The following is a 72089-nucleotide window of genomic DNA, read 5'->3' as shown; positions in this document are numbered from 1 at the left end:
ATCTAAGCAGCATAGAGAAATGTATTATTTTATATATGTTTTTGTCTACAAGAGTTTTATCTCTCATAATGCAGTGAATAAACTAACAGGCTTCATCTTTGTTAGTATTTCTCTACATTTTCTAATTCTTTTTGGGAGTATTCTTCTACGTCTTCAATTTCTTCGACCCTTTCTCTTTCATCTGCTCCTCTCCCTGAACTTCTCTCTCAAACCCCTGTGATTGACCATGAAGTACCTCTTGAACCTTTAAACATTCATTGTAATCTACTTATCTCTTGAAGATACATCTCTATCTATCTTATCCAGTTTTCTTGCCAAACCCCTGTGGTGACCTTCAACCTTACACACTGTTACATCAGCTCTATAACCCTAGGTCAAGGGAAGACTCCTACCATTTCCCATGGATGACTAACCACATGAAGGTTCCTAATTGACCTAACATTCACCTATTAAGAACTAGCTCACATTCGGAGGTGTCCTTCGAGAGGCTTCTTGTCTGGAAGGAGCGATTTCCATTACCCTTGGTTCATGGAGTACAACACTTTTTTCCAGTAACAGACTAAGGATTTATGAAATCCCTCGCAATGCTCTGGCACATCTGTCGTACCTTTCCCCTAAGATAATTTACAATTCGGGTTCTGAGACCAAACCCTAGTTAAGTCAGTGAATCGGCCCTTCCTAGAGTTTCTTCCTAGCGTTTGTTTTTGGAAAAACCTCTCACTAACCAGGACCACCCTACCATAGGACTAGATTCATCGGGAATCCATCCACCCACTTCCCTCTATGGAAGTTTTTAGTTATCTAATTACCTACCACATTACGTGAAACATATTAAAATAGCTTCATTAATTAAAAAGAATCCTTTTATACACAGTTGTGCGATTGTATAATTTACTCATGGACATACAATCAGAATAAAACAAATTCATTGATTATGTTCTATAATGTGTGTTCTACCACCCATAGAGGAGAAAATTTACAATTTTACGTGCTGCCTCATCCGGTGCATCTGCACGTCACCAAGATCAAATCCACCTATCGCTAGCATTTTTAGGTGTCCCAAGTAAAACTTGGGCCATACAAGGGACCAAGTAGTTTCTAGGTGTGTAAAGAATTTACTAGCCAGAGCCTCCCTAGCACCTTAACCGCCTCCTACTTAATACGATCCCTGTTGGGAGACCTCTTGCCATCGGAGTCGATCGATGCTTCTGCAGCGGTAAAAATATCCCATCTTTGTATGGGGATTCAATACCTATCCTTGGGGGAGGTATAGGAGTCCTCAATTTATATATGTTCCAATACTTAATTCAATCAGGATCTAATCTAGAAAAGCACAAATAAGATTGATGTCTTTAAGCAATTACGACTTCAAACACTCATGCAACTTTCAAGTGATGATTAATCTCATAGCAATCGACCTTTGAAATTCACACAATGATCTCTTCCCCTAGGGTATCTAGATTTTGGGGTCTCTAACCTCTCAGTTTAAGGTTTATAATGACATTCTTGTAACCAAGTTTCTTGGCCTTAAGTCTGTTTCTTCAACTTAGAGATATTTCAGGTCTTAAAATCTTCTATCAAAGCTTATAGATTAAACTGTATCCTTGACTAGTTTCTTTAGGGTTCATTCTTAATAAATTCGTCTTGAAAATTTCATCATGATTTCTCTTGAGTTTTATAATTTCGTAGTTTCCCTAATAGTTTCTAGCCTATAAGATGTTCTAATCAAGTGAATACTCTAAGATCGTAGTATTTCTTAAGAAACTTATCTTATTTCTATTGAATTCGTATAGAAATTTTCAGAAAAAACATATGGTATCAAAATTGGTAAAAGGTTGTTATCTACACCCGTAATTCCGTTAGTGACTCCCATGTTGCTCGCAACTCCAACTGTTGGTCATTTGCGATTTTTGCTTTTGAATTATTTTTCTTCGGGGCCATGATGGAAATATGATTCATAGAAGGAGAACACGATAGTAATACCGATTAGCAAGGGTGTAAGACTCTCAATGATGATGATGGTTATTGCAGAATTTAGTGATGTAGGCCTTGCTGATGGTTCTTCTTGCCTCATGGAGAGAAATACTTCTCTCTCTAGTAAATGGAATAGGGATGAGAGTAGAGGTATGACTTCTAACCGGATTGATAGAATAGGATAGAGTTCTTTAGTGCCTTCTCTTCTCAGATTAGAGTAGAAGGGGATGAGAGACCTTCAGTGTATCCCCTTCCTTGGGTCGAATGGAATGATGCCTCTTACTCTCATAGAATAGAGTCTCCTCCTTCCCGATCGGTGTCTCGTCCTCGTCAAGATTGCTCTTTCCCCTTCCTAGTCATCCCCAAGCCCTCAGTTTATAGTTTTGCAAGGGAGGGGGGATAAAAGAGAGGGGGGGATAAAAGAGAGGATGCATGCTTTTTAGTATTTTTTGATGACATCATTGATGACAAAGAGAGAACGCTTTCTTTTAGCACTTTTTATGACATCATTGATGATGTCAAAGAGTGACCTCCATTGCACCGCATGGCACATTGTCAGACAGTTGTCACTCCAAGGCTTACGACTAAGGCATAGACCTTGGCATACTTGGCAACGAACTACAAAGACTGTGTTGGCGATGTTGGTTGCACGCGAGAAGCTTCCACTAGCTTGTAGGAAAAACTTCCCAAGAGGTCACCCATCGTGATAGTGTCATCACCCAAGTGCGCTGAACTGCCAAGTGACTATCCACTAGGCTAGTTCTTTTTTGTTGTTCTATACTACAAACATAGTTTTAATAAGCTAATCTTGGGAGGGTCTCCCAATTCTTTCTTCCATGAACTGGCATATAAAACCTCATTAATAATAACTATTATCTTTATAATGAGAGTTAGTTTCATAATTAGAGCCATTATTTTTTTAAAATATGAAACATAAATCAATTTTCTTTGGAATGTATACCCACATTAAAATAAACTAAGTAATGGGGACATTGGTGCCATTGGCTGCGTGTGAGAAGCTCCCACTATCTTCTTGTAGGAAAATATTCTCGGGAGGTTACCCAGCCCTGCAGTGTTGTCACCCAAGTGCACCTAACTACCAAGTGACTATCTAGTAGGCTACTTCTTTTTTTGTTCTATACTACAAACATAGTTTTAATAAGCTAGTTTTGGGAGGTTTTTCCAAGTCTTTCTTCTATGAACTGACATATAAAACCTCATTAATAATAACAATTATCTTCATAATGAGATTCTGTTTCATAATTAGAGTTAGTTTTTAAAAACGTGTAACATAAATCAATTTTCTTTGGAATGTATACGTACATTAAAATAAACTAAGTAATGGGGATATTACATTCTTACCTTGGCTAGTTACTCTAGTTCTTCCAGCTTTCCCATATGCCTTTACGATTTCTCCTTCCAAGTCTTGAAAGATTATTTCCTCTTCAACACATAGAATCTAGACTTTGTTCTACTTGAGCCAATCCATTCCTAGAATGCAATCATAGTATCCTAGTGGTAGGATTCAAAATTATGTTTTAGTTATATGGTTATCTAACTCAAATTAAAGTTTCCCTACAATTTTGGCTGAGGCAATTTCCTTCCCACTAGCCAATTCTACTATCATTTTCCTTGTCCCCCTGGATTCTAAATGCAATCTTTTAACTATCTTGGGTGCAAGCAATGAATGCATGCTACCACAATTAATTAAGATTATAAACAACATACACTTATAAGTAGTTGGAGATTGAATTACTGAATTTGGTGGTCTGCTTATTTCATTTCCACGACAGCATGAATGGATCCTCTTTCAATTTCTTCACCTAAAGTGCATTCCTCAGGTTGTCCAATCATGATATTTACTCGGGAACCAACTGTTCTTCCACATCCACGGCCTAGGTTGTTGTTGATGTTCCCTTGCCCTCTTTCACCAACCTGGTTTGGGCTAGGATTTTGAGGATGGTTAAGACAATTTTCCCTTAGGTGTCAAATCCTTCCACACAGGTAACAGAGCCTTATTCCTATACCATTTGGTCCTTGGGTGATTGTATTAGCTCTATCATTCCCTCTAGCATTGGGCCATGTCGACACCACGATTTGGGTAGCCCCCTCCATAGTTGTTTATTGGATGGTTCCTTTGGCCATTTCGATCGATTTCCTTAGCCGTAGGTTTTTCTCACATAAAAGCATCTTCGAGAGCCATTGGTCTCATTGATTCAAGGCAAGTGTCCAAAGGTGGATTTAGTCCTTGGCAAAACCTTGCAATTTTTTGAGACGTTGTCATTGGAGGTGCATATTTGCGCAGACTCACAAACTTAGAATAGTATCCTTCCAAGGTTAGGCTTAATTGTCGTAAGTTGTAGAATTCATTCATCTTGATTGATTCAAAAGATGGGGAAAGATAACGTCCTTTCACATTTTCTTTGATCTCCTCCCAAGTTTGGGAAGTTTATATTACCCCTTTATCTCGGCAAAACTGTTTCCACCAAATCTTAGCTTCGCCAGTAAGACGAATACGAGCAGTCATGGACTGATTTGTAGTAGTAGTTTCAATGGCTAGGAAATAGTTGTCCAAAGCCTCAATCCACGCTTCTACATCTTGCTCCACCTTGGGTCCTTCACCGCTAAACCTAGGTGGTGGTGTTTTCTTGAGAAAAAACTTCTTCTCTTGGAGTTCCTTGTATGTTTCATCAATTCACACTAATTAGTGATTCTGATTATCACACAAGCTGAATGCTAGATTTGATTTTCCAAGAGTTAAAGTACATACTCTCTCTTAGTCAACTATAGAAATTAAGGTAATCATTATTTATCAAAAGAGAAATACAATGGAGATTAGTCATGGACTTCGTGTAATAATAGTACATTTACAAAGTAAGAGGGTTTCTTATCTATCTCTAAGGCTCTATAAACTGAGGGTAAAGGAGGATATCCTCTGACATAATAGCCATTTCAGGAATGTCTCTTGTGGACTATTATACGGTCAGGAGGTATAATTTGGATGACTTGTCCATACACCCAACGATGTAGGGTCATTATCTCCCCATTAATTATCATGGTATCATTAACCCTTTGCCCTTCAAATAAGAAGCATCGAACTACTTTTAATTCTTCAAGCCACTGAATTCTCTTGAGATCAATCTTGAGGTTCCTTGTATGATCAAGGTTAATCGTGAAGAAGTTCCGAGCTATTCTCCATGGCATTCTTCTAAACCAACCCTATTGGATTCGGGTGTAATGAGGGTCTGTCATATTCTCAAGAATTGTCATCCTGGAATCTCGAAAGTCAATGTTTGAGGATTGAAGAAAGGTCAACCAATCTACATGATTCGATTGAATAAGGTTGAAAATACTAATGAAGGCACTCTACCTTCTTGGATCAATGACTTCGAGGATGTCTTTCCAGAAGAACTGACTCAACTACCTCCAAATCGCGAGGTTGATCATGAAGTAAAATTGAGTCCTAAAGCCAAACCAATGTCGAAACGACCATACAAAATGTCTATTCCTAAAGCTATTGATCTTAATGAAAAACTAAAGCAACTAATAGAGCAAGGACTTATCTGCCCAAGTAATTCACCTTGGGGAGCCCTTTTCCTCTTCCAGAAAAAAGACGGAACACTTAGACTCTACATTAACTTTAGAGAACTAAACCAAGTTACGATAAAAAACAAGTACCCCATACCCAAGATTGATGAACTTTTACATTGCCTATAGGGAGCCAAGGCTTTTCCAAGATTGATCTAAGGTTTGGATACTATCAAATTCGAATCAAGGAATAAGATATCCCAAAGATTGCCTTCAACACTAGGTATGGTCATTATGAATTTTTAGTCATGCCATTCGGATTGACTAATGCCCTAGCTACATTCAGTCGTCTAATGCAAGACATCTTTCGATCATATCTAGATGATTTTGTGCTAGCATTCTTTGATGATATACTAGTATACTCCAAATCAATAGAGGAATATAAAGGTCACTTAAGGATTGCCCTAGTAACACTCCGTGAAAATCAGCTCTATGCCAAGATGAGTAAATGGATATTTTCCACTAAACAGGATTGAATATCTTGGATATGTTATTTTTGCTAATGAAATCTTTGTAGACCCTACCAAAGAAAAAGATATCCTAGAATGGCCAATACCTAAGACAGTAAAAGAAATTGGAGGATTTTCGGGACTAACAGGATGGTATTGAATCTTCATCAAGGATTATTCCCTCATTGCTACACCCTTGACAAATCTCTTGAAGAAAAATGCAGTAATCATTTTGGACCATTAAGCATCAAGAAAGCTTTGATCAGCTTAAAGAAGCTGTAACCACTACACATGTATTAAAACTCCAAGACTTCAATCAACCATTTGAAGTGATCATCACTGATGTAAGTGGACTTGCAATCGGTGGGGTGCTAGTACAAGAAGGAAGACCAGTAGCCTATACTTCCAAAAAATTGAAATCCTACGAGTCCAACTATGCCACTCATGACCTTGAGTTACTCGTAGTGATCCATGCCTTGAAACTATGGAGACACTATCTATTGGGAAGGGAATTCACTTTAGTGATAGATCATAAAAGTCTTAAGTGGATCTTCACCCAAGCTGACCTAAACATAAGGCAAAGAAGATGGATAGAGATATTGCAAGATTTTGATTTTAATATCGTCCAAGGAAGGACAATGTTGTTGCAGATACATTAAGCCAAAAAGCCTTTCCTAACAACGTTGTAGAAGCTTGAAGCTTAAGAATCGTATCCATACCTGATAACCCTGTACTTGAGCTTGTACACCAAGCTATTTCTCAAGATAAGGAATATGAAGGACTCATGGCTAAGGTACTTCAAGGAGAAAGCTCTAACAAAGAAAGGTATAAGATTAAGGATTATTGTGCTAGCAATGGTTGTCTATATTACGTTGACCGCCTTTGTATCCCAAAAAAGACCACAAGTGAAGGCCAAGATCTTATGGAAAGCACATGACAGCCCCATTACAGGACATACGGGGTATGCCAAGACACTCAACATAGTTCGTAAGAGCTATCACTGGCTAGGATTAAAAAGGGATGTATTAAAGTATGTAACTCAGTGCTTGACTTGTCAAAGAGTCAAGGTAGAAAGGATCAAGATGCTTGGAGAGTTACAACCCTTGGACATTCCACAAATGAAATGGGAGTCAATAAGTATGAACTTTTTGTTCGATTACCTACTATTGCTCGTGGATATGAGTCCATCATGGTAGTGGTTGATAGATTGACAAAAGTTGTACACTTGATCCCAGTCAAAACAACTTATAAGTCATCTGACACTCGAGTCTTTATCACAGACGTATTTAGGTTACATGGATTGCCAAAGATCATAATCAGTGACCGAGACTCAAGATTCACCTCAGTTTTGGACTTGCCTATTCCAAGTAATTGGAACGCATCTATGATTCAGTACTGCTTATCATCCTCAAACTAATGACCAAACTAAGAGGGTGAACCAGACCATTGAAGATATTCTAAGGTCTTATTGTGGCAAAGAACCGAAATGGTGGATTGAACATTTACCTTTGGTGGAGTTTGTTTATAACATTGTCTTTCAATAAACAATCAAGTTGTCACCATTCCAAGCCTTGTATGGGCAAGAATGTCGTACACCTCTAAACTTCTTAGATATCCCACTCTCAAAGTAGAGGCCTCTAAGGCTGTGCTTGAAGAGATGGACCAACAAATCCAATTGATCTGACATGACATCCAAGCTACTCAAGATCGGCTATTTTAAAAATTGATTTATATTGCACATTTTAAAAAAATAATTATGAAACTGGCTCCATCTATAAAAATAATTGTTATTATTAATGGGGTATTATATGCCAATTCATGGAAGAAAGACTTGGGAAACCCTCCCAAGACTAGCTTATTAAAAATATGTTTGTAGTATAGAACAACAAAAAAGAACTAGCCTAGTGGATAGTCACTTGGCCATTAAGTGCACTTGGGTGATGACACTGCCAGGATGGGTGACCTCTCGGAAAGATTTTCCTACAACCTAGTGGAAGCTTCTCATGCGTAGCCAACAATGCCAACAAAGCCTTTGTAGCCCATTTCCAAGTATACCAAGGCCAAGATGCCAAGGTTTATGCCTTGGTCACTGCCTTAGTCATCGCCTTAATCATGAGCCTTGGAGTGATGCCGCCTGATGACGAGACATGCGGTGCTTGCCGATGTATTTGTTAAAGTGGTATCCTCACGCTACGAAAATGGAGTCCCTCCTTGATGTCATCAATGACATCGTCAAAAATGCTAAAAGAAAGCATTTTCTCTTTATCATCAATGATGTTATCAAAAACGCTAAAAAGCAAACATCCTCCTTTTATCCCCTCCCCTCGTTACTATATAAACAGGGGTAGAGTGTCACGTCAGGAACACACACAGACACAATAATGACCTATGCAAAAGTCTCTTTGCTAGTTGACGCGACAAAGCTCTACTACAACCAGTCGAATCTCTCTCTCTCTCTCTCCACACCTATGCAGGAGCGCTGCTCGAATCCATCAGCTTCTTTCAGTCGTCAAGTTGCCTAGTGAGGTCACGATTAGAGAGCTTCCCAATACGAGGAATTGGTTGCTACTAAGGGAACTCAATATGATACTGAAGCGCAAGTGAAATTTAACCCCAAACCCATTCAACCCAAAGAGCAGTTATTCCACAACAAACAACACAATATTAATGAGTTTGGGAATCTCTCAATTCCCATTTTTTGAATACTAAAAAGGTGGCACTCGGATAACATGTCCATAAGTTTCTCAAAAGCATATGATGTGACCTATCATTGGAAAGTGCTTGAAAAATGGAATCTATTGAGCTATAGAGCGCTCAATTTGGAGTTATAGTGTTCAAGTTATGGCAAATCCAAAGATTTGACCATGTGTCCCAAACTTATGGGAAATTTCCATATTCCCCAATATGGTGTTAAATTGTAGTTGCGGCCATAAATCATAATCATGATGGATGGTCAAACGGAGATAATCAAGTTAGTACATAAGAAAATTATCACAACTAGTTAAAACTTACTTAAAATTATAAAAGCATATTAGTACTATCAATTTCTTTTAGGAAGGAAAACGAAAACTGACAAAGAGGATAGATTCTATGCATCTCATACAAGTGTGTTAAAAATATTTTATGGTTATGATTGCTTTTGGATTTGTGAATGATGAATTAGGGTTCTTATTATTTTGAGCTTGCACAACCGGACCAATTATGGATTGTGGTGGTTTGGGATATTGGGGTCCCCAACCCAATGCTCCCTAAACACTCAGCGGAGTGTGGAAAAACTCACTTGAGGGTGGGGGTCCTACGCTCTTGAGAGAGGTAGGTGTTTTTGGAAAAACTCACTTGTGGGTGGGGGTTCTATGCTCTTGAGGGAGATAGGTGTTTTTGATATTTGATCACTCAAGCACTTGAAAGAGAAAAGGGCCGAGTGATAAGTGCCCATGTTATGTAGGACGGCTCCAAATTCTCAGGGAAGCTTAGAGGGGCTCTGAGCAAGTAAATTTCATGTTGACTGCAGATGGAGTGCCATCACATACAACCCAATCCTGAGGGATTGGAAGGTCCTATCCTAGGCTGAATGGTGTCTTTCTACGAGTATCACCCTGCGGAGTGATGATGAAATAAAGTATATGATTTTCAAATTGTTTGTTGTGTGCTAAATATTAATTTTAACGAACCCAATTTAATGGAGTAATGAAAGGAAGCTAATCTTATATGTCCAAAGAGTGTGGTAGTATACTTTGCTAATTAGCAAACTAAGTAAACCCCATCGAGGAAAGTGGGAGGCTTCGATCTAAATGATTGGATGCCTATGGCTGGGTGGACCTGATAAGTCGAGTAACTTTCCAACACAAGATAGAGCTGATTAAATCGTGACCCTCCCAATATCGATATGATTAGTTATCAGGTTTACCACTGATTTATGGGGCCGAAGCTGAGATTTTACATTATGGGTAGGGGGATCAAGTTACACTCTCCCCTATCTCTCACTTTCTTTGAACCAAGTGCGGTGTTAACCTCACTCCTGCCTTTGATTGATTACAAAGTGGTCTTTCTTAGGTGGGCATTAGATTGCTAATAGGGGTGACTTGTTCACGCTTCCCATGTGAATTAGAATTGAGATTCCCATGTTCAACTAAGTCCAAGGTTTCCCATGCGGAGACGGGATGGTGATGTGCATGGATATGAATTTGAGTCAACTACTAAGAGGACTCCTCCGATTCTGTTGGAGGAGGCACCTCACACATGAATGCACTCAGAGGAGTCCTCTTAGTAGTCGAGTCAAATTCATATCCATGCATATCACCATCCCATCTCCCCATGGGAAACCTTGGACTTAGGTGAACATGGGAATCTCAGTTCTACTTCACACGGGAAGCGTGGACAAGTCACCCCTAACAGCAATCTAATGCCCACCTAAGAAAGACCGATTTGTAATCAATCAAAGGCAAGAGTGAGGTTAACACCGCACTTGATTCAAAGAGAGTGAGAGACGGGGAAGAGTGTAACTCAATCCCCCTACCCATAAGGTAAAATCTCAGCTTCGGCCCCCTAAAATGGTGTTAAATTTGGTAACTAATCCTATTGATATTGGGAGGGTCAAAATTTAATCGACTCTATCTAATGTTGGAAAGCTACCCGACTTATCGGGTCCACCCAGCCATAGGCATTTGATTGTCATGATCGAAGCCTCCCACTTTCCTCGATGGGGTTTGTTTAGTTTTTTAATTAGCAAAGTATACTACCATGCTATTTGGGACATATAAAATCAGATTCATTTTATTACTACGTTAAACTAGGTTCATTAAAATTAATCTTTAGCACCTAACAAATAATTCCAAAATCAGATACTTTATTTTACCATCACTCTGTAGAGTGGTACAAAACCGTCTTTCCACAGAAAGACACTATCCAGCCTAGGATAGGACCTTCCAATCCCTCGAGATTGGGTTGTATGTGATCACACTCCATCTGTGGTCAATAAGGAATTCATTGGCTTAGAGCCCCTATAATCTTACCTAAGCCTCTGAAGCCCCATCCTACATAACAGGGGCACTTACCACTTGGCCCTTTGTCCTCTCGTGCTCGAGTGATCAAAAATAAAAAAATCTACCTCCCTTGGGAGTGTAGGACCCCACCCCCATAGGTGAGTTTTTCCACACTGCACAAAGTATTAGGGAGCATTGGGTTGGGAATCCCAATGTCCCGAACTACCACAATGCACAACTCATCTGGTTGTGCAAGCCCGGAATCATAAGAGCCCTAACTCATCATTCACAAATCCAAAAGCAATCATAACCATGAAATATTTTTAACACAGTTATCAATGTATGCAATGCATAGAATCTATCCCCTTCATCAATTTCTATGTTCCTTCCTAAAAAACATTTGATAATACTAACATGCTTTTACAAATTTAAGTAAGTTCTAACTAATCATAATCCTTTTCTTATGTACTAACTTGATTATGTTTGACCATCCACCATGATTACGGTTTATGGTCGCAACTTCTGTTTGTTGTGGAATAACCCGTCCTTTGGGTTGAATGGATTCGAGGTTAACTTTCGCTTGCATTTCAGCAGTGATTACTTTTTCACATTGGGGAGTTCTCTGAGTGTGACCTCGCTCAGCCTATTGACGTCCCTTGGGAGCCATGAAAGAAGCTTATGGATTCGAGCAGCACTTCCGCATAGGTTTGGAGAGAGAGGGAGAGATTCTCTGAGCGTGACTCCACTCAAAATCTTGACGTCTCTTGGGAGCCATGGAAGAAGTTGATGGATTCGAGCGCAGCGCTTTCACATAGATGTGGAGAGAGAGGGAGAGATTCTCTTAGTGTGATCTTGCTCAACATCTCAACATCTCTTGGAAGCTATGGAAGAAGCTGATGGATTTGAGCAGCACTTTCGTGTATGTGTGGAGAGAGAGGGAGAGATATAGCTTAGTGCAGCAGAGCTTCATCACATCAACAGCAAAGAGACTTCTGCATGGTCGTTGTGCGTGTGTTTGATGTGACGCTCTACCCCTATTTATATAGCAAACGAGGGAAAGGGTAAAGGAGGACGTCTACTTTTTAGCATTTTTGATGATGTCATCGATGATAAAGAGGGAATGCTTTCTTTTAGCATTTTTGACAACATCATCGATGATGTCAGGGAAGGACTCAATTTTTGTAGCACGAGGATACCAATTTCACAAATACATGGGCGAGCACTGCACGTCTCCTCATCGCGTGGCATCACTCCAAGGCTCACGACTAAGGCGGCGACCAAGGCATAGACCTTGGTATCTTGGACTTGACATACTTGGCAATGGGTTACGAAGTCTTCTTTGGCACCTTGGCTATGCGTGAGAAGCTTCCACTAGCTTGTAGGAAAATCTTTTCGGCAAGTCACCCATCACGACAGTGTAGTCACCCAAGTATAGTTAACTGCCAAGTGACTATCCACTAGGCTAGTTCTTTTTTGTTGTTCTATACTACAAACATAGTTTTAATAAGCTATCTTGGGAGAGTTTCCCAAGTCTTTCTTCCATGAACTGGCATATAATACCTCATTAATAATAACAATTAACTTCATAGATGAAGGCAGTTTCATATTTAGAGCTTTTTAAAAAATATATACAACATAAATCAATTTTCTTTGGAATGTATACACACTGTAACATACCCACCTTTATTACCTAATGAGTAACATTATAGTAGTTGCCCAGAGTTTACCTTCTAGCCGTCGCCATCCGTACCCTAGCCAGAATGATTGGATTTTTTCCGGCTCTATGACCCTAGGTCTACCCCGCAGGGGAAGCCTCCTATCGTTTCCCATGGAGGACCAACCACCTGAAGGTTCCTACTTGACCTAACAGTCACATATCAATAACTAGTTGACATCCGGAGCTGTCCTTCGAGAGGCTTCTTATTTGGAAGGATCAATTGCTATTACCCTTGGTTCATAGAGTACAATGCTTTTTTCCAGTAGCAAACTAAGAATTTATGAAATCCCTCACAATGCTCTGGCGCAGTCGTCATACCTTTCCCCTAAGATAATTTACAATTTGGGTTCAAAGACCAAACCCTAGGTAAGTCATCGAATCGTCCCTTCCTAGAGTTTCTTCCTAGCGTTTGTTTTTCGGAAAACCTCTTAGCTAACCAAGACCACCTTACCATAAGACTAGATTTGTCGGGACTGGGAATCCATCCACCCACTTCTCTCTATGGAAGTTCTTAGTTATCTAATTACCTACCACATTACGTGAAACATATAAAAATAGCTTTATTAATTTAAAAAAATCCTTTTATGCAGAGTTGTTTGTTTGCATAATTTACTCATGGACATACAATTAAAGTAAAACAAATTCATTGATTATATTCCATAATGTATATTCTCCTGCCCATACAACAGAAAATTTGCAATTTCACATGCTGCCTCATCCAGTGCATCTGCACGTCACCAAGATCAAATCCACCTATCGCTAGCGTTTTTAGGTGTCCCAAGTAGAACTTGGGCCATACAAGGGATGAAGTAATTCCTAGGTGCTTAAAGGATTTATTAGCCAGAGTTCCCCCTGGCACCTTAACCACCTCCTACTTAATAAGATCCCTGCTGAGAGACCTCTTGGCATCAGAGTCGGTCCATGCTTCCGCGGAATGTAATGTCGTTGCAAATAGGCACATGCCCATAAAAAATGAAAATAGTGAAAAAAGCATAAGCTTTAAAGCTAAACACCTTAAGTTTTAATAAAAAAGCAAAGAAAAAGACACACATAAGAGGGAGTGGAGAAAAACTATAAAAGGGAGGACAAGGAGGGGAGAAGAGCCATCAAAATCAGAAGTGTACGTGAGGCTTGATGTTAAGATTTTATCCCTCGCCTTCTTCGATCTTTCAATCGAATTTGGGAGAGAAGGTTTGAGGACATGCTTTAAGCCCCTCGCCTACATCAAAGTTCCGACATTGCAAGTCGCTATGGAGATTAAGCTTAAAGCTTCTCGCCTATTTTTGAAGATCGACAAAAAATTTATGTCCCTCCAGCGAGTGACTTTATGAACCCCCGCACGAATTCTATGAGTGACTTTATGTCCCTTCAGCGAGTGACTTTATGAACCCCTGCACGAATTCTGTGCAACATCTGGCTCCATACCAAGAGAGGAGGAACACAAGCAATCTTGAGGAGGACGAGATACTGATCGAGAAGGAGGAGACTCTATTCCACGAGACAAAGAGACATCATTCCATTCAACCTAAGGAAGGGAATAGGCTAAAGGTCTCACATCCTCTTCTACTCTAATTTGAGAAGAGAAGACGCTGAATAACTCTATCATACCTCTACTCTCGTCCCTATTCCATCTACTAGAGAGAGAGAGATCATACCTATTCTCTCGCTCTTGCTCTATACTAGAGAAAGAACTACCCTTGTTCTTACCCTTGCTTACCAAGGTGAGAGAGAGAGACATATTTCTCTCCATGAAGCAAGAAGAACCATCCACGAGGCCTACATCATTGAGTCCCGCAATAACTATCATCATCATTGAGATTCTTACACCCTTGCCAACCGGTATTATTGTCGTGTTCTTCTTCTTCTATGAACCATATTTCCATCATGGCCTCGAAGAAAAAGAATTCAAAAGCAAAAATCACGAATTACCCTACTAACATGGAAGCAACAGTTGGAGTTGTGAGCACGGAAGTCAGTAACGGAGTCACGGGTGCGGATAACAACCCTTTACCAATCACGATACTATAGGTTTTTCTGAAAGTTGCACGATTGATTGAAGTCATAACTGCTTGAAGACATCAATCTTGTTTGTGATTTTCTAGATTAGATCCTGATTGAATTAAGTATTGGAACAAGATAAAAATTGAGGAGCCATATACCTCCTCTAAGGATAGGTGCTAAATCCCCATACCAAGAGGGGATGTTTTTAGCACAGCGAAAGCATGGACCGTCAGCTCCGATGGCAAGAGATCGGTTTTCCCAAAAACAAATGCTTGGGAATAAACTCTAGGAAGGGCCGATTCACTGACTTACATAAGGTTTGGTCTCAAAACCCGAACTGTAAATTATCTTAGGGAAAGGTATGGAAGCTGTGCTGCCAGAGAATTGTGAGGGATTTCATAAATCCTTAGTCTACTACTCGAAAAAAGTGTTGTACTCCATGAACCAAGGGTAATGGCAATCGCTCCTTTCGGACAAGAAGCCTCTTGAAGGACACCTCTGGATGTCAACTAGTTGTTGATATGTGATTGTTAGGTCAATTAGGAACCTTCAGGTGGTCGGTCCTCTCATGCCAATGGTAGGAGGCTTCCCTTGCAAGGTAGACCTAGGGTTATAGAGCCAAAAAAATCCGATCGTTCTGGTTAGAGTACATATGGTGATGATTGGAAGGTAAACTTTGGGCAAGTACTAAACGTTACTTGTCACGTAATAAAGGCTGATGATGTCGTCAAAAATACTAAAAGAAATTGTTCCCTCTTTATCATCGATGACATCAGGGAGGGGCTCCATTTTTGTAGCTCAAGGATACTAATTTAATGAATACATGGGCGAGCATTGCACATCTTGTCATCGGGTGGCATCACTCCAAGGCTCATGACCAAGGTGACGACCAAGGCATAGACCTTGGCATCTTGGCGTTGGCATACTTGGCAATGGGCTACGAAGGCGTTGTTGGTGTTGTTGGCTGTGTGTGAGAAGCTTCCACTAGCTTATAGGAAAATCTTCTCAGGAGGTCACCCATCCCGACAGTGTCATCACCCAAGTGCACTTAACTGTCACGTGACTATCCACTAGGCTAGTTCTTTTTTGTTATTTAAGCTAGTCTTGGGAGGATTTCCCAAGTCTTTCTTCTATGAATTGGCATATAATACCTCATTAATAATAACAATTATTTTCATAGGTGGAGCCAATTTTATAATTAGAGCTATTTTTTTAATGTGCAACATAAATCAATTTTCTTTGGAATGTATATGCATATTGTTTATTAAAATAAACTAAGTAATTCTTTCATAAGGGTTGCCTCATCGACTCAAGTGACATCTTCTTTAGAATAATCCTTCCATTGTATTAGGTCTTCTCTTAGGATTCAGCTTCTTAGAAGTTTTCCCTTGTATCTAGAATCTTCTCAAGTTGTATTTCCAGAATTCTTTAGGCACGCATGATTATTTGTTCATCATTAAGCACATGATCGAGGTTTGGTACATAAGGTTTCAGTAGGCTTACATGAAATACATTGTGAATCTTGAGATGGGGTAACAATTTAAGCTTGTAGGCTTGCCTTCCCATTACTTTAATTACTTCATATGGTCCACAGTACCTTGGACTAAGCTTTTTGTATTTCCCTAAGGATAATGAGCTCTTTTCGGGTCTTACCCTTAGAAACACCATGTCACCTTCCTTGAATGTTCTTATGGATCTTTCAAGGTCTTCATAGGACTTTTGCCAATCTTGAGTAGCTTGGATGTCATGTTGAATCAATTGGATTTGTTGGTCCATCTCTTCAAGCATAGCCTAGAAGCCTCTACTTTGAGAGTGGATCTTAGAAGTTTAGAGGTGTACGACACTCTTGCCCATACAAGGCCGCCATTTTGATTGTTTGTTGAAAGGTAGTGTTATAAGAAAACTCCACCAAAGATAAATGTTCAATCCACCGTTTCACTGACCATACCTAGTGCTGAAAGGCAATCTTTTGGATATCTTGTTCGTTGATTCAAATTTGATAGTATCCGGACCTTACATCAATCTTGGAAAAAACTTTGGCTCTGTGTAAGAGATCTAAAAGCTCATCTATCCTGGGTATGGGGTACTTATTTTTTACTGTAACCTCATTTAAACCTTTGAAGTCAATGCAGAGTCTAAGTGTTCCGTCCTTCTTTTTTTGGAAGAGGACAGGCACTCCCCAAGGTGAATTACTTGGGTGGATAAATCCTTGCTCTATCAATTGCCTCAGTTGTTCCTTAAGCTCAATAGCTTCAGGAATAGACATTTTGTACGGTCGTTTTAACACTGGCTCGACTCTAGGAATCAATTCTATTTCATGATCAACCTCACACTTTGGAGGCAGTTGAGTCAATTCTTTTGGGAAGACATCCTCAAAGTCATTGATCTAGAAAGGTAGAGTGCCTTCATTAGTCTTTTTGACCTTATTCAACTGGACCATGTAGATTGGTTGACCTTTCTTCAATCCCTTCTTGAGTCGACTTTCCCTTGCTAGTTGGACTCTAGTTCTTCTAGCTTTCCCCTATGCCTTTACGGTTTCTCCTTCCAAGTCTTGAAAGATTATTTCCTCTTAAGCACATAGAATCTCGGCTTTGTTCTTCGTGAGCCAATCCATTCCTAGAATACAATCATAGCATCCTAGTGGTAGGATTTGAAATTCTACTTCAGTTATATGGCTATCTAGCTCAAATTGAATTTTCCCTATAGTTTTGGTTGAGGTGATTTCCTTTCAACTAGTCAATTCTACTATCATTTTCCTTGTCCCCCTGGATTCTAGATGTAATCTTTTAACTGTCTTGGGTGCAAGAAAGGATACGTGCTACCGCAATCAATTAAGATGATAAATGGCGTACCCTTGTCAGTAGCTAGCGATTGAATTATTGAACATTGGTGGTCTGCTCCTTTCCTTTCCACGACAACATGAATGGATCCTCTTTCAATTTCTTCACCAACGTGCATTCCTCGAGTTTTCCAATCATGGTATTTACCCGAGAACCAGCTATTCTTCCACGTCCATGGCCTGGGTTATTGTTGCAATTCCCTTCGCCTCTGCCACCAACCTAGTTTGGGCTAGGATTTTGAGGATGGTTAGGACAATTTTCCCTTAGGTGTCCAATCCTCCTGCACTGGTAGCAGTGCCTGATTCCTATCCCATTTGGTCATCATTGGGTGATTGCATTAGCTCTACCATTCCCTCTAGCATTGGCCATGTCGACACCACGGTTTGGGTAGCCCCCTCCATAGTTGTTTATTGGATGGTTCCTTTGGCCATTTTGATCGATTTCCTTGGTCATAGGTTTTTCTCACATAAGAGCATCTTCGAGAGTCATTGGTCTCATTGATTTAAGGTGAGTGTCTAAAGGTGGATTTAGTCCTTAGGAGAACCTTGCAATCTATTGAGACGTTGTCATTGGGGATGTATATTTGTGTAGACTCACAAAACTTGGAATAGTATCCTTTCAAGGTTAGGCTTAGTTGTCGTAAGTTGTAGAATTCATTCATCTTGATTGATTCAAAAGATGGGGGAATATAATATCCTTTCACAACTTCTTTGATCTCCTCCCAAATTTGGGAAGCTTCTGTTATCTCAATAAAACTATTTCTACCAAAGCTTAGCTTTGCTAGTAAGACGAAGACGAGCAATCATGGACTAATGTGTAGAGTAGTAGTTTCAACGGCTAGGAAATAGTCGTCCAAAGTCTCAATCCACGCTTCTGCATCTTGCTCCATCTTGGGTCATTCATCGCTAAACCTAGGTGTTGGTGTTTGCTTGAGAAGAAACTTCTTCTCTTGTTGGAATTCCTTGTATGTTTTATCAATTTGCACCAGTTGGAAATTTTGATTATCTCTGTAACTTCTTTTTCACAAAACGAGGTGGTTTGGCCTTCGTTTCTATGAATCGATAAGACTTTGGGAGATTGGGATACTCTGGAATAAACTTCACACTCCCAGTAAGGGTTAACCTATCAAGAGAAATAACCTTTGTATATTGGTCATACACCCATTTATTTCTCATTACAATTTTTCCATCTATATATTTTGCCTTATCATTTCAAAGAGTATCGTACTTTTATAAAGTCTTATCAAGTTGAGGTCCTCAAACCATTTCAACAACTTGTGATGGACTTTCATATCTTTGTACAAAGTTGAGTCTAAGTAAAAGTAAGAGTTATCCCTTCCCCAAGTTTGGGCTCCAATTTTTAACCCCTTCATAAGCTCAAAAAACTCCATCGACAAGTCTTCTCTAAGATAACCATCATGGTTTCTCTTAATTCCAACATGTGTGACTAGTAAGCAGTGGAATACATGATCATCAAAATTCATTTGCATAAAGTGTAATTCATCATTAACTTGTCAAAGCAATTCAACTATCATCATAAGCTCATAACTCACGCTCTTCAAAAATAATAATGAGACTTTATATTTATGAAAAGTACTTACAAAGATGTATTTGATCATACTATGATCTACCAATACATCATCTCATGGATCCTCTCCTCATGAAAAGTATCAGGGTCTATATTCTCATATCTTGGTGGATTCTCATGTACATGGCAAACAACATAATATGGTGGCTCTTGGGGATAACCAAAACATCCCTACCAAAATAAGGCCTTCTTGGTACTACAACAACTCTCACGAGTTGTACTATTTGTAACACTTTCCGATATACCCACAAGGTTTCAAGTATAAGCTCATCCCCAATGTGATGCCAAGAGGTATATTCCACGGTGGATTTCGTAAAACTAGAGGTATATTCCACGATGGATTCCGTGAGGTTTTTCAGTGGATTTCGTAAAACTATATGTATTTGCCAGGGCTCGTACACAAGATGGATTCCTTACACGAGAAGTTGACGAGGATGCCTGTCCTTTTCAGACGTGAGATTAATTTAATGTGCACATGGGTGATTCCATAGCAGGTGATTCCACAAAATACATGTCAAATTAATAGACATTTATGAATTTAGAGTGCACTCAAATTACATTAAGGTTAGGACGGAGTTCCAACTTATTTAATTATTTTGTAGCTGAAGACTACTAGGTATTCACTTTTGTGGGTTTCATCTTATTATTTTCTAACAATTGTGAATGCTTCAGTTGATGTGTAGAGCAGATAGCGGTGGCTTTGGGTAGCACTGGGCGTTAGCATAAGTCCAAGCATAAATTTAATAATTATAATGAGTTATCTTAAGTATAATATATAATATTATATATTTATACGATATTGTATTATTAAGATTATTATTCTATTTGTAAGTTATAAGTTTAAACTTTTTTAGTAATAATTAGATCATTGTCCTTAGTACTATTTATTTATTTATTTTTAATATAAATTATTTTAAAATATGAGATTTAAGATATGATTTTATTGAAATAAGCTTTCTTTATGGAATACCTTGCTATTTTCTTAATGTGGTTAAGTTTAGAAGGTTTTTCTAGCTTTCTTTATAAAAGTAACAAGATCGCGCGCAAAATAGGAGAATAGGGTGAAAACTGAGTTTTTTATTTGCTCACTTATCTGGAATCAGAGTTCAAAGCTTCAAGTGTCGTTTTGGGTGTTTTGACATTCTATGAATGCGATGGTGATGTCAAAATGTCAAGATTCAGAGCACAGAATTTTCTGCAGCAACTGTAGCATGTTATAGGATACCTCTTGAGTCTTAAAACTTTGTATTTCAATTTATATTTGTATTTTCTTTGTAGTTATATGTAAGATATGAATGTAAATATCCATGTAAAACCATAATATATCATTATGGATGGCAAACCATGGCTTTTGTCATGGGAGAGGTTGGGCCCAATCATGTATTTTTCTCTTGTCTTTCTTAATCTATTGAGTTATTTAAATCCTTGTATGTCTTATAATGTTATTTGCATTTAATAGTTGAGATATTTGATTTGTTAGATTTTTCCACTAAGTTCTTTGTTTATGATTGCAATTTGATTTACTAGATTTGCCACGTGTTCCACTTCGTAACACAATGTCTAGTGACCATTCAACAAAGGCACTAACAAAAGGTATATCTTAACTATCCTTAGTTGTTCACTCCATCGAATCCTCCAGAGTTCATAATGAAGAAGGATGTTATGCCCACAATATATCTCCATATGTGACCTATTCCTTGGCCAGAAATCTTTCATGTACCATGAGTTAAGATGAGGTTGCAAAACAATTGAAGGAATAAAGATCATTTCCATTATTTTAAATATAGTCTCACGATATGAAAAATTATTCGACCCTAAGACTACTTGATATATGATGGTAAAAATATCCCGCAAACGTATAGCTTCCTCATCGCTAAGTTTTTGACGAGCACAATGTGCATGCTAATGTTAGTATAAGATAACCAACAAATAGTTTTCTTCAAACAAGTGTGATTATTTTATTAATTCCTTTTATACGTTGGCAACTTAACCTTAGACTAAAGGCTCTTTTGGAACCTAGGCTCTGATACCACTTGTGAGGTGCCTCCTCCAACAGACTTGCAGGAGTCCTCTTAGTAGTTGATTGAAATTCATATCCATGCACATCACCATTCCGTCTCCCCATGGGAATCCTTGGACTTAGTTGAACATGGAAATCTCAGTTCTACTTCACAGGGGAAGCATGAATAAGTCACCCCTAACACCAATCTAACACCCACCTCAGAAAGACCACTTTGTAATCAATCAAAGGCAGGAGTGAGGTTAATATCGCACTTGGCTCAAAGAGAATGAGAGACGACGGGGAAGAGTGTAACTCGATCCCCCTACCAATAAGGTAAAATCTTAGCTCTTACTCCCTAAAACGGTGTTAAACTTGGTAATTAATCCTATCGATATTGGGAGACCCACGATTTAATCAACCTTACACGACTTATCAGGTCCACCCAGCCATAGATGTCCAATTGTCAGGATCGAAGCCTCCCACTTTCCTCGATCGATCTAGTGTCGGAAAGTTACCCTGACTTATCAGGTCCACCCAGCCATAAGTGTCTAGTTGTCAGGATTGAAGCCTCCCACATTCTTGGATGGGTTTTGCTTAGTTTTCTAATTAGCAAAGCATACTACCACACTGTTTCGACTTATAAAATCAGCTTCCTCTTATTACTCTATTAATTTGGGTTCGTTAAACTCAATCTTTAGCACATAATAAGCAATTCAAAAAATTAGATACTTTATTTCATAATAACATCCAAAATTATCACTCCGTAGAGTGGTACAAAACTGTCTTTCTGTAGAAAGACACCATCCAGCCTAGGATAGGACCTTCCAATCCCTCGGGATTGGGTTGTATGTGATTGCACTCCATCCGCGGTCAACAAAGAATTTATCAGCTCAGAGCCCCTCTGAGTTTTTCTGAGCCTTTTTGGAGCCATCCTACATAACAGGGGCACTTACCACTCAGTCCTTTCCCCTCTCAAGACCTCGAGTGATCAAAAATCAAAAACATTGATCCGAGAAAATCACAAAAAAAATATTTTTCTAACACTTTATTAATTTTTTGTATATTTGGAGCTTTGAAATAAAGAAGAGGGTGGGAACAACCTCTTGGGAAATCCAAGAAATCACTGGATGGAAATATTTCATGAACCGGTTTACCAAGGGGGGGTGAAGAGTAAATATCAATGAAGAAAGGTGAAGGAAAAATATATAATGTGAAAAGAAAAGATATGAAATGGATTTGGAGCCATCCAAAGGATATGTGAGGCTCATAATGTCATGACTTTGGAGCCTTATGATAATTCAACCAAATGGGACCCTTCTTGGAAGCATTAGTGAAAGAAGAATCAGGCATATGATTTTGTAAGATTTTTTAAAAATACTTCCACTCCGATCCGAAAAAACTTTTTAGCGTGAAAGTTGTATCGCATGAGCTGAAGTTTTGGCTGGTATTTTTTTATAAATTTTTGGAGCTACAAGTCGGGAGATATGGCCAAAATGGTGGATACTAACTTTTTCCAACTGCGGTGGAGACCACCTCCCAATTTTATACACACCCATACTTTCTTCCCCACACTTCACACTTCCATGAAACATCATTCAGTAGACTCCCAACCCTTTCCCCTCTCTTCTCCTCTCTGTCAAGCTAATAAACCATTAGAATTCCCCTCCTAAATCACCCTCAAATCATCCTTAATTGTAATAGTAATGTATGAATTCTCAGTATTCTCTCTCCATTATTGCTAGATATGATCTTATTTTATGAAGATTCTCTATATATTTTTATAGGAGAGCTCTTGGACTCAAGCTATGGGGGGAGAATGGAGATAACTCACCTATGATGGAGCTTGATTAAGTACAAATTGATCAACAAAACATATAGATGGAGCTTCCACATTGGTGGAACCGCCTTAATGCAACTTTGGTGGTGTTAAGTCCTATTCTATCTTAACCTCCTCCCTAAACACTCTCAAGGCCTATATAAAGAGGCCTTCTCCTTTGTAATTTGCAAGAAGAGAGAGCCAAGAGGCATTCTTCAGCCCTATTGAGCCTTTCCCATTCTCTCTCATGAGCTTATGCAATTCCTTCCCTTACTATAGCTTATGTATGCTCTACAATGTAATAAGCCCATGATATTGGTGTCTATATTGTGTATATTGGTTATGTCCCAAGGGTTCTCCATCTCTTAAGTTTATTGATTCATCTATTTTTTGTAGTTCTCTCTCTCTCACTCTCACACACACTCTCTCTCTTAGTTTTCCTCTCTTCTCCCTCACAATCTCCTCTCCCTTTTGCATAGCGTCCTAGTCCGCTCTTCTATGACTAGGTGGTGCCCTTACCTCATTCACTTTGTGGCAGAAGGGAGTTTGGCATAGTATAGAGGCTACCATACCGAATTTCCTTCATTATAAATTGGTGCCCCCACTGAGGACATTCTCATCCACAATTCTCTACCTCCTTATGTGGGATGATACAACACATGGTGGTGCATCCTCTACAACAACTGCTCCAAGTGGCTCTTCTCCAACGCCTTCACCAACTCTTTTTGAAGCTGGTCGAAGTCCATGACTCCCAAAATGGTCTCCCAAGGAAGCCCAAGAAAGGAAGTATGCCTATCGTATGACGGCACGTATGCAGGTAAAAGGTATTCACCTTAGAAATTCCATTCTCTCACAACGGAAAAAATCATGTTGCCATCAATTGCTAGGTTCTCATAATTGTGGTGAGTGTTTTGCAAATAAAGTAAAGGCCCTTCCAGGAGGTCTTTGTCTCCAAATCATCAAATCCCTCTCTCTCTCTGGCCTAATCCACATCAAAGGAGGACAACTATACATGAACGGTGTGGAGTTTTGTAGAGGTGCAAAGTATGGAGACTACCTTCAACTATTGTTAGCTCGAAGGTTGGGTGTGGTTGAAAAGGTGGCCATCACACCTTATGAAATATATGTCATCGAGGATGGACACACTAATGCAAGAACAATCACTGGTGAGCAAATTCTCCGTATAGCAAAGTTGGTGGGTTCCAGAAAGAGACACTCTGGGGAAAATCCTTTATAATTCAAGAAAGTGCATTCCCTCTAATCCCTTAAGTAGTCTCCACTCATGAATAATAATAATGGCCCAAATTTCTACACCTTCCACTCTGTACAAAATATCCAAGTTAATGTATGCATCAGTATGAAGATTTTCTTCCAGCAGCGTCTTATCATGTACTTTAGGGCTGAAAGATTAAGGGAGATTCTTGTATCACTAGAATCTATAATCTTCCTAATGCTAGACTACAATGCATCCTTCAATGTACATGTCTTTATCTTATTATAATAGTTTCTCATGAATCACCACAATTGTATGGACCTATCCGTCCACTTGCTATGCAAACTGTGCATATTGTAGCCAGCACAAAGCTTAGATTTCAAGCATTATTAGAAGCATACTAGGGTCTAGACGTCTTGCTGAAATCAATGCATCTGTGAACCCATTCATCCTTCCCCTCATAGAATACAACTTATGTCTAGACGTGTTCATCTTTGTACTCTACTAAGGCAATATGGCATTTCCAAGCTTCTTTGGGCGCAATGGGAAAAATGCAGTGGATTTTTTGGACAACCTTGAGATGGCCTTCCTTATCTCTGGGAGGGATGATGAAGCATTAAAGTTGAGGGCTTTTCCTTTGGTGCTCAAGGAAGAAGCTAGAATGTGGTTCCAAACTCTAAATCTGGCCCAAAGAGCTGAATGGGAGGGATTGAAGGCAGCTTTCTTGCAGAGATTTCAACAAACTAACTCAGCTGAAGAGTTATGGCAATGGCTTTTGACCCTCCATCAAAGTGATCCTTATGGTTATGCAACTTATGAGGAAGGGTTTTTGAAGCTTTAGGGGCAGTGGACTCACTGAATCCTGGAGAGAGAGCTCCAAACTGCCTTCAAAAGGATCAATTTATTTCAGGTTTGTATCCCTTGCTCAGGAAGAAGGTAAAGGTGAAATTTCCAAACACTTTTGAAGATGCTTTGAGAATCACTAGGGAGAAGAATCGAAAGATTCTCCACCAAGCCCAAGCTAGCCAAGCAATTTTGGGAAACAATATCACAACTATGGAGGCCTCTCAAGTTCCCCCAAATGTATCTAATGAACCAGGCCTTGTTAGAGGTCAAGAAGACATGATCCAACAAATAAACAATCTTACTAATCAACTAGAGGGTTTGAGAGTGAATCTTGTGCAAGGTGCAAGAAGACCTATCGAGGGGAATGGTGGGAATCGACCACAAATGCGGTGACAAGCAAGGGAGATGTTGTGTTACAACTGTGGAGAAAATGAACATGGCATGTACAATTGTCCTCACCCTAGAAGATATGATCACCCTGCCAGAGGTCCTCGACAACAAGTAAGCCCTCCTCGTGTTAGGACTCAAGAGCAAGAGCAGTCACGACCTGCAATTTTACAACCACCTTATGTTCAAGGTGAAACCCCTGCTATTCAACCAAATGTTAATGTCATAAAAATAGAGGAGGTGGTTAGGGATAGAATGCTCCAAGAAGAAATAGCGAGAGGTAAGATGAAGGTAGATGTAGTAGAGACCATGCCTATCAAGCGGGTACGTGTCCAAACTGAGGCAAGCAAGGAAGCAATCAATGAGGCAACTGCATCACGGGCACCTAGAGATGAAGGGAAGAAGAGAAAGACTCGAGCTAGGTCTAAAATTGATATCTCCGACTTCCCTTTGGATTCTTGGACACAACCTTATGATCTGGTAGCAGATGTAAGCTCTCAAGGGCCAAAAATTACTTGGCCACAACTACTTCATGCCTCTCCAAAGCTACGATGACAATGGTAAAAAATGGTAAGCACAGGGGCAAGGCAAGGTAAAATGGTTAGTGCAATCAAGGCATATGGCCTCAAAGATATAGTGCCTTTAGTGGAGACTCAAATCAAAGGTCAACGGATTCAAAAAACATACATCGATAGTGGAGCAGAGGTTTATGTCATGTCAGAAAAACTTATGCATCAATTAGGCTTAAAAGTAATGGAATCCTCAACCTTTAGGGCAAAGATGGCCAACAATGATGCGGTCACATGTGTGGGTATAGTGAAAGATTTGAGAGTTTCTGTTTTTGGAATCACTATAGCAGTGGATGTTTATGTGATGCCAGTAAAGGGAGAAGGATATCCCCTCATCCTAGGGAGACCTTGGCTTATGGGCATCAAAGCTAGGCAAGATTGGGAAACAGGAGATCTGGAGTTGAGGCCATGTAAGGTGGGTGGCCACGATCAAAAGGTGGTTTATAACTTGAAGAGTGGGCGTCAAGAGAACCTTGAACTAGAAACATCTGCTGATGAGTGGAGCTCAAGTGGATGTTTCTCATCGGTAGAAGAAGAAGAACCTTCCACCACCCCCATCCATAAAAACTCTTGTAGATGCTTATAGCCTCTACTTTGATGGTGCATACAAGAAAACTAAGGATAAGGCAGCCGTGGGCATCATTGTTTTCTCTCCTTTAGGAGAGAAAATCTATGGCGAAGGAATCATCTTGGAAGCTGTCCACTCTAACAATGAGGCAGAATATCAAGCTTTAATTCATGGTCTTTGTTGGTGTCTTAGTAATTCAATCGATAGGTTGAATGCTTTTGGAGACTCCATGCTATTGGTAAGGCAGATGCAAGGTACATGGGCATGCAAAAATACAAACCTCTCTAGTAAAATGAGAGAGGTCAAATATCTTATGAGAAGATTTAGGAAGGCACAAGTACATCATGTGCCAAGAGACCAGAACAAAGATGCCGACCATCTAGCATCATCAAAGGTGAATGAGTCAATGGCAGGACCAGTGGCTATCAAACCCCCACTTCGACAAGGCAATGAAGACTTAGAAGATATTCTACATCTCTTAGAGCAAGGAGAAGCTCCCAAACACGTGACTAAGCGAGAAAGACAGTGGCTAGCTTGGAAGGCTACAAGATATCGCATGGTAAATGATAGTTTGTATTGTCTTGGTAAGGATGGTGTGCTTAGGAAAGTGCCTTCAAAATGGAAAATTGAAGAAATCTTAAAAGCTTGCCATGATGATGTGTGTGGAGGCCACTTTGCACATGACATCACAAGTAGAAAGGTTCTACAAGCCGGCTTTACTTGGCCCAGTCTACATCGAGATGTCAAATATTGGTGTCAAACATGTGAAGAATGTTAGAAATCACGACTACGATGGCTCATAGCAGAATCCCAAACCCCAATCAAGGTCTATGGACCCTTTGAGAAGTGGGGAATTGATGCCATAGGGCCTCTACCATGCACTCCATCAAGAAAAGAGTATATTATCATGGGGGTAGATTACATGACTAGATGGGCCGAGGCTATGCCAACTAGAAGAATCACTGCTAAGGAAGTGAGTAAATTCATCTTTGACCACATTTGTTGTAGGTTTGGTACCCCTCTTGAAATACTATTAGATAGAGGACCAGGGTTTAGAGCTAATGTGGTGGGTGAACTCATGCAAAAGCTAAATATTCAACGACGACACTCTACCTCTTACTACCCTCAATGCAATGGATTGGTGGAAAAGGTAAATGGAATGATTTGTAAAATCATCAACAAACAGGTACATTCAAGGCCCCGGGATTGGGACAAGCATCTTAGTGGAGCTCTATGGGCTTACAGAACCTCCTTCAAAACCATGTTAGGGTTCACTCATTTTCATCTAGTTTATGGACAAGAGGCTCTTTTGCCTATTGAGGTGAAATTAGCTAGCCTTCAGGTATTAGGTGGCACAGTAGGCTCTCAAAAGGAGAAGTTACATCAAAGATTACTGGACCTAGAGAGGCTACAATTGGATCGTGAAGAAACCATCAACCACTACTCCCAAGAAGCTGAGAAGCGTAGAGAAAAGTTCAACAAGAAGCTAACAGATAAAAACATCAAGGAGGGATCTTTAGTGCTTCGATATGATAATCGCTTTGATAAAAGAAAGGATGGCAAGTTTCTCTACAGGTGGGAGGGACCGTTTTGGGTCACAAAAAAATTCAACAATGGCTCCTACAAACTTCAAGACATTGAGGGAAAACTGCACAAGACCAGGGTAAATGGATGGCACTTAAAACCCTATCACATCAGGGTGGGGTCAGCTCAAGATACCAAAGAGTGTCTAGAGGCATAAATACCTCTAGCTAGGTTGGGGGGGGCTATATGATCCGAGAAAATCACAAAAAAATATTTGTCTAACACTTTGTTGATTTTTTGTACATTTGGAGCTTGAAATAAAGAAGAGGGTGGGAACAACCTCTTGGGAAATCCAAGAAATCACTGGATGGAAATATTTCATGGGCCAATTTACTAAGGGGGGGTGAAGAGTAAAGATCAATGGAGGAAGGTGAAGGGAAAATGTATAATGTGAAAAGAAAAGATATGAAATGGATTTGGAGCCATCCAAAGGACATGTGAGGCTCATAATGTCATGACTTTGGAGCCTTATGATAATTCAACCAAATGGGACCCTTCTTAGAAGCATTAGTGGAAGAAAAATCAGGCACATGATTTTGTAAGATTTTTTAAAAATACTTCCACTCCGATCCAAAAAAACTTTTCAACATGAAAGTTGTAGCCGTGAGTTGAAGTTTTGGTTTGTATTTTTTTATAATTTTTTGGAGCTACGAGTCGGGATATATGGCCAAAATGGTGGATGCCAAATTTTTCCAATTGCGATGGAGACTACCTCCCAATTTTATACACATCCATACTTTCTTCCCTACACTTAACACTTCCATAAAACATCATTCAGTAGACTCCCAACCCTTTCCCCTCTCTTCTCCTCTCTCTCAAGCTAATAAACCATTAGAATTCTCCTCCTAAATCACCCTCAAATCATCATTAATTATAATAGTAATGTATGAATTCTCAGTACTCTCTCTCCATTATTGCTAGATATGATCTTATTTTATGAAGATTCTCTATATTTTTTTATATGAGAGCTCTTGGATTCAAGCTATGGGCGGGAGAATGGAGACAACTCACCTATGATGGAGTTTGATTAAGTACAAATTGGTCAACAAAACATATAGATGGAGCTTCCACATTGGTGGAACCGCCTTAATGCAGCTTTGGTGGTGTTAAGTCCTATTCTATCTTAACCTCCTCCCTAAACACCCTCAAGGCCTATATAAAGAGGCCTTCTCCTTTGTAATTTGCAAGAAGAGAGAGAGCCAAGAGGCCTTCTTCAGCCCTATTGAGCCTTCCCCATTCTCTCATGAGCTAATGCAATTCCTTCCCTTACTATAGCTTATGTATGATCTGCAATATAATAAGCTCATGATATTGGTGTCCATATTGTGTATATTGGTTATGTCCCGAGGGTTCTCCATATCTTAAGTTTATTGATTCATCTATTTTTTTGTAGTTCTCTCTCTCTCACTCTCTCTCACTCTTCCTCTCTTCTCCCTCACAATCTCCTCTCCCTCTTGTATAGCGTCTTAGTCCGCTCTTCCATGACTAGGTGGTGCCCTTACCTCATTCACTTTGTGGCAGAAGGGAGTTTGGCATAGTATCGAGGCTGCCATACCGAATTTCCTTCGTCAACACCTACCTTCCTTGGGAGTGTAGGACCCCCACCCATAGGTGAGTTGTTCCATACTCTGCAAAGTGTTAAAGAGCATTGGGTTGGGGATCTCACATTAGGAGAAATATGGACTCTCTTTTTTGCCCCTTAAGGGGTTTCTCTCACCTCTCTCTCTCTAAAAAGAGATTCCAAAATAATATTATAAAAAGAGATCTTCTACAATCAAGAAAATCTCGTTTTTGTGTTTTCAATAGATTTCACCTATTATTTTATTCCCAAACTGCAGGATAAGGTCACTTTTTCTCAAAATCCTCATAACTAAAAAAATACAATTCTATTTTTTCTAAAAATGCAGCCAATCATTCTTTAATGCCCTCATGACTCTTTAATGCCCTCTTTAGTGCCCTCATGACTTTTCAAACATTCTCATTCTCGCTTCTTAAAAGGGCGGAAGTTAAAAAACGATATAAAATGACGTACACATCATATTTTAAGATTATTTTTTACCCAGAGACACCTTTTTGACTCAAGAGTTTCCTTGTAAATTTTCGTCTTTTTTGGACAAGTATATACCTATTTCTGGGCATTTATTCATTCCCTCAGAAAGCTCTAGTTTTGTCCCAAATTTTGTGCATTCTTCTCTTTCCCTCCAGAATATGGTTTCTTGCATACGAGTTCTTCTGAAGCAGCATTGAGGAGTAGTTTTGATACCATTTGTTGAAATCAAAGAATCTCTATCTACAACACACTCTACCCTGCTACAAGCCATCTTCCTCTTCAGAAATATGCAGTAAGAAATCTCCGTCTTCAACAGTCTATACTACAAGCAATCCAGTGATAATGGAGGTATCTTTATTTTTTAAATCTTTGTGATGTTATTATTCTTCACAGTTGTTGTTCATTCCTTAAGCATCAATTCATAGAGCGAGAGAGAGAGGGGGAGAGAGAGAGAGAGAGAGGAGGGGAGAAGGGGGGGACAGAGAGGACTGTGTGAGATGAACAAAGAAAATAAGTGATAGAGTGACAGATAGTAAATTAGGGTAGAAGATAAGATGATGTTATTGTTTTCCACTAGCCAAGCTTCAGTATGAATGTGTTTAGGGTTTCCTTGATGAATTTTTGTTGAGAGAGAGAGAGAGAGAGAAAGAGAGAGAGAGAGAGAGAGAGAATATTTTGGATAGAACAGAAGATAAGATTTGATGCTAATTAGAGGTAGATTAAAAGCCAAGATTACAGGCTGATTAGGGATTGATTAGGGTCTATCAAGACTGAAAGCAAGAGAAAGAGACAAGAACCAACTGGGTTTTAAAAAAAACACAGATATAGTGAATCAAAGGGGTGTAGTTCTGCTATTTGAATGTTAATCCAAGTTAACATTTGCATACTTTTTTTTTTGCAGAATGCAGGTGCAGGATGTACCAAGAGAAAGAGAGATATTCACTTTCAATTGGAGGATGAATATGCACCAATGTTCAAAAGAACTGTGGAAAGAGATGATGCAATAAGATGCAGGATGCAACAAGAAAGAAATGCAGGGAAAAAAAATGTGGACCTTTGGGTTGATGGGTGCATTTATCCACCCGATCCACTCACTCGAAGGCCACCACAATTTGAAGGGCTTACATCATTTGTAAAGTTTGCTTGTGAAGGCAATGAAGGATTGTATGGATACACATGCAGACTTGTCACACAAGGAATAGCAGGGGCTCATCAAACCTTGACAAATATGCAGACAAGATTACAAGGGAATATGCAGTCTTTGATGGAAAATGATAGATTATTGGCTGAGAAGGATAGAGAGAACCAGAACCTACAACAAGCAATGTCTGTCATTGAAGATGCTATGCATGCTACACACGTGCAGAATATGGAGTTACAGTCTAAAGTCAATGACTTGGAGAAGGAGAATCAAAACATAGAGAGGAAGCTCACAAAAACTTTGGAGATTGGGCCCACTTTAAGAACCAAAGAGGCACGTCGGCGCATCCGATCCGTTAAACCAATTGGCCAATTAGCCAAAGGAAGTGGACAATATCATAGACGGATATATGCTCAATCTACTACAATGAGAAATATGTTTCCTCATGCAGAGAATGATACTATTGCCAAAGTCCTTAGCAAGAATATGGTCAAAAATGCATTGGAAAATCGTAAATTCAGGGACATTGTGGATGGTGTTGCTAGTGAACGTCTTAGGGATGTGAGCAACTTGTTTACTGCTAGAGATGCTCAGGGATTATGTGACAAGGTGGGAATGAGTTCTGAGTCATATAGTATGCTCTATCAACAATTGGATACAGGTTTTAAGCAAGTCTTCAATACTAAGCGAGTAATGCCTCTGCCAAAACCATTTCACGTGAAGAAGGCTCGAAAACAACTAAATGAGAAAGTTTTAGAACTAATTGGTGAGCCTACGCATCTAGAATACACACACATATTGAAGTATGGTTCCAAAGAAGTTGCCTTTGTATTGAATGCATCCAACAACTTTGTATTGGATATATGTAGGGTTCAGATTGCTATGGTCAAGTTTTACAATATGTCTATGGAAGAATGTAGAGGCAAGCTTAAGTTTGTCCTCAAACTTGATGAGAGTGAGATTATCAAGGGGCAAAAACTTGAGCGTGTGAGTATAACACTTATGAATCGAGCATTGGATCCCAACATCGATGAAAAACATCCTTCATACTTCAGTGTACAATCGGAGAATGAAATATGGTGGCTTGCAGCATTTGAAGTACCAAAGGAGGACCATGAAGTACTTAAAGTTTTTTTTAACCTCACTAATATACCCAGTGTTATTCAACAGCAAAATAATGGAGCAGTTTTACATGTTGAGGGGTCTGGGGACTATCAAGTTGAATGGCATCTTGCAGGTGATTTAAAAACATTGAAGTATATGTTTGGTTTATCAAATGCAGCAAATGCAAAATTTCCGTGCATATAGTGCATGCAAACTAGGAAGAAAGGGAAAGATGGAAAGAAAGAATGGCTTGCCAAGGCAGGACAACAGGGTGCTCCGACACGTGATCAGAAAGTCATGAGAAATGGAATGCTAATTCCAGTGGATCCAAACTGGCGCCCTATTTTGGAAATACCACTAACAAGGGTTCACTTTTGCACATTGCATTGTTTGGTTAGAATAATTGAGAAGCTAGTATATGAATATATATGCTTTGCATACAAGATGCAGCCCGTGTCAGAATCTGATGCTACATGCAAGAAGGTAGAACAAGTCCTCTCTGAAGTTGGATTGCACGGAGGCCAAGTAGAAATAAAAAAGGACGAGAAAAAATCGGGGAAGAGTGGAAATGTTCCTTGTAAACCATGCTTTGGCGGACCCAAGGCTAGGAAGTTTTTATCTCCACCTCGAGATGAGGAAGGCAATATACTAGTAAAACAACCAGAGAAGTACGAATCATGGAAAAAGTTGCACCTTGCTGTTTCAGATTGGAGCAATGGGGGACGAACGAGGATTGCGAAGGCAGAAGTGTGGATACACCTAGATAGATTAGCAGCTCTCTTACAGAAGTTGGGGTTTATGGATGGTGATGCCAATGCATTTAAAGAGACAGCTGCTAAATTTCATAAGTCCATGGTGGAGGCATGGACTACAAATAGCATAACACACTACATGGTCAGTATTATCACCATTGCAAAAAAAAATCATCATTTCGAATTACTTTGTGTTTCTAATCTCTTTTCTTGTGCAGCATATACTTGAAGCACATGGTCCATACTTTGCAGATCAAGGAAGTTTGGCAATATGGTCAACTCAAGGCATGGAAAGATCTCACTGGCAAGCTCGCTGTGCTTTTCAAAAGGCAACTGATCATGGAGGTGGCATCAATGATTCCAATTCTATGAGGCAATTATTCCAATGGTGGTATAGGAGACTAGAGATACGATACAAGGAAAAAGAAAAGAAGTCCAAAACATCTCAAGCAGAATCTATAAGTAGGGCAATATATGAAGTGAGAAAAGCAAGATATGAAAACAGCACAGCTAGACAACGGCACGCAGAATGGTTGGCAACCCAAGAGAGAGATGGCAAAAAATGGAGACCTAGATAAAGATAATAATTTTGATGCATTTAGAGTCCACAAGAGAGCACAAGTCCCAAGGATATGACACATCAATACTCATATCTCTAACATGAGATGTCTTATAAATTTTCTTTAAAATTTCAAAGGTTTGTCACTATATTTTTCAAAGTCGATTTCGAACTTTGTTTTTTAATTATGAAAAGTCCATTTTGAAATCCTAAGATAAAGATATGAAAATTCTAAACATTGGAACATTCATTGGCCTAGAGAGAGAGGGGGGGCATGAGGGGGGTGTCAGGAGATAGAGAGAGGTAGGGATGGGGTGGAGAAATGAAATGAAATGATAAATTTAAAATTCATTTACACCACAGTAAGTTTGAAAGTTTCGTATTTAAGTCGTCTCTCCTTTCATTTTTTCCCATTGCTCTCCACTCTACCCTCCATCTTTCTATCCTTCATCATCACAGCCATGGCACGTTCCAAGCTTCCTATCAAAAAGGCGCCTGTGAGAGCAAGAGCTCAACACTCTTCCGAATCTAGTGAGCGTACTGTGAGTGACAAAGATCCCCTGGTGACCGATAACGGTGGCCCTACTACAGCCAATAATGGTGGCGCTACTGTGGCCAACAATGGTGGCCCTAGTATGGTCGATAATGATGGTTCGCCATTGTCCAGAAATGGTGGTCCACATGCTCCAGCTGCTCCACCTCCCACTACTGCTCCAGCTCGTAATACACGCCCTCCAACACATAAAAAGCGAAGATGGAGACCAGGCACAGCTGTGCTACGCGAGATAAGGAAATTCCAGAAGAGTGCCGACTTGATTATTCCTAAGGCACCATTCTCTAGGTTGGGGCGAGAAATACTGCAAGATCTACAGTCAGGGCATCATCACAAGTTCTTTTCGAGGAACTAGGCAAGGAATGTGGGGCGATGGTCAAGCCAAGCCTTGCTTGCTCTCCAAGAAGCAGTTGAAAGCTACTTGATTGATCTAATGAGTGATGGTCAACTTTTAGCCATTCATGCCCGACGTATCACTATTAAGCCCATAGATCTGGTTCTTGTTCGCAGGATCCGCAATAACAAGGATTCATTTAATCTTAATGTCAACAATATGCTTTGAGAAGCTACCTTGTAATTGGATCTATGTTTTTAGCTCAGGTTTGGTTGTAGATTGTAAGGATCTTAGTTTTGGGTTATCTTTCCAATAGACCTTCAAGTATTTGATAGTAGTGGCCTGCAAAATGGAGCTAAATTTTCCCTAGCTCTAGTTGTACTTGGTGCGATGCACTATCTACCGTATATTTCATAGTTTCGCAATGCTAAATCCAATATGTGATATTCTATTTTGACCATGTTTCGCATTGTGTGAATTTTCAAGTTTCCAAATTTGTAAGTAGTTTTGTTGAGGATAAATTCAATGTGCAACCACGTACACGTCGGTGATCAGTTGTACATGGGCCGATGCACTATATCCTTACTATATTTAGTGGTTTGGCAACAGTATATCTGATGCGATATTCCATTTTACCCATGACTTATTTTTTGTCAATTTTTAAGTTTCCAATGTTTCGCATTGCGAGGTTGACAATACATTTAATCTGCAGTTGCACACACTCATTATCAATACATTTAATCTACAGTTGCGAGGTTGACAATACATTATCAATGCAGTATAATGCAGTTAACGCATTTTCAAAAAAAGATTGAACCGTTAAATTTATAAATCGGAATCTGGTGAAACTTCACCCTCATGCTGGGCATTAGAAAAACTCATTTATATTAAAAATTTGGCCCCATCAGAAGCCTCTGGGTCACCTGTCCGGAGGCTCGCGTCTGGGGCCCTGAATCTGGGGATTCAGGGCCCTAGACGCGAGCCTCCGGACAGGTGATCCAGAGGCTTCTGTTGGGGCCAAAAAAAATTTGGATGGTTGATGTGTCCTTGAGGAGCCTACAGGTAAAATTTCATGTGAATCGGAGCACTGGTGATATTTTTCCCAAGCGTGGATTCATTAATTGAAATTTTAGGGTTTTTGAAAAGTTTGGCTATAAGTTTAAAGTTTCACCTCATTTTACACATTTCACTTTTGAGTTCTGAGTTCTCTCTCCTAGAAGACATGGTACGCACCAAGCAAGCGGCCCGGAGATACCCCCTTGGAAATTCCATACGGCAGCCACGTCCTCCAGCTCCACCACCACCACCACCACGCCAGCATCGCAAGCGTCGATGGAAGCCAGGCACAGTGGCTCTTCACGAGATCCGCCACTACCAGAAGACCACTCACCTCCTGATACCGAAGGCTCCATTCCAGAAGTTGGTGCGGGAGATCATGGAGGGCATACTGATCATGAACAACAGGAACCAGTTTCCAAACACATCACGCGCGAAACAATCGGATCGATGGACTGCCCAGGCCCTCCTCACACTACAAGAAGCTGCTGAAGCCTACCTCATCGACTTATTTGGAGACTCAGTCTATGCAGCGGTGCATGCAAGGAGGGTCACTGTCACCGAGAGGGATCTGCGGATAGTCAGGTTCTTTCGGCGATGGAAAGATAGTCCTCGCGGAGGTCAGCAAGGATAGAGGTGTACAAACTCAAAAGCACATGGAATGTAGCTTCTGAAGACATTTTGTAAAGCCTTGGTTGTAATGGACCCCATGTAAAATTGTTATTAATACAAATACAAAGTTTTTGGCGCGTCTTATTTTTGTTTAGTCACTTGATATTTATTTTATTTACGTCGTTGAGTTATCGTTACATGCGTTCGAACAAATACATGTTGCGCACGAATTCGATAAAGCACTGTGTATTAAATTTAGGGTACGAATCGTGTTACATATAAATTCGATAAATAAATGTAACATTTAAGTAAAAAAAAACAGTAAATGACACGTATCACAAACTACATTGCACGCGAATCCAACAAACATCAGTTTTCATTACTTGAAGAGAAGATTACAAAGTGCAGTACATCAGTGATGCGATATCAGTAGGCAATAAGTACATCTATTCTCTCCTAGGCTTCTTGGAGCTAGGCTCCCCATGGTCAGAGCTATTCTTGATCATAGGCAACAATACATTTTGCCCCAATAGTTCATGTCTAATGACAGTGGGGTCTTCAACACCGGCAACCATGCCACGGACCACCATGGAGAAAAGTGGGCCAGACCTAGTACTCGTGAATAAGTAGAGAAGCTTCGAACGTCGAAGCAACACTACTTTCTCCAGGCTGGAGTTGGTCGGGATGGTCTTGAAGGGCCCAGCCTTTGTTAGTGCCCTCAACTTCAAGAAGTTCTCTGCAAAAGCAGGGGAGCATGTCTTATGAAATACAATAATGTCGTTGACAAGCTGCCCAACATACTCCTTCAATGCCGAGTCTTGCACCCTTCCTTGGCTACCAGATCGGCCACCCTGCCTAGATGAAAACTCATCTATATAGACAATCTCCTGCAACACACAAGTTCAGTATCAGACTCACTATGCATGGAGTGTGTTGAAGATAGATTCAGGCCCCCAGACGCGAGCCTCCGGCCAGGGCACATCTGGGGGCCCGATCTCGACAAAAACACATGTGTGTGCTCCCGATGCCCTAGAGGCCCTACTGGTTAAGTTTCATATGAAACCGAGAACATTACCTTCTCTGCATCATCTATCTGCCGCTGTAATGGAGCATCCAGGTCTGCTCCTGCCACTGGGCTGCCCTCGTCTCTCTCCTGGGTAGGCACTGCATAGTCGAGTCGAGGACCAAAAAGGCTTTCCTGCAACCGCTCGAACTCCTCATCAGAGATCTGATACTGTGGCGCCGCATCCTCAATCTGCTCCTAGATGCTCACAATGGCAGAGATGTCATCGATGCTCGTGCCATCATAACGAGCCACCTCATCAACATGTGGTGGGGCATCCTATAAATCAAAATCTATGAAATCACTAGGTGCATCACGCACCATGATACAGTATAGTTCTTCTTCCCTAAGCTCCAACAACTCTAGCACATCCTGCATGAGTAGATATTCCACCCCCTCGATGGTGATAGCATGGAGAGAAGAGAGGGGTGGCTCTTCGCTCGTGGGCATCTCATCAGGGCAAGGAGGTGGGTGCACAATGGCCAAGCTCTATGCTGCCTCAACACTCAGATCGAGAGTGATCTCCTCATGCTCCCTCTCAAAGTACTCTAATAGTGGCCGAGAGGGTGCGTCGATGTCCTCGTCACTGTCCTCTTGCACCTCAATGCACATAACATATATGGCAAAGGCGGCATCCCTCTCAATGAGATCCATCGTGACGTGGTCCTGTGACGAGGTGGGCACTGCTCTAGCACGGAGATGTTGCCCCACATGCACCAGGGCTCGACTTATCACCTTTGCATGGCTGGATCCGGCACACAAACTATACAAAAAATCCATGGGAACCCACCTGAGAGTGGAGTCGGGAATAGAGCAAGTGAGAGGGTTCACTGCATCACAAAACGATGCTAGTATACTAGAGTCAGGGTCTACAGCAGAAAGCGAGCTCTCTAGACTCAAGGTCACGCAAAACCTAGGGTATATCTGGTCCCCTATGTGCACGTAGCATGTGGAACTGATCCATGCGGCGAAGGCGGGAGTGGTAGCCATGACACACAAAGAGAGAAGGAATGAGAGCACAAGTGTAGGGAAGTGGAGAATGAAAGCGAAAATGAGTTTGGAGTTATAGCTTTTATGTGTCTAGGGTTTTAAATAAAGGTTCTTTATAAAGTTATTAATTCTAAAGTTTCAAATTAAAACTCTTACCTTAGTTTCTTTATTTCAGTACTTTAAAGTCACTGTTAAAATTACTCATACAGACAAACGCTTCGTTCTACATTATTATATCCTCGAATATGTTTGGGTCGCTGAGTATATTCAAGTCTAACGAGAGAAAATATATAATTTTTTAAAGAAAATAAATCTAAAAGGCCTTGAAATTCCCTTTGGATCCAATTTAATATTAAAATGTAATAAACGAGCAGCAGAGATGCGCTACAATATATCATTGTGCAAAGACAATATTCTCTAGATTATAGACCTCTAACCTGCAATTTAATTATGATTTTTAACTGCACGATTGAGTAATTACAGTATGTATTATCGCACGCTTGGATCACAGTAAACTAAAATTTAAAGTACTCAGAAGTTCAAAAAAGGTATGTATTCGCTCTTTATAAAGTTTTTTTACAAGGATTCCACTATCTCAAGGATATGTGGAGAAGCACATTGTTTACATGTCATGGATTGCTCACTACGAGTCCTGACTTTTCTATTATCTAACTTGAAATAGAAGTTGTAGAGGGGCTCACTAGACATTAATTGGATTTCTTGTCTCAGAAAATAAATGGGCCAATGACTCTCTGCACTAACTACGAAAGGATTATAACCACTCCACAAGATTACCACATCTACGAGCGCTGTATGTGTGTCATCTCGGATATCTTGATCCAAGCTGATCCACTCCCCTCGCAAAAGTCGCCATCTTCTATATCGAAAGCGAACGCACAGAGTTTGTCTAGCAATGAAATACCTGTAATAAAAACAAAAATAATGGTAAGTGATCAATGCGACTAACATAACAATTCATCTAAGCGAGACCTATGTCAATTAAATCAAGGTATGCAAAGTAGTAAAAAAGTTTTACCTGAATGTAATATCAGATTGGTTGACCCTGCACTCAATCGTCTCATCAAAATGTGTTCTTTTGACTTCCCAAGACTCACCCAATAGCTGACTCATCCATTCCTCGGATGGACACTTGCATTGATAAGTAATCTTTGTTTTCTTCAAAACATCACATGAACCAAACAAATGTGCAAACAATGAGAATGGAATAAACCAATTAAGATGCACATCTTTGGAGCCTGTGGTGGGTTTCATAGCACTATTGATGTCAGATTTTATCTTCGACTTGCAAGCTCCTGACAACTCCAAGCTACCAATGAACCATTCACCACTAGACAGCGGCGGCAATGGGACATGCTGCAATCTCTGGCTTTCTACCACATACAATGAATTATAAAAATATATATTTTGAGTGGCAAGTTGACTTGTAGAGGTATTATCATAGATCAAAGAACCTATCTCTTCATGCCAAACATGTATCTTGCCGCTTAAACATTCCACATTCTGCCATTCATGCAAAGTCGATGGATATAGAGCTGTCAATCAAACAAGACTGAATTAGAATACTGCAAAGACTTTTAAAAACAACTCTGATACAAAAGAATAATCAATGATAAAATTTAACAACTTACTGTTTTGTTTATAATTTGCAATGTTGTTCTCGTCGTGTACAGAGATTTGTTTATGCGTATAAACATGTTGAATCAACACTTCTGTTACTGCACTTGTGCCATTAAACACTTTTCTGAACTCTAGAATTCTACCTTTCCAATGTTTGCTAGGGTTTGCAACATCCTTGCGCTTGACCTTGAAACTCCCTCGAGTACTTGGGTGCATCAAAATCCAATCCAACTTATAATACTTATCACAAATCCAATTACCGCCATTATCTTTCCTGTTGAAGACCTCCACTGCAAGTATGCTACTGATATTTTTCCTCCGTGAAGACATCTGTAACAACCAAATACAAAAGTTACCTATCAACATGTGTATAATTTGCAAATGTTATCTCCAAATGAAATGAAATTTAAATGGATCAATTTAAAAAAGAAACATTGTACCTGTAATTTCTTTCACAAAGATCCCTAGATATGTTGAACAAGAAGTTGACTTATAGCAAGACCATTGTTCCTTCACTGACAGATTCCTGTAGTACAAAAACAAAAGAAATATTGGGTCAACACATACATATAACTTATATAGGCTTTGTCCAAATGCGTTGAAATTTAACCATGGAACAGTAGTAAAAAATGGCAATATACATGTGGCTTTCTCTGCAAAAAATCCCAAAGATGTTGTAGAAGTTGAGTTCTTAATAAATCATTGTTCTTCACCCTCGGAGATTCTTGGAGTAAAAAAACAAAGGAAAGCTCAGTATGCATGTAACTTGTATACATTTTGTCTAAACGAGATAAAATTTAACAGTGGAGCAACAAAAAAACAAGACAATATACCTGTAACTTTGTTTACAGAGAAACCCTAAGATGTTGAAGAAGAAGTTGAGTGTTCAAAATCCCAAAGATGTTGTAGAAGTTGAGTTCTTAATAAATCATTGTTCTTCACCCTCGGAGATTCTTGGAGTAAAAAAACAAAGGAAAGCTCAGTATGCATGTAACTTGTATACATTTTGTCTAAACGAGATAAAATTTAACAGTGGAGCAACAAAAAAACAAGACTATATACCTGTAACTTTGTTTACAGAGAAACCCTAAGATGTTGAAGAAGAAGTTGAGTGTTCAAAATCCCAAAGATGTTGTAGAAGTTGAGTTCTTAATAAATCATTGTTCTTCACCCTCGGAGATTCTTGGAGTAAAAAAACAAAGGAAATCTCAGTATGCATGTAACTTGTATACATTTTGTCTAAACGATATAAAATTTAACAGTGGAGCAACAAAAAAACAAGACAATATACCTGTAACTTTGTTTACAGAGAAACCCTAAGATGTTGAAGAAGAAGTTGAGTATTCAAAATATCACTATTATTGACTGTAAGAGACTCCTAGAGCATCAAAACAAAAGAAATTACATGTCAGAGAATGCACATAACTTGCACAGGTTTTCTCCAAACGAGATAAAACTTTACCATAGAACATCTATGGAAGAGAAAAATATACCTGTAGAGTTTTGTGAAGAGAATCTTAGGGCTTTGGTAAAACAAGCTCTGCTCTCATAAAACACATGAATCTCTCTCTGTGCTTGTGCAAAGCAAATGAAATTTTACAGGGTTACAGACATGGCAAGAAACAGTGAGGCTGTAAAATTTCGTCAGGAAAGAAAAAGCGGGGAAAGAGATATGACAAATTTGAGTTCCGCCTAAAAAAGAGGGGGAAACTGAAAAGGGGAGAAAAGAAAAGTCAAACATAAAAAATAAGAAAATGAAAATTCGAGGCACAAACTTCCAAGAAGTGACAGCTTTGTACTCCCCTTTTCCCTTATTTTATTGCTGAGGGAAGATTTGGTCCAAGATATGGCTAGAAGATTCATGTTACATGAATCTGGAATCCCAGCTCTCTCATTGGTTAGGCCTATATTTGTTTATTCACTCCTTAAGGGGCAAAAAAGAGAGTCCATATTTCTCCTAATGATGTCCCGAACCACTAAAATCCTCAACTCATCCGTCTAAGCAAACCCGAAATCATAAGAGCCATAACTCATCATTCATAAATTCAAAAGCAGTCATAACCATAAAACATTTTTAACATAGTTGTGAATGTATGTAATGCATAGAATCTATCCCCTTCATCAATTTCCATGTTTCTTCCTAGTTTTTTTTAAATAATATTAACATGCTTTTGTAAATTTAAGTAAGTTTTAACTAATCGTGATCCTTTTCTTATGTAATAATCTGATTATCTCCATTTGGTCATCCATCATGATTATGGTTTATGGCTGCAACCTCGATTTGTTGTGGAATAACCCATCCTTTAGGTTGAATGGATTCGAGGTTAACTTCTGCTTGCGTTTTAGTAGCGACTACTTCTTTATGTTGGGGAGTTCTCTAAGTGTAACCTTGCTCAGCATCTCAACATCTCTTGGGAGCCATGGAAGAAGTTGATGGATTCGAGCAGCGCTTCCGTGTAGGTGTGGAGAGAGAGAGAGAGGTTCGACTACTTGCAACAGAGCTTCGTTACGTCAACTAGCAAAGAGACTTCTACATGGGTCGTTGTTGTGTCTGTATGTATTCTTGACGCAATGCTCTACCCCTGTTTATATAGTAACCGGGAGATAAAAGAAGGTTGTTTACTTTTTAGCTTTTTTTATGACATCATCGATGATAAAGAGGGAACACTTTCTTTTAGCGTTTTTTATGGCATCATTGATGTTGTCAGGGAGGGGCTCCATTTTCGTAGCATGAAGATACCAATTTAACGAATATATATGCGAGCATTGCACGTCTCGTAGTCGGATGCCGCCACTCCAAGGCTCACTCTATGAATTGATGCTTAATAATTAAACAACAACTGTAAAGAATACTAACATCATAGAGATTTAAAAATATACCTCTATTATCACTTAATTGATTGCTTGTAGTATAGATTGTTGAAGATAAAGATATCTTATAGCATAGTACTGAAGAGTGAGATTGCTTGTAGTAGGGTAAAGAGTGTTGTAGATATAGATTATTTGATTTCAACAAATGGTATCAAAACCACTCCTCAATGCTGCTTTAGAAGAATTTGTATGCAAGAAACCATATTCTGGAGGGAATGAGAATAGTACACAAAATTTAGGACAAAACTAGAGCTTTGAGAGGGAATGAAAAAATGCCCAAAATAGGCATTTACTTGTCCAAAAAAGATAAAAATTTACAAGGGAACCCTCAAGTCAAAAAGATGTCTCTCGATAAGACTAATCGTAAAAATATCCTGTGTACGTCATTTTACATTATTTTTTAACTTCCGTCCTTTTAAGGAGTGAGAATGAGAATGATTCTAATATATTTTAACGTTGAAAAGTTGTGAGGGCATAAAAGAGTCATATATCACTAACTGGCTCCATTTTTAGAGAAAATAGAATTGTATTTTTTTAGTCATGTGGATTTTGAGAAAAAGTGACCTCATCCTATAGTTTAGAAATAAAATAATAGGTGAAATCTATTGAAAATACAAATATGAGATTTGCCTGATTATAGAAGATATCTTATTATAATATTGTTTTAGAATCTCTTTTTAGAGAATGAGAGGTGAGAGAAACCCCTTCGGAACATGTAGTGAAAGTGATGGGGAGAGAAACCCTACAAATACACAAAATCGTAGGTATATAATGACAAATCAAATGAGAATGGCAAATGTCATTGGAAAAAAGTCATCAATATACGTCAACAGCTTTGTACAACAACCTCAAAAAAATGATGGCCACATCCACTCAAATTCTTAACAACGAATGCTATCTTGCATCGGATGACAAGATCGCAACTGGCACACAATCTCCTACAAACTTCACAACCTTTTTTTAAAACTTGAAATAATAATTCTAACTCATATGCACTTAACATGCAGGACTCCTCAAAGATATACTTGATAGACTCAAACTTGAGTACAAAGACTCGGTTGAAAATCCACTATGAATAAGCACGACCCAAGCGCTTCTAGACATAAGAACCAATGGTATTGGAACATACCCAATTGAGCTGCTACACTATGAATTTAACATCTCACTCAACTAGTTAGTAGAAATCATGAAAAAAGAAGGCAATGACATAGTAGAAGATTACATGAAAAAGAACCACTACAATCACAGTCGTGACAATCGTGCAATACTAATTGAGAAGGTCACTTACCACTTACCTATTTAGGAAAGAGATATACACCCAAAAACAGGGTTCTAACTCTAACCCATTTGGCAACATAACCCCAAAGAGCAACATACCTACTAAGCAGAGAGATCTACACCCAAAAACATGGTTTCAACTCGGATCCATTCAACAATATAACCCCAAAGAGAAATAGTTAGCAAAATGGGGCACAATTTAGAACAATACTTTTTTTTTGGGCACTAAATGCAAATGGCACCCAGCAGGGCTTACATGCGAAAACCTTCTAAACCATTAGAACAATTGAAGAATGGCAGTTGGTAGGTCCCAACTCCCTCCTGCTCGATATTTTCCTAGCGAGTCCAAATAGAGCGCATGGGCCCATCATAGATCCATCCATAGACGTGCAGGCTATGCGACGATGAAAGCGAGGGCCTAGGAAACCTCGCGAGGGAGGCTGGAGCCTGGAGCCTTGCTTTTCCACCAAGGTAGTGTGCATGAAAACAAGCAAATGATTAAGTTCAGAAGCCGGCCTGGGGAGAAAGAAACGGGGGGGGGGGGGGGGCAGCACGTGGTTCAAGTTAAGAAGCCGGCCTACAGAGGAGAAAGGAGCTTGCCTGTATTTCACAGAGAGAGAGAGAGAGAGAGAGAGAGAGAGAGGAGCCGGCCGGTAGACGAGCTGGTAGGAAGAGGGGCGTGAAGCAGCGTGAGCGGGTGAGAGCGGTATGATCGTGAAGGCGAGGCACGTGTGGTACGGTGCCATTGCAGGGCTGCTGGTGCAGCTCTTGGTGGTGCAAGCGACGGCGGAATCAGCTGCTGCGATTAGCGTGAATGATCAAAAAGCGCCGCGGCATGCACTGCAAGACGCGCGCCTGCGCGGCCTGATCGGCGGCAGCGGCAGCGGCAGCAGCAGCATAATTAGCCTTAGCAGCAGCAGCGAGGAGGAGGAGGAGGAGGAGAAGAATAAGAAGAAAGCGAGGGATCTGCACCAGTGGTACGACGACATCCAGATACACGGCATCCCACCGCTGGTGACGCATCTGGGGCTCCACCTCAAGGACCCCGCGGCCGAGCGCGCCTTCTTCGCCAAGGACTACGCGGCCGTCTCCTACTCCGACTTCCGGGCCCTCTGGGGTCGCTGCGAGGAGGCCAAGCGCGACGAGCAGAAGCTCATGCGCGACCACGCCTCCGACCACACCATCCTCTGCAACAAGGTCCTCAAGGTCGGCGCCGAGGCCGTCATGTTCTCCATCTTCGGCGACTCCGCCTCCGCCCACGAGCACCTCCTCAAGTTCCGCAAGAACATCCCCCTCGTCGGCCACACCTGCAAAGATGCTGGCCTTGGCTAAAAGCCAGCTAGTGCAGGTTGGCATATGCAACTGTATGGATGATGGAGCCTGTTGGCATCGCGAATCATGTTAATATTGTCAAATTCAAGTTGGCTTTAGTCATATCAAGGCAAATTGAATGTGTCTCTTTCAAACTCTACATGAGATTAAAAACACTCACAAGGTCGAAAAACAGGAGTGCAATTGTAGGAAAACCAGTAGTGCAATCTACAATGCTCTAGACTTGATGAACATTACCTTGCAAGATATAAGACATAAACCAAGCATATTGCTTGCCCAAAGTGTAAGATGCAATGGCTTTAACTTTTCACTATTTTTCTGGCTAACAATTATCTTATAACTTTTGCAAAAAGTATATGAACATGGTATGCAAGTTGTAGCATGTTAAAGAGTTGGCATGAGTATAATTGTGAAAGAAGGTGTCATTGCCCCATAAGCTTTCAATTAGATATGAACTTTTACTTGCTTTTTCAAACTATACTACATTTGAGTGGCCATTTATGTTCCTTGTGTACAATAGTACATTATCCATGGATGTAAATACATTTAAATAGTCAATTGCAACTCCTACATAGAGTTTGGAATGTGAAACTCAAACCTAAGAATCTCAAGTCTTATGAATCATAAATAGCATTAAACTTTAGTTTTCATTGTTTTTATTATATAGCATTGGTATAAACCATGAAGTTAATAAAAGTGATTAAATCTTCTCCATGAAAGTTAGTAATACCTTAATGTAAAATTGATGTGCATGTAATTCATGAACGTATAATGTGTGTGTGTTTGTGTGGAGATTAGAGAGAATCCCTAACTAACTCACATCTCACCTTCTCAAGGTCATGTATTTAATAATGTGGACCATCCTTTGATTGTAAAGCCTAACTCTGAACATGACATGATAATCAACATAACTACCTGCATGCATACAAATTATGAACCTCACACACAAAGAAGAGACATGTGTATGTCTAGATATGATCTCTAGTGGGAATACATTTTTAAAGCAGAGTGTAATCCAACACATTGACTTGCTTGCTTTTGTGATATGGCATTAAAAGTATTAATTAATAAATCTCTTCTTCTTTTAATTCCAAAAGACAAAATATATTTGTAGCTAGGTATGCTATTTTTTCCACTAGAGAGAGAGAGAGAGAGAGAGAGGAGGGAGGGAGGGAGACAAAGGGTGCAAGGGAGATAGGGAGAGAATAATGCACCTACTTTATCAGCCTTATGGCTTGTCTTTAGTCCTCCCTAACCAAAGACTTGGATTCAAAGAGCCATCATCCTAGAATCAATGCTTTACCAAATTCATCAATCTTACCAGTGGAGTTTTAGGCTTCCACATTCCATGGCATCAAGCTCAATGACTCCTCCACTATAAGAGAAAGGCCGTATAAACACGCAATGTACACGCGAAATAGCGGGCGCGTTTATCAGCGCGTCTATTGGCGCTATTATATAGATGTGAAAAACGCGTCTATATACTCGCGTTTTTAAACGCGCTTATAGATGAGAAAATAAACGCACATATTTTTCATTTCTCATAAAGTCCCCAAATATTATCAAACATCTTAACATCTAGTATTTTTTAGAATACATTACCAACTTTACTTCTTTCTGAGTATTACAAATATACATCCAATCATTCAAAGCTAGTTATATGCTACAATGAATGATCAATCTCATCGTCAATGAGATCGGCCCTTGCTAGACTATCTACCTCTAGGTCTATCTTACCAATAGGCAATGAAACAAATAAGTCTATCCCACTGTCAGATGCATTGCTATGCTCAATTTCTTCATCATCATCTGCAACCATATTGTTATCCTCTTCTACGCTTCCTTAAACATCCTTGCGAGGATCATCTTGCACTGCATCATGTATATCATCGATCATGGCATCATCATGTGCATCATCCTTGATGGTTGGATTGTCATCAACTATCTCTATGTTGGTAGCATTGCCATATATTGGTTTTGAACAATTAGATATGGGGATGACGTGCCACCATCAGTTATTATTTACCATTGGGTGATACACAATCTGCATTTAAAAAACAAAAAGTAAGCAACTTAGATATTTATTGTACTTTGAGAATGTATCAAGAAGTAATATATATGAAAATAAATAGCTTCTAATATACCTGATCGCATTGTTGAGGTAGTACGAATGTGTCATTCTTGCCTTGGTGAAATTTTGTAGAGTCAATCACTACAAAACCACTAATTGGATGATGTCTAATTGTGCAATGCTCACTCGTTGTTACTACTTCTTTAAACCACTTCACATCTAGTATATATATAAAAAATCGCCTAAAGTCAAGCTTCAAAATATCTTGGATCAAGCCACAAATTTAACATTCCATGGTGCCATTCGTATCTTGGAAGTTTGCAAGGATACCACAATCCTGGGTATTTCTCTTATCATCTATACGTTGAGTTCGAAAATGTTTGCCTTCACACCAAATAGCATTGAACAATGTGCACTAGTAGTACATTATTGAGATCATATTAATGATTTAGTTAAAGATGAAACATGTGAAACTATTATATCATATATAACTAAAGATAATTTAATTATAAATATGTCTCACATGTGATAAGCAACCTCGTGCGTATTCCCACTCCTCTTGCGATATATCCATCGCCTCCTCTTTTTCCATCTTCTCCATTTCTTCATGTAGCCAATCTATATCAATATGACATGGAAGCACACTTAAATGTTCTAGATATGGGATATTACGTCCATGTCTAGCATAAAATGCTTGCCTTTCGCTTACTCTTCTTGCCCTTGCTTCTTTATATAGTGTCACTCATTTGCTCATTACTTCGCTGTTAAGCACACAAAATACATTTAACTTACGAAGTTTCTCTTTCATTAGCACTTTGCTCCTTCCTTTTCCTTGAGGTATTATAGAGGTCATCGTCAAACCTTTATCATCTTTCCATATTCGTGGTAAAGAGGGATCCACTTTAGTAAGATATTCAGGGATTTGTACAAGGGATGATTGCACTAACCAACCCTCAGCCATGCTTCCCTTGGGCCGTGCATTTTGCCTTACAAAATCTTTTAGGGTTTTCATAAAGCACTCTAGAAAAAACATCCACCTTGCATGAATTACCCCACAAATTGCAATCTCATCAATCAAATGTACGAGTAAGTGTACTTGAGTAGTCAAAATGGAGCGAGGAAAAGCTTCCTCCACCAAACAAACCACCTCAATGGACAATACTCAAGCCTCTTGCAACGTATTTGGATCGATTTCCGTCAAACTCACAAATCTACCAACATGCAATTGAGAACGATGATTAGTTTTGTCCATAAATTCAAGCGGGTTTACTACGTGATATACGTAATATGTAAACTAAAAAATAAGTATACATACCTCGCGAGCTCACCCATCTTGTAAATGATATCACGCACATCTTTTGAAACACAATGGGATATGCTAGTAGGAAGGATGAACTGTATGTAAATATTTATACATTGTTAATTAGTCTACATAGTTACTCCACTAATTAATATATTTATGGATATAAAAATCATTATTTGAATCATTTTGTGCCAATCGTGAGACTTCAAACCGGATAGTTGCTCCACACCTCTTTTCTTTTTCTTTATGAAGGCTCCCTTGAGGCATCTCATATATCTTGTGGGAGTTCGAAAGCTACATATCTGTTGCTTCACCATCTTTTCTTTGGTCTTCGACAACATCGAAGGTGCATGCGGTAACTCGATTTTTCATCTGGGTCTGATGCGTAGCCAAGCTCATCTCATACATCCAATGCTATGTAAATCCTCCCTTACATTGACAGAATCACGAGCCCTGGTTAAGTGATCCCATAATGTAGATGCAACATTCTTGAATATATGCATGGGGTCCAACAGGTGATTGATCTTGAGTTCAGTTCAATATGGGAGACAAAAAAATATAGAGAATCTAAGGCACAAATAATATATTATTTCTCGTTCTCATAATGGAGTGTACTTTAAAGACAAACAAAAGAAGTAAACTAGTTACCGACTCATGCCGAGTGGAGGATGATCATTGGCATGTGTCCAAGTGTCCTTCCAATTTTGAATGGTCAGATATTGCGGAGTTCTTCCATTAGTGGGGGGTGCATATTTGGGGTGGTCAATAGGAAGAAAATGATGATGATTGTCATAGATAACCTTCTTCAAGCGTGTCGGTCTAGAAGAAACCAGAGAAGGACCGCAAATTGGACATGCATGATATCCTGATGTAGTTAAACCTGTAAAAACAAGTGGGTTAATGATGACATATATTTGATTAAGGGTAAGAATGAATAAAATAGAGTACGCAACTATCTGAACACTCTCCATAACCTGGAAAGTCATGCATGGTCAACACAACAACATGCCCTTTAAACTGAAATCTCTAGAGGACAATGATTCACTCACATCCTGCACCCCAGTACCTCTCCATAGCATTTCTAGCTCCTCGATCAAAGGCTCTAAGTAAACGTCCATGTTTTTTACTTTGTGTTTTCTAGGAATCAAAAGGGACAACATTACATGTCCTTTTTTTATTGCCATGGACGGAGGGATATTATAGTTCTCAATACCTCTCCATAACATTTCTAGCTCCTCGATCAAAGGCTCTAAGTAAACGTCCATGTTTTTTACTTTGTGTTTTCTAGGAATCAAAAGGGACAACATTACATGTCCTTTTTTTATTGCCATGGACAGAGGGATATTATAGTTCACAAATACCACTGGCCATACACTATATGAGGTGCTTTTGATGCCAAATGGATTTATTCCATCTAATCCTAGACCAAATCTCAAATTTCTAGGCTCTTCTTTGAAAGTAGGCCACAAATTGTCTACGTGTTGCCAAACTGGTGTGTCTAAAGGAATTTTCCACTTTCCATCACTTGAATGATGACTAGCATGCCATGACATGAGTCTCGCAATATTCACACTTAAACATAAGTTGAATACGTAGAATAATAGAAAAATGTCGCAAAACCTTACAAGACACATCCATTGATTTCATCTCCTAGTTGTATCTTGATTCACCACAAATAGGACACTGTCGTGCAGATGCATGATCCCTACGAAACAAGATGCAATCATTGACACATGCATGGATTTTAACGTAATCAAGACCTCCAAGAGATGTCAAGAAATGCCTTGCTTGCTCCCTTCTAGTTGGTAATTTATTTCCATTTGGAAGCATTTGTGACAATAACCTGCATATATTGTGCAAACAGAGTTAACAAACCGCGAATATTGTCTAGAAGCATTTATGAATTAATATCAAATGATATATACTTCAATAATGCATTCAAGCTAGCATTACTCCATCTATAAATGGTTTGTAAGTTTAATATCTCGAGAGGTACACATAGAACGGAGTATATGTAACCTTCGTACAATGGAGTTTTCGAGCTATGTGTAGCGGGTCATCTGCCTCTCTAGTGGCGCCCTCCCCCCGAACCTCATGGGAAAATAAATCGTGCACCATGTTGTCCAAAAACTCTTCCTCCAAAACTTGATGGGGCATTTGAAGAGGGTTACTATCGTCATCATCAGTCTTTACTCTTCTTGAGGACTCTGCCTCCTCGCGTCGATGCTTCACAGCCTCTCGACGCCCTGGATGTACCATTTGAGGATGTGGTACCGCATCCTGCTCAATAAAAAAAATGAGGTTTTGTTGAATGCACTACAACAAAAAGGCTCCATAGACGCACTTATAGACGCAATATTTGAACTTTGAAAAAAAATGTCGGGCGTGTTTATTACCGCGTCTACTCCTGCGTCTACAATATCGCGTCTAAAAGCGCGCTTATAGTCAGAGTTACACGCCCATGTAGATGCGCATATAGATGCGCGTATTGATGCGCTACGTTAATATATAATCATATTTATAAAAAAGTAAATATATTCATATTGTGCATCTATACACGTGTGTATCTATGCGTCTAAAAAAGCGTTTACTCTGCAAGTTTTTGACGAGAATAGACGTGTATTTATCCTGCAATTTAGACGCGCTGATAGACGCGCAAAACAGAGGTATGAAAAAAAAAATTGTATGCTTAGGGAAAACAGAGAAAGATTATTTCGAAGATTGGATACTGAAAACAAAACAATGTATGTAGAACACGAAATTTCATATATATAGATGAAACGTTTTTACAAAGCCACATGCTCTCTGGTTTTTTTCTCCCCATCAACATTAAATTGTATGCTTAGGGAAAACAGAGAAAGATTATTTCGAAGATTGGATACTGAAAACAAAAAAATGTATGTAGAACACGAAATTTCATATATATAGATGAAACGTTTTTACATTATGAGTTCTAGTGCTTGTGACCTCAAGCATGGTCATGGTTGCAAGCACTAGCTGAAAGTAATACATATTAAAAATGAAAATTACAAGCCAAGGAGAGGCGTGCATACATGGGGCTCCTCTATATCTCCTCAGAAGAGGCATCATCATCGCTACCACCACCGCTGCCTGTGTCGATGCCGTTGCCGCCACCGCTACTACTAGTAGAGTAAAGGAAAACTTTATTTCAATGAGAATACGAAAGTCTGTCCAGCCTACCAAACTAGCCTATGTCGTGTCGACAGCTAAGGCATTTTAAGAGGCCCGTTGCAAATATTGCAACGGCTTGTGTTATGTTATGAAGTTTGGATGATTATCGATTGTCAAGGTCCAATAATTTGCCACTTTTAGCCCGTTTGGCCGGCTGGTCTTTTATGGCAAGGGTTAAGTTCTCCTCTTCTTCATTATACATCAAGTTCGCCTACACAAAGGATTAAGGTATATAAATACCATTACAAAAAATAAATTAGAGTTATCTATACTTTTCATGTAAAAAATAAAACATATCTCTTCTGGTGGTGGAATCCTCATGGCGCGATTATATTTCTCCTCTGTGATGAGTCCCTCCTCGTAGAAATGCTGCCAAGTGGATGCCCAGTTATGACCTCAATGGTAGCCTACCTCTCTAGGAGTAGGCATCCTACCAACGATATGATACTACAAAATAATTTGAACATACAACGTAGTAAAACACACTGCATAATGAAGTGAAACAAATTACAAAATTTAATTTTAAAAAGGAAATCAAATAATACTTACAAACTCAGCCTCCCATGACTCCCTACCACCCAATCCATAATGCGACGATCCCATGGTTGCCATCTGGATATGTCGCGCCTCTGCATGCTGGTGACTTGTCATTTTCTCCATTGCTCTCTTCTTGGCCTCTTTCCACTCCTTACGGTGGCAATTGGGTGGTTGGCCATATCCAGGGCGCCCCTGCTCTTGTCCTGCACTGACTCCTTGGCGCGCGTCATAAGGTGAGACCTCTTGTTATGAAGTGCGTCTCTCACCTTTGACCATCCCCAATCATCTGAGAATCGTGAATTCTCGGGATTAGGGTACCTTTTATGTACTGCCCGCAGCACCTCTTGCCACAAACCATTTTTTTGGTGCTTGAAGGGAATCATGCAATCTTTGTATGTGGCATGCACGACACTCCTCAAGTAGGCTATCACTTCCCTCCCCTCAGAGTCATGGAAGATACCACCAACATCAGTGACAGAGTAGTACATTTGTGGAGGCTCACCTCTCTCATTTTCCGATGAGGGTGATCGAGAGCCACCACCTAGCCAACCCCCACAAAGCCCTCGACATCCTCGTCCTCCTGCACGACTCTCTCTCCTCCCTCGACGGGCACTACCCTCTACCTCACTCGATACACGTGCTTCTGCAGATGCACGTACTTCGACCGATCCATGTACCTCAGCTGATCCCTGTGTAGGAAAAGATGTGATAGGTGTCCCAGATATCACACTGAAAACCTCCTCTGCAGTGGGAGAGCGACCAAGATAATTGGTCATCTCCCCCTTGAATTGCTCCTTGTTGAATGGGGTGCTGGAGGATCAAGGATTCCACATCTACACAAGAAAAATCATATTACCCTGTGCAGATAAAACATTTTACATCCTGCGTCTATATCTGTGTCTTTGTGTGCATCTGTCAGCGCGTCTATTTCTGCGTCTATACCTGCATCTACACTATCATCTGGACGCGCTGACAGACGCGCACAGTCGGACCATTTCTTTTCAAATTTGGTTAAAAGATGTGCAAAAAAACCTCCATAGATGAAAGGATCCAGCATGTGAAGAGAGAGAAGAGAGAGACAAACAGACAGAGAAAGCAAACAAGATTGAGAGAGAGAAGAAGAACTCACCTTCTTTGCTTGTTCCAATGGGTGGCGGCTAGGTTGCAAGCTCCTTGTCCTCCTTTTCCCTTCCCTTGGTAAATTGCTTGAATCTTCTTCTCTTCCTTGCTGTTTGGCTCTTGTTCTTTACTCTTTGTCTCTTCTTTCCTCTTGTCCTCTTTTTACTCTTATTTCCTTGCCTCATTGTCTTCATGAAGTGATAGATAGACATGAGTAGTGATGTCGAGCTCAAACTGCAGAAAATGCGCAAAAAACGCAGGAAAGCACAGGTTTGAAAAGAAAGCCACAACTTTTTTTAAATTTTTTTAATAGCTGTGTGACGCGTCTGTAAGCGCGTGTAATTGCATGTGTATATGCGCAGATAATACCTATTACACGTGCTTACAGACGGGCAGGAACAATTAAACTGATGAGATACTAGCTTTTGGTTGTTTTTAGATCAACATGACATGACTTTCCTAGTCTTTCAATATCAAAATGTTTGCCTCCATGTTATAAGTATCAATGCATGCATTTAGGGAATCAATTGACCTATGTGGTGACATATATAACAAAGCTTGAGGATAAGAGATAACACATTGGCAAGTCAATTGGCACATATGTGGTGACTTACTTGACCATACCACTTACAATTGCATGCAAGTATCAATAGGTGGATAAAGCACGAATGGTTTTTAGCTAGAGAGAGATAATGCAATGAAGGTGTATACGAAAGAGATAGAGAAAGGCATATTATCCATCAATCAATCAAAGATATGTACATGAAGTGACTTGATATAGTAATTAGAGTATCGTCATTTTTAGGATGCTCCATTGACTTCTGTAAGTTCCTATAATCTTGAAGTAGAATATAGCCAACCACACTGTCCATGGAAGGAAAACTTGACCTCATCAAATTAACCAAGTTAATTTACTTATACATTTCATAGATAAGAGATTTGTAGTTGGCTTGTTGGTATTGCAAAGTATCCTTACAGTGATCTATTTTAGTCACCAACAAGTGGACACACTGGCTAAAGATGATGAAAAGAGGACATGTGCACATTGGCTACATGTGGTCCACCTTATCTAAAATTATATGTGAGCTATAAGTGCACATTGACATGATTGGAATAGCTTGCACATGCACAAGTCAACTGATTTACATCAATCTACTCATGCTATGAATTGGTATGCATGGCTAGGTTAAGTGCACAACAAATGAGACATGTGAGTGTATTGATAAGTTCTCTCTCTCTCTCTCTATATATATATATATATATATATATAAGCTGATTAGACCGCTAAGGAAGTCGTTGAACATCAATCGACTTCTTTCCTTGAAATCCCCTTTATAGTAGAAGTTTTCAGTGCAATACGTAATTGGTTTCTTAATATTCAATATAGAATTACCTCTTTCACCGACATAAACGTAGCCCATGGCATAAGGGACATGTATGTCGTCTACTAAGATAGTCTCGATGTCTCCAACTATGAATGCTATATATATATATATATATATATATATTTTTTTTGCAAATGCACAAGTCAACCTTTGATCTATAAGTTTTAGCCATGGCTAGGTTAAGTGCACAATAGATGCAACATGTGCATATATCAATCACTTCTATGATAATTATGTCGTATATACATCCAATCATCATGTCCTATCCAATCACATTCGTATAGGGCATAATTGGATGTATATAGGGCATGAAATCACATATATATAATTATCTTTGAATGATTTGATGTATATTTGTAATACTTAGAAAGAAGTAAAGTTGGTAATGTATATCATGTCCTATGCATGTATATGCCCTATACATGTATATCATGTCCTAGCTTATGTTCCAGGTGTAATTATGTCGTATATACATCCAATCATGCCCTATTCAAACAAATACTAGCTGTTAAGAGGTTTGGTCATATTCAGGGACTTTATGAGAAATGAAAAATATGTGCGTTTATTTTTGCATCTATAAGCGTGTTTATAAATGTGGATATATAGACGCGTTCTTTATACTAGCGTGAATAGAGGCGCTGATACACGCGCTTATAAACGTGCCCGCTTTTTCGCATGTACAGTGCGCGTCTATAGGGCCTTTCTCTTGTAGTGATGGTAAAGATGCAACATAGACCAATAATATTTGTGCAAATAAAGCAGTAAAAATTATTGGATCTTTTTCTTGGTCCCACTCTCCGTACATGCTGAGGTGTGACATTGTGATTCGACGTGCTCGAAAAAAACACCCTTGACAACGATCACACATACATTTTATTTTCCATCGTAGCCAAGCGTCTCGATTGTGAAGACGCAATGTCTCGTCCTCACTGGAGGATGTAATGTTTGTTGACTCAGCATGTCCCATACTAGTAGAAGATGATGACATAATTACACCTGAATCATAAGGACATATATGATTTCATTTGGTATATATGTCATATTCCCTAAATATTTTGATACTTACAACATGGAGACAAACATTTTGATATTGAAAGACTAGGAAAGTCATGTTGATAAAAAAACAACCATAAGCTAGCATTTAATAATTTTAATTGTAATTGCGGTCTATCAGCGCGTGTAATATGTTTTATCTGTGCATATAGACGCGCAATTACACGCGCTTACAGACGCGCCATGCGAATATAATTTTTTTTAAAAAAATTGTCCCTTTTTTTTCAAACCAGGGCTTTCCTGCGTTTTTTGCGCGTTTTCTGCAGTTCGAGCTCGACATCACTAATCATGTCTATCTATCACTTCATGAAGACCATGAGAGAAGGAAATAAGAGTAAAAAGAGGACATGAGGAAGAAAGAGCCAGAGAGTAAAGAACAAGATCCAAACAGCAAGGAAGAGAAAAAGAATCAACCAACCTACCAAGGGAAGGGAGAAGGAGGACAAGGAGCTTGCAACCTAGCCGCTACCTGTCGGAACAAGTAAAAAAGGTGAGTTCTTCTTCTCTCTCTCAATATTCTTTGCTTTCTCTTTGTCTGTTTCTCTCTCTCTCTCTCTCTTTACATGCTTTAGATTGTCATCTATGTAGGTTTTTTGCGCATTTTTTATAACAGTTTGCAAAATATGGTTCGACTTTGCATGTTTGTAGGTGCGTCTAGATGATAGTCTAGATGAGTTTTTAGAAACGTATATAGACGTGCTAACAGACGTGGGTATAGACACAGGTATAGATGCAGTGTGTAATATATTTTATCTGCACAGGGTAGCAATGGATTTTTACTTGTGTAGATGTAGAATCCTGGATCTTCCAACACTGATCCTGAGTTGAAACACATGAACAACACATTAGCAGAGTTTTCTAGAGGTGTTAGTACTTTTTTTAAAGGTTTTCCAAACAAGGAGCAATTCATGGGGGAGATGACCAATTATCTTGGTCGCCCTCCCACTGTAGAGTAGGTTTTTAGTGTCATGTCTGGGACACCTATCACATCTTTGCCTAGCACTACTGCACAAACACCAAATCTTGGGACACCAAACCCTGGTACACCTCTACTAACAGGTACTCCACGGACTATGCATACACACAGATCAGCTGATGCATAGGAATCAATTGAAGTACATGGATTGGTCAAAGCACGTGCATCTGTAGAAGCACGTGCATCGAGTGAGGTAGAGGGTAGTGCTCATCGAGGGAGGAGGGAGAGTCGTGCGGGAGGACAAGGAGGTCGAGGGCTTTGTGGGGGTTGCCTAGGTGATGGCTCTCGATCACCCTCACTGGAAAATGAGAGAGGTGAGTCTCCACAAATGTACTACTCTGTCAGTGATGTTGGTGGTATCTTGCATGACTCTGAGGGGAGGAAAGTGATAGCCTACTTGAGGAGTGTCGTGCATGCCACATACAAAGATTGCATGATTCCCTTCAAGCACCAAAAAAATGGTTTGTGGCAAGAGGTGCTGCGGGCAGTACATAGAAGGTACCCTAATCCCGAGAATTCACAATTCTCAGATGATTGGGGACGGTCAAAGGTGAGAGACGTGCTTCATAACAAGAGGTCTCACCTTATGACGCGCGCCAAGGAGTCACTGCGGAGACAAGAGCAGGGGTGCCCTGGATATGGCCAACCACCCAATTTCCACCGCAAGGAGTGAAAAGAGGCCAAGAAGAGAGCAGTGGAGAAAATGACAAGTCACCAGCATGCAGAGGCGCAATGTATCTAGATGGCAACCATGGGATCGTCGTATTATGGATCGGGTGGCAAGGAGTCATGGGAGGCTTAGTTTGTAAGTATTATTTGATTTCTTTTTTTAAATTAAATTTTGTAATTTGTTTCACTTCATTATGTAGTGTGTTTTAATACGTTGTATGTTCAAATTGTTTTGTAGTATCATATCATTGGTAGGATGCCTACTCCTAGAGAGGTAAGCTACCATCGAGGTCATAACCGGGCGTCCACTTGGCAGCATTTCTACAAGGAGGGACTAATCATGGAGGAGCAATATAATCGTGTCATGAGGATTCCACATCCAGAAGAGGTATGTTTTATTTTTTACATAAAAAGTATAGGTAACTCTAATTTATTGTTTGTAATGGTATTTATATACCTTGATCCTTTGTGTAGGTGAACCCTGATGCACTTGAGGATAGCGAAGGGGAGACTAGCAGTAGCGGTGGTGGCAGCCACACCAGCACCGGTAGTGGTGGTGGTAGCGACGATGATGCCTCTTCTGAGGAGATGTAGAGGAGCCCCATGCATGCATGCCTCCCCTTGGCTTGTAGTTTTCATTTTTTATATGTATTACTTTCAGATAATGCTTGCGACCATGACCATGCTTGAGGTCACAAGCACTAGAACTCGTCATATAAAAACGTTTCATCTTTATATATGAAATTTTGTGACCTACATTTTTTTGTTTTTAGTATAAAAATCTTTGAAATATGTACAAATGTTTCAGCACAAATACGCTCATCATGTGTTATTATCAATATATGGACTTTGGCTCTCCACATTCTTTTGTTTTCAGTATAATAATATTTCTCTGTTTTCCCTAAGCATACAATTTGATGGGAGGAAAAAAATCAGAGAGCATGTGGCTTGCAAAGCCACATGCTCTTTGGTTTTTTTTTTCATACCTCTGTTTTGCGCGTCTATCCACACGTCTAAATTGTAGGAAAAATGTGCGTCTATAATCGTCAAAAAATTACAGGGTACATGCCTTTTTATACGCGTGTATATACACATAATATAAATATATCTACTTTTTTATAAATATGATTATATATTTACGAAGCGCGTCAATAGGTGCGTTGTCGGAGGGGTTTTTGTCGAAAGGTTGAATCCATCGGGGATTAGAAATAGAAGAAAGTAGAGATAGGAGAAGGAAGAGAAGATAGAGAATACCCAAGTGGTAAGCACAACAAAAAAAAATCACAATGAATTGAATCAATACGTATTGAAAGAACCTGGAATCTTTGCACTACTCAGAAGCAATCTCCAGGCATTAGTTCTCCTGGAGCTCCTTTGTAGACCAAAAACGTGGATCAGAAAAATCACCTCTTTCTCTGCTGTCCGGAACCCAAATCTGATGGCTCTGTTGGCTCCGAAAGGGGGGTAAAACCCAAGGACGCCAAATCACAGATCTCCCAGATCACTCCTTCTTCTTCTTTCAGTTCAATCTGCAGTTTTCAGCCTGTTTATAGCAATCGCGACGTGCGCGATTTTGTCCATCTATCTTTTTTATGATAAATCTCCTAATTGGCTGAAAAAGCAACTAGCTTTTTGTATGCCATCCTAATCTAGAAGCTTTTTCTAACTTTTTCAAAATTTTACAATAAATAATAGAAAAAATAGACTAAAACTATCCAAAAATCTAGTATTTTCAGATAATCCATGCAATTCACACTAGTACTAATGGCTTAGATCACATTGACTCTCTAGATCAATAGAGAAGTCAAATGATGATTCATTCCATACTTTTTCACACTATGTCCTCATAACATCACGACATCCACCCCCTCTGGACCTGCACATCCTCTGGTATGTGCCAAAATCCTAGTTGTCATCGACAACATTTGGATCCACACAACCTATTTCACTTGGTTGAAATGCAAATGCCTTCCCATATCTAGTCAACATCTGCATAAAATAGTTTCTCTCAACAGGGAAAAGAAACCCTTTTGCACCAACTTTCAATTCGTGTAATGTTTCAGATGTAAACTGATGACCTATATCTTTAGGATCCCGTAAGCTTGGCTTCCTTGACACTTTTTCATACATACCCTCACTCTCTGGTGGAAGTGGAAAAGCAATTGGTTTCATATTTTTGTCAACTATCTTATACTTTGTCTCCACAAGTGCTTCAGCCCATTGTAATCCTTCCTGCTGAAAAAACAATGCTATAACATCATACATATCCAAAGAATATACTGACAACACTCTGTTTTCAGCCTCATTTTTTGCATGTATAGTTGCTGAAATTTTAGCCATAGTGTTGGTAATATTCAACCCATAAAAGATGCCTGAAATGCCATCATTTTCAGCTAACAACCCCAATGCTCTCAGTTTCTTAATAGCCTGTTTCATAGATATGCGTTCAGCCCTACACATAGCTTCCATAGGCTTAAACCAACATGAACTGTTTGCTGTAAATTGAGAATTACCAATAGTAAATATATTCTTCATTTCATCAAGAGGTGAGTACACCCTCTAAACAGCACTACCATTAGGGCCAAAAACGCTTCAAAAATGGCACTTGTAAGAAAGTGATTAAGTTGCTAATTAGTTGAGGTTTAGGAAGAATAAAACCTCTAAATTTGGTTGTCCAGATGTGATTAATGAGAGAATATTTGGTTCATTGAAGAGGTCGGCCATTAATTGCCCTCATCTTTTAATCTAGGTCAGGGGTCACCTTTTCGGCTGTTTATTGTCTTGGAACTCGAGAGATTTTGTATTTTCGAGATTTTCGTACGAACTTCCTATTTGTTTGCTCCTGCATTTTCTTTCTACACACTATTCTCTTTTACCATTCCTTTTGTTGCACTTGCTTCCTATCACTGTGAGATTCTTGCTCGGTTCATTTGCTAGAATGTCTAGCAATACTACTTCAAATAACACAGGCACAAGCACACGTAAATACAAGCTATCTATTCAGCTAGATCCGACTTACACATCTTGGAGAAGTATACATCATCGAGTATTGATAGATGAGATTGAAGCCAACAGGTTGCGAACACAAGGAATGAAGCATATAGATTTGTGGGTGGATGGAAATATCTATCCCAGGGATCCTTCTACAGGTAAACCACCTCCTTTTTTGAATGTCCATGACTATATAAGATATGCTGGAGAAGGTTACAATGGAATGCTTGGCTACTGTATGAGGTTATACTCTGCATCTTACACATATATAGCTCAAATGCACAAAATGAAAAAAGCACTAGAAACTACACAAACAAATATTTTAGAGTTGACAAGTCAGATTGATATTTTGAAAAATGTTAACAAGTCATTGCAGGATAAGCTAACACGCTTGAGAGAAACTCCAGTAGGATTTAGAGAGAGGAAGAGACCATTAAAAAATATAACCAGCTTGTGTGAGAGAGCAAAGAAAAGGAGACTAAATCTTACAAAGAAATATGTCTCTAACATACTAGGCATAAATATCCGAGAGAATGAGGAAAGAATCAAACTTTTGAAGGAAACCATGAATAAGAAAGATATTTTGAGGATTCTTAAGTCACTAGAAAATGTGGATTTGAGAGGTCCAACTCTCAGAGAGTTAGTGAAGGATTTAAAAGGCATAGTGAAAGCAAATGAAATCGTAGAGACATGTGATACTGTGGGTATAAGTCGAAAAGGTTATCGTGCTATCTCTGGATTATGGTTTAAAAATCTTAAACGCAATAGGGTAACTATATTTGGATTGCCCCGAGCCCTTGCAGTTTCGACTGCAAGAATTTCCATGAATCGCAAGATTCCACATGTTTTTGGAGATTACATTCACATCGAAAGGTCTATGTCCTATGAAAAACAAAAAAAACAAGCAATTTTTTATTACAATGAGTTTAACAATATATGGATTGATCTAAAAAAGGTGCAAATTGCAATGGTTCACATGTATAAAATCACAGTAGAAGAAAGTTATGGTGTTCTAAAGTTTTCCTTGAAGTTGGATGAAGCACAGATTCAAAAGGGACAGAAGATGGAAAGAATTAGCATTTGCCTCATGAACATGGCATTGGACCATGGCAATGGTGAGGGCCAAGCTCCATTGCATAAGATCCAATCCGAGATGGAGATTTGGTGGATTGGTGCAGCCCAGGTACCAATTGAAAATCATCAAACGTTGAAATGGTTGTTCAACCATACAGGTATTCCAAATATCATTAAGTCTCAAAGTGAAGGCGAAATGTTGGTAGTTGATGGGGTTGGTAAATTTAATGTGGAATGGCATATGAGTGCTGATTTGAAAACTATCAAATGTATGCTTGGAATATGTAATGGTGCAAATGCAAAATATCCTTGCATTTATTGCATGGTAAGTATTGGATCCAAAGATTGAAGTAGTTTGCGACCAGTAAGAAGAGCCCCAAATAGAGACTCTATAGATTTTAGTAAATTTAAAAACATAGAAGACATCTGGGATCCCATTCTTTCCATCTCTCTTAAGAATGTTCATATTTGTACTTTGCATGCAGAGATTAGAATAATCGATAAGCTTCTCAGGTTGCATCTTGACTACGCATATTCCATTAAGCCATTATCTTTATCAGATGAGTGTATTGATAAATGCGAGGCATTGCTATCGAAAATGGGATTTCATGGGGGCCAAGTTCACTTGAGAAAGGATCCAATACTTTCAGGAAAAACAAGAGATATCTTGGCCGATGTCTCTATGGGAGGCTCAAAAGCTAGACGATTCTTAGGAAACCATTCAGGAAGGCAGGTGAATGCGGCTTGGGAGTGTTGGAGAGAGCTATATGAGATCACAACAAATGTTGCAAGCACGCCGAGGCTTGCGTTTCTTAGAATGGAGGTCTGGATACACCTTGATGTTTTTCTGAAACTCCTCAGGCAACATAAGACAACATATACATATGCGGAAGAGTTCAAAAAAAAGATCAATCACAAAGCTTGTTCAGGCGATAAAAGAGGCATGGGGAGAAAAAGATATCACTTTTTATCTGGTAAAGTAATAATTATTTAATATGGGCTTATTTTGATAGGTTTTTCAATTGATATAAAATTAGTGTTACTTTGTATTGCAGCATATTCTTCATATTCATGGACCTTTCTTTGTGGAGGAGCATGGCCCATTAGCAACTTATAGTAACCAAGGCATGGAAAAATCCCACTATCAAGCACGCACAAGTTATTTTTGAAGCACAAGGCATGGGGGAGGAGTTACAAAAAGCAATGCTTTGGAGGAGCTATTCAACTGGTTTTTTCGACGACAACTTCAAAGAATGCAGATAAAAGATGGCAATGACACATGAGCAATCGCACTTTTATATATAAGAAAGAATATATACAAAGCTAGTTTTCCAAAACTCTCACATTCTCTTCCTCCTCACGAATCTTTCCTCTATAACATAGAAATTTTTTTCTCTTGTAGCCAGCTATAGATTTTACATCAGTTCGGTCTGCAGCTAAGGCGTAGGATGAAAACACCAAAAAGTATCCTGCTCTAGAAGCAGAGTAACCTGGACCATAGCCAAAAATCCTAATTGCTGCAGTCTTTTCCAAAAATATTACTTTGTGTGCATTATATTGTAATCCTGAGAAACCTAGAAGCCTTGTAAGAGCTTTAATACAAAGTATGGGCCATGCTGCATCCTCTGAGAAACTGCTATGAAGTACAAAAAAGGAATCAGGGTCAATCCTAGCCAAGTAGTGGCCGAGTGCAATGTCTTTGAATGTGTTACTAGCAGCTCTCGATCCTTTGCCACGCCCCAAGAAGTTATATGTATCAGCAATCTCCAACTGCAAATAAAACCCATACTGAATGAGCATGAAATGTAAACCTACCAATGTGTAAAAGCAAATTCAAAATTATCTTACCACTTGATTTTCATCGTACTCCAATTTAAATGGATTCCATAAATTAATTGATGATGCTGTCTCATTGGTGTTAGTCAATTCTTTAACATATTCAGACTCCTCTCTTCCAAAATTGGAAATCCCGAGTTCGCTTTGAATGCGATCGAAGTCCTCATCAGTAATACTCAACTCTTTCTCAGCTTCTTTGGCCTTTTCAAAACAAAGAGAGAGGGCCTCACCAGCATCAATAAACTTATCGTCTAGAGTTTCTTTATCAAGTTTGAGAATCTCTTTCTTTGATTCATTTTCTGTGTCAATTATCCCATTTGCAGCATCAGAAGCCTCTGCAATAATTGCTAGACAATAATCTTCCCTGAGATTAAAAAATTTTTGAATATCTGACAGTAAAATGTACTCCTTTTCCTTGAAAGGTATAGATGGTAGAGAAGGAACAATATGGTAAGAACTCTCATCAGGTTGAGGGTTTGTATCTCCTTGGCTCTCCTCAATGATAGTCTCAGCTTTGAAGTGAGCAACATCCAAGTTCTCAGCAATAGAAGCCTCAAAATCTGTATCTACAACCTCCTCTGTTTCCTTTTCATCTACCAAATCATCTAACATGCAAAAGCTGGCAGACTTTGCTCCTTCCAACTGTTGCTCCTCAGCTTTCACAGGGTATTTGACAAGGGTGAAAACAATAAAAGCAGCAGATTTTCTCATCATCTTGCAGTTTTTGGAATGAGTGGAGCAAAATATGTCTCTTGAATAAAACCTTTCCAGAGAGTGGGCACCACACTTTTTAGTAAATACTGACTTTTCATTTCCTGTTGACCCAATGGGAACATGGACATATTCAATTGTGCCAACTTCAACAGAAGGACCTGCAAGATTTTCAAACTCCAAAAAGTCCTCCAAAATATATTTTTCACAAGATTTCAGAACTTTGTCAAGGTCCCAATCAGGATTAAACACATTTTTCACAACTCCATAGAATGAGAGATCCATTCCATTCTGAAGGATAAAATCAAGTAGCCTCTCTGATGGAGTGATATCAGTGAGCTCTGATACTCCTTGACCTCTCATTACCGACGTTCGCTTCCCTGGAGATGTACTTGGCATTCTCACACTGGTGGCAGAGGATGGAGAAGAAAAAGAATGCACAGGCTCATCACATGTTGATGCCCTTGAGCCTTTTGAAAGCCTTCTTCTTTTACCAGTTCCTGGAGGAACCTTGGATCCTAGGAATTCTATGGGTTCAGACATGTTTAGAGCTTCTGCCGATATGGCGCGATAAGAGAGAAACGATTTAGACGGATGTGCCCCCTCGCGCCGTATCGGTGATTCCAGCAAGAAGCGAGAGAGCCACAACGGTGGTCACACGAGCTTGGGCACTATGAGCTTGGGAGGAAAGCTGAAAGAAGACTCTGCAGAACCTCCAAAACGACGCGAAGAGAGGAAAGCAAAGAAGGCAAATAGTCGCTCTCGCGCCGTATTAGGATAAGAGACAGAGGTCCCGAAAAAACCGAAAAAAGCCGTACGGATTAGGGACACACCCTTATGTAGGCGCGGAATTATGCCACCTGGCACTATCCGTTGGTCTTCGACATGTGGCAATAGCCATTGGCCAACACGTGGCTGATAACCACGTGGCAAACACGTGGACCGGTCGTTAGTTGACACATAGCATACGGACCATATATGGAGACACGTGGCACAATCAGCGTCGGACACGTGTCCGACACATGTCATGATTGACGTGGGTATATAAGGGGTTATTTTTCCTACGTGTACACTTTTCATTTCTCGAGCTCTCCCGCCTTGCTTGCCGATACGGTGCGATACAAGTCTTGCGTCTTCTCCGTTTCTAATCTCTCGCGTTGTATCGGTGGTCTTTTGGCTGAGTCCTTACTTCGCTGGTCAAAACGAGGTGTGCCGATACGGAGCGAATACGATCGTTCCACGCTTTCGTAATCTCCCCCTCGCGTCATATCGGCCAATACGGAGCGAGGGCGTCCATACGCTGTCTTCGTTTCCTCCATATCGCGCCGTATCAGCATTGTGGTCTCCCCCTTGTGTCATTGCCAATACGGAGCAAGTTTCGTAAGCTCCCCCTTGTGTCATTGCCAATACGGAGTGAGGGCGTCCACAGGCTCTCTTCGGTTCCTCCATATCGCGCCGTATCAGCATTGTGGTCTCCAATACGGAGCGAGGGAGTGGTTCCTCCGTCTACGCATTCCTCCTATCGCTCCATTTCAGCATCTCTCCTCTTGTAATCTCCAATACGGAGCGAGGGCGCTGTTCCATTCTCATCGTTTTGTTCATATCGCGCCGTATCGGAATTGCTCATTTCGTTCCTTTTCGCGCCAATTAGCCTGTTGGGTTTACAGATTTTTGCTATTTCAATTATTGTCCTACTGGTTGTTGTTTTTGCTTTTCTGGATGGCAAGGACAAAGCAAACTGCAAGAAGAGTGTATCTGGATGGGAAGGACAGTGGGGGTAGAAGAAAGTTAAAATTTGATGAATCTGAGGAGGAGCCCTCTTCCAAGTTTCCTGAAGCTGGGCCATCACAGGCCCCAGAGCATTTTACCACAGAAATCCCCCCTATACCAGGTGTTGGCCTAACATCTTCCATGAATGTTTCTTCTCCTGAAGTTGAGGAAGCAATTGGTGAGGCTTGCCCTGTGAAAGATTCATCCCCCACAATTGCACCTAAGCCTACATCTGCTGAAGCCACTGAACCTCCCAAGCCACAAAAGAGAAAGAGGAAGTCCAGGTTCTTCTATATGCAGAGATGTTTCAGTGAGATCAGGAAAGCCCAGAGAGCTACACAGCATGTCATTCCAAAAGCTGCTTTTATAAGGGTCATTAAAGAGATCTCTGATAGATTGTCTCAAGTGGCAACTGTCTCTGGTCTAAATAAGAAGTGGCAACTCTCAGCCATTCTTGCCCTGCAAGAGGCCGCAGAAGATTTTGTTATTGATTTCATGAACGATGCTTACATTGCTGCCGCCCATGCTCATAGAATCACCCTTATGAATAAAGATTTCAGCATCATCAGCAGAGTCAGGTATAGGTTTAACAAAGTGCTGAGGCCCTTGCCTTCCAACGATCAAAAAGCCCTTGAAATCCTTAACATTCCCCCAAAATTGTCCAGGAAAGAGAAAAAGCTAAATGTTGAGGATGTTACTCACCTTTACTCTACAAGGGGTGCCACCCAACAGGAGTCTTTCTTGAGTGAAAAAAATCAGGAGGTGTTTGAAACTGAAGACGATGTTTACAAGAGGAAAGCCCCATCACTTGCTCCCGTCAACAGTGAGAGGATGGGCAAACTGTATGGGCAGATTCTTGTGAATGTTTCTGCGGAACCTGAGGAGGAATATCTTAGTATATCTCCCGAGGACAAGCCCAAGTTGGAAAAAAAGGGATGTCCAACTATCTGACTCCGTGGTTTTTTGTTGTATAAGGTAAGGCTTTTTTTTTTTTTTTGCGTAAGTTAAGTCTTATAGGTTCAAGTATATTTTGGATGAAATTTTTATTGAATAGCTTTTGCTATTGATTGCAGGGCATTGGTCTCCTCTCTCACTCTCGATATCCGAAGAACCATATATATTGTTGATCCACTTCTCTCTATGGAACTATTTGCAAAATCTGGTTCTAATATTTCACCGTTTTTTCGTAGCTTCAATAGTGTGACAAATTACCATATCTTTTTCCCTTATGTAGAAAGGTATTTTTCTTTTTCTATAGAGGAAAATTTATATTCATTTGCTTTCACCCTTCTACTCACCTCTTTTATGAATTTGCAGAGGGCATTGGAGTCTCATCTACATTAATTGTCTTTCAAGAGAAATTATCTTTATGAATTCTCTCAGCGGTGTTCATGGTCAAGCACGAATGTATGTTGAAAGAAAATTACTTACTTTGATTTTATTTATAAAAAATATTTTGAACTTACAAAGCTTCCTTTTGCAGTGTTGGTAGACTCGTTTCTACATTTTTGGATACAACATACGAGGATCTTGCTGATCCTCAAAGGCCTTATACTTTTCTTCTACAAGAAGTTCCATTGCAAAGCGATGCGCATTCTTGTGGATGGAGAGTTATCTCAAACATTTGCAGAACAGTGGATTCAAAGTTGTTACAAATTGAAGGAGTGAATGTAAGTTAATTTCATTTTATGTTTGTGTAACCCTTATCATGATTTCTTTTCACTAACTTATAACATTTATTCTTACAGTGTAGAGACTATCCTGAATCATATGTTTGGTGGATAAGGGAGAGATGCATTGAGCTGATTCTGGACAAGGCAATCACACCATATGATCCTGACTCCCCTCTTCCTCCCAAGACTTCAATGGCCAAGGGCACAAGCAAGGGAAAGGGCAAGGGAAAGGGTAAGGACAATGGCAATGGTAAAGGCAAGGGCAAGGGCAAAGGCAATGGGACCACTGCTGCAGAGTCTAAGAAAAAAGGAATGCCAATGCTCTCTCCTCTGAAATTTGATCCATCCCCTCTTAAGCCCCAAGAAAAGAGACTACCTGTAAAGGTGAAATTTTTTCAACAATCAAAGAAAGGCCCTGTGAGAAAAAATATCTTTGAAGAAATCGATAAAGAATCAAAATAGCAAACATAAGCATACAGGAGCCTTATTATTTTGGCTTTGTACATTTATATGAAATTTTTGTACCTCATTGTGTAATGAAAATTTTCACTTATAAATCGAATGTAATGTACATTTTATTTATACACATTCGAAAGGCAACTTGCTTCATGATAGCTTATGAGTTCCCATTAAAAAATATCTTAAGGACAGTCTATTAAGATAAATTCCTGCCAAGTTTTCATTCTCAAGGCTTAAAACTCACAATTGTGGGAGACAAACAACTCGTACAAAAGAAAGAGCGCTCGGCTCTTTTACCAATTGTTACACCATTCACTTTGAACTTATATCTAGGGGATGTATTGTCTAGCAATTCCAAGGTATCCCTCACATCTTTCAGACTCCAATTGGAAGTAACATTCACCTTCTTTACTTCTTCATGCGGCAAAACGTGCACCGCAAGTTTATATGGTGTGTAATCTGTATCGGAATCCAAGGGAACCCAAATACCCAATCTTAGTTTGTATCTCCTGTAATCAAAGCCCAAAGCAAGAGTTTGGCGAGGGATACTGTAAGCCAAAGCCAAGGATTGAGGGCATGCACTGCACCTCAAGATATCACCCTTATGGTCGCACTCTCTAGATTTCCAATGTGTCCCTATAGTGTTGTCCAAATCCTCTTCCGAAAAGTTTCTACTTAGCCAGGATACCTTCGTTCTTTGTAAATTTGCTGTTTTGAAGCAAGCCACGAAGATATGGAGGGGTACAAACCATGATAAACGTATTCTTCTTGAGATCCTTCCAGCTGTCATGGACTTTTTAATATCCTGAGATATTTTGAATTTGAAACTCTGCACCGTTACCTTGTCAGGAATCTCCCAGTTTAGAGATGAAAGACTTGGCAATGGCAAATCTTCGATATTCCCATACCTATCCGCTTTAGAGGGAACCACATACTGTGCATAATATATAAAAGCCTTGCATTCACTAAAAAAAGACACAGTTTGATCCGCATAAATAATGTCTGCCAATACCTTATGAATGGCATGGAAAGTCCCACTTAGGCTTTCCATAGGTTGCCATTCAATACTTGTTGACGGAAATATATCTACAATGACGAACCGTTTGTTAGAACTTGCATAAATGGAAAAGAATTATATATGTTATTCAACTTATAACTTACAATGTGTTTGTTGGGGAACACGTTCGTTTGGAGGCAAGTGCATATCCTTGGCCATGTAAACATGTTGCACCTTGGCAAACCAACCTTCGGGCATAATTTTGAAGGCAATGATACGCCCCTTCCAGTGATGTTTTATATCATCTCGTTTTCTTCTTTTCACCTTATGAGAGCCCTTGCAAGATGGCAGCATGGTAACCCAATCGTTTACAGCAAAGGTTTTGGGCTCAAAATTTCCATCTACTCCCTGGCTATAGACTGTGCAAGAGTGTATTAAACGAGAAAGGCGCCTGGAGGAAGCCATGAAAAGAATGAAAGCGCAGAGAAAGAAGCTCAAAGAGGGGTGAATGAACTAAAAATTAGCGCCAAGAACCCAAATGAGTATGTATTGGGCGCCAAAAACAATATTGAAAGATCTCCCGACTTTCAAAAAACTCATTATTAATTTCATCACATCTCTGTCACGTATTTTGTCAGATTTGTAAGTAAATAACGTCTTTGGGACTCCAAAACATGTCAGACTTTAGGGGTTTTGGCTAAAAAAGAAGAGAGAATCACGAAATGGACTCCACTATCTCTAAAAAAGAGGAGACAAGAATACCATATTCTTGCACACGTGGCGAACTCTCTTTGGCCCTTTCCTTAATCCCGTGATTAACAAAAGTGCATTTTTTGAAGCGTTTTTGGCCCTAATGTGTAGCCTCGCTTTACAGCAGTGCTTAATGAAAATCCAGGTCTTTGAATTCCCTTGCATTTGGAACCAAAGGAGACTCTCGAAGCGTATCACGATTTCTAGGATGATTAACACAAATAGTAAGAAATTGGACTACTTTTCTCCCATCTTTGCTTCTGACTCTTGCATAAGCAAAACCATGATCAAGTACCTTTGTTTCCATAAGCATTCCTATAATATAGGGCTATCCCAAAATCACTGCATATGAGGAATTATCTTGCACAAAGAAGTGTTGCTCTTCCTGTACATCACCAATTGTCACTTTTACATTAGGACATGCAGCATAGAGCTCCCCTGAAGAATTATTTACAGCCCTCATATGCCAACCATGATCAATGTCCACAGCCCATGCACCATTTTCATATTATCCCCGCTCAATGACATTTAGTCAAGTAAAGCAACACAAGGAGTTTCACGCTCCCCTATTTTCACTACCATTTTAGTGGTAGCTCTAGCCCAATGATTTCTTGTGTAGTGACTTTGAGGAATAAATCCTAGAGTCTCTTCTCCATATTGTTGCATTTGCCTTACTCCACCATGCATATTACTACAAGACAATGCATTTTCAACCACTTTCTTCTCTTTTCCACATGTTGTCCATTGATTAGTAGCATCCTGCATAGATAATCCAGTACTTACTTCATGCTCATATTCAGCCCGAATACCCAACAAATCAGTTTCCTCTTCAAATTGCAGCAATGCACTAGTGGTATCACCAAGAAACTGGCACTTCCTTTTAATTATATCAATGATCTCATCATGAAATTCTCGCTCGGCAATGCCAAGCACCTCTCCCAAGGTAAATTCCACCCGACTGTTTAAGATCCATTCTTCAAGAACCTTCTTAAGATATGTGGCTGTCTCAATGTCAAATTGCAACTTATATCCTGGCTGCTTGCCCTTCTTTTTTCCCTCTTGTTTATTATCATGTTTTTGCTTTTGACTGACCTCTTCCATAACATGCTCGGGAGGTGTCTGATTTGCAGCTTTAGGCTAATCCACACTTCTTATTGTCATTCTTTTAGATGTCTCTGCAATATCTTCATCTCTTTTTCATTTTTCTTCCACAAGTACATCCATGTTTTGTACCTTTGCTAAATATCCATAAACTGAATATGCATCTACTGGTGATTCCCAACCAGTTATGCCACGAATGTCTTGCCCTGCATGAGACATTTCACTATCAGTGACCTTTCTCTTTTCAGCTGTATGTAAAGCATGTGTCCATATTTCAGCCTTTGGACCAACCATCACTTGGCCATGCATTCTATCCAACTATAGACCAAAAGTAGAAGCATGTACCACCGCATAAGCATTTCGAACAGCCAAGTCTTCCAACAACTTCTGCATACCTCCCTTTCCAAAATTCAAAGCAAGAGGCAATCCCGTTTCTTGTGCATGGATCTTTCCATCTTTCCAAAAGATAAGCTGTCGTGCCAAGGCCTCCTGATAGGTAGCACAATCCTTTCTCTCGTGCTGCAAATTGTCACACCACATACATCTTTTTTCAAGCTTAGGGACTGCTGCTCGTCCCCTTTCGTCTTGTCCTTTTTCATTCAATTTTGCAACCTTCAATTGAAGATCCCGCATCCCTTTGACCAATTCATCTAAGACATCTTCCCTAACAGAGGGAACAATAGCAGGGACAGCCATAGCGTTAACCACAGAAGCGGGTGGCTTACTGGATACTTCAATTGTCTTACCCATAATAGTGGGCAAGCTAGAGACATGCAATCTTTCTCTTCTTCTATGCTTCTTCACAAGCGCAATAATAGCTTCCTTGAAATGTCTCCACTCTGTTTTCAAACCTGTCTCTGTAGTCTGATCCTCTAGCAAATCATCAAGCTTCTCTTGAAGCTCAGGATCAGCTGCCTGTAGAAACAATTCAATTTTCTGACTTACAAGAGCTTGTTGTTCTGCAAG

Source organism: Lygodium microphyllum, chromosome 9 (genome assembly GCF_053477565.2).
Source record: "Lygodium microphyllum isolate KBCC chromosome 9, Lygodium_microphyllum_v1.1.10, whole genome shotgun sequence".
Taxonomy (NCBI): domain Eukaryota; kingdom Viridiplantae; phylum Streptophyta; class Polypodiopsida; order Schizaeales; family Lygodiaceae; genus Lygodium; species Lygodium microphyllum.
The sequence above is the reverse complement of the archived record's forward strand: the minus strand, read 5'-3'. Positions refer to the sequence as shown.